The sequence below is a fragment of the Homo sapiens genome, chromosome 6 (genome assembly GCF_000001405.40).
Source record: "Homo sapiens chromosome 6, GRCh38.p14 Primary Assembly".
NCBI lineage: Eukaryota > Metazoa > Chordata > Mammalia > Primates > Hominidae > Homo > Homo sapiens.
The window spans coordinates 29,649,844-29,703,614 of NC_000006.12; the positions used below are offsets into that span (position 1 = coordinate 29,649,844).

At 45.8% G+C, this 53,771-nt stretch overlaps 2 protein-coding genes across 12 annotated transcripts, besides 11 other annotated features; one reads left to right on the forward strand and one right to left on the reverse strand.

Moving 5' to 3' along the window:
• Positions 5,233–5,733: an enhancer, noted in NCBI's record as "H3K27ac hESC enhancer chr6:29622853-29623353 (GRCh37/hg19 assembly coordinates)". NCBI's record gives its function as "activates a minimal SCP1, AML or CMV promoter by ChIP-STARR-seq in naive H9 embryonic stem cells {active_cell/tissue: H9 hESC(naive)}" and the evidence as "EXISTENCE:reporter gene assay evidence [ECO:0000049][PMID:30033119]".
• MOG (myelin oligodendrocyte glycoprotein) lies at positions 7,249–22,522 on the forward strand. 10 transcript variants are annotated; one of them, NM_001008228.3, is made up of 8 exons: positions 7,249–7,454; positions 9,476–9,823; positions 16,309–16,422; positions 17,800–17,820; positions 18,061–18,081; positions 20,331–20,378; positions 20,858–20,878; positions 21,329–22,522. In NM_001008228.3, the coding sequence occupies exons 1-8, from the start codon at positions 7,367–7,369 to the stop codon at positions 21,340–21,342; spliced, it is 675 nt and encodes a 224-aa protein (NP_001008229.1). In that variant the 5' UTR covers positions 7,249–7,366; the 3' UTR covers positions 21,343–22,522. The 10 variants fall into 10 exon arrangements, with proteins under 10 accessions (NP_001008229.1, NP_996534.2, NP_996532.2 ...); NM_206811.4 differs by having other exon boundaries at positions 21,579–22,522; NM_206809.4 differs by lacking the exon at positions 20,331–20,378 and adding an exon at positions 20,438–20,554.
• Positions 10,013–10,449: a silencer, noted in NCBI's record as "fragment chr6:29627633-29628069 (GRCh37/hg19 assembly coordinates)". NCBI's record gives its function as "represses an EF-1alpha promoter that drives an FKBP-Casp9 reporter gene in an ReSE screen in K562 erythroleukemia cells {active_cell/tissue: K562}" and the evidence as "EXISTENCE:reporter gene assay evidence [ECO:0000049][PMID:32094911]".
• Positions 10,831–11,745: an enhancer, noted in NCBI's record as "OCT4-NANOG-H3K27ac-H3K4me1 hESC enhancer chr6:29628451-29629365 (GRCh37/hg19 assembly coordinates)". NCBI's record gives its function as "activates a minimal SCP1, AML or CMV promoter by ChIP-STARR-seq in naive H9 embryonic stem cells {active_cell/tissue: H9 hESC(naive)}" and the evidence as "EXISTENCE:reporter gene assay evidence [ECO:0000049][PMID:30033119]".
• Positions 11,746–12,660: an enhancer, noted in NCBI's record as "OCT4-NANOG-H3K27ac-H3K4me1 hESC enhancer chr6:29629366-29630280 (GRCh37/hg19 assembly coordinates)". NCBI's record gives its function as "activates a minimal SCP1, AML or CMV promoter by ChIP-STARR-seq in naive and primed H9 embryonic stem cells {active_cell/tissue: H9 hESC(naive and primed)}" and the evidence as "EXISTENCE:reporter gene assay evidence [ECO:0000049][PMID:30033119]".
• Positions 12,661–13,574: an enhancer, noted in NCBI's record as "NANOG-H3K27ac-H3K4me1 hESC enhancer chr6:29630281-29631194 (GRCh37/hg19 assembly coordinates)". NCBI's record gives its function as "activates a minimal SCP1, AML or CMV promoter by ChIP-STARR-seq in primed H9 embryonic stem cells {active_cell/tissue: H9 hESC(primed)}" and the evidence as "EXISTENCE:reporter gene assay evidence [ECO:0000049][PMID:30033119]".
• Positions 16,425–17,034: an enhancer, noted in NCBI's record as "NANOG-H3K27ac hESC enhancer chr6:29634045-29634654 (GRCh37/hg19 assembly coordinates)". NCBI's record gives its function as "activates a minimal SCP1, AML or CMV promoter by ChIP-STARR-seq in naive H9 embryonic stem cells {active_cell/tissue: H9 hESC(naive)}" and the evidence as "EXISTENCE:reporter gene assay evidence [ECO:0000049][PMID:30033119]".
• Positions 17,035–17,644: an enhancer, noted in NCBI's record as "NANOG-H3K27ac hESC enhancer chr6:29634655-29635264 (GRCh37/hg19 assembly coordinates)". NCBI's record gives its function as "activates a minimal SCP1, AML or CMV promoter by ChIP-STARR-seq in naive and primed H9 embryonic stem cells {active_cell/tissue: H9 hESC(naive and primed)}" and the evidence as "EXISTENCE:reporter gene assay evidence [ECO:0000049][PMID:30033119]".
• Positions 17,348–17,557: a silencer, noted in NCBI's record as "fragment chr6:29634968-29635177 (GRCh37/hg19 assembly coordinates)". NCBI's record gives its function as "represses an EF-1alpha promoter that drives an FKBP-Casp9 reporter gene in an ReSE screen in K562 erythroleukemia cells {active_cell/tissue: K562}" and the evidence as "EXISTENCE:reporter gene assay evidence [ECO:0000049][PMID:32094911]".
• ZFP57 (ZFP57 zinc finger protein) lies at positions 22,549–31,309 on the reverse strand. 2 transcript variants are annotated; one of them, NM_001109809.5, is made up of 5 exons: positions 31,219–31,309; positions 27,038–27,523; positions 26,090–26,216; positions 25,543–25,644; positions 22,640–23,915 (listed from the first exon to the last, which is right to left on the reverse strand). In NM_001109809.5, the coding sequence occupies exons 2-5, from the start codon at positions 27,158–27,160 to the stop codon at positions 22,657–22,659; spliced, it is 1,611 nt and encodes a 536-aa protein (NP_001103279.2). In that variant the 5' UTR covers positions 27,161–27,523; positions 31,219–31,309; the 3' UTR covers positions 22,640–22,656. The 2 variants fall into 2 exon arrangements, with proteins under 2 accessions (NP_001353262.1, NP_001103279.2); NM_001366333.2 differs by lacking the exon at positions 27,038–27,523 and having other exon boundaries at positions 22,549–23,915.
• Positions 29,890–30,410: an enhancer, noted in NCBI's record as "H3K27ac-H3K4me1 hESC enhancer chr6:29647510-29648030 (GRCh37/hg19 assembly coordinates)". NCBI's record gives its function as "activates a minimal SCP1, AML or CMV promoter by ChIP-STARR-seq in primed H9 embryonic stem cells {active_cell/tissue: H9 hESC(primed)}" and the evidence as "EXISTENCE:reporter gene assay evidence [ECO:0000049][PMID:30033119]".
• Positions 30,411–30,932: an enhancer, noted in NCBI's record as "H3K27ac-H3K4me1 hESC enhancer chr6:29648031-29648552 (GRCh37/hg19 assembly coordinates)". NCBI's record gives its function as "activates a minimal SCP1, AML or CMV promoter by ChIP-STARR-seq in primed H9 embryonic stem cells {active_cell/tissue: H9 hESC(primed)}" and the evidence as "EXISTENCE:reporter gene assay evidence [ECO:0000049][PMID:30033119]".
• Positions 53,381–53,495: a silencer, noted in NCBI's record as "fragment chr6:29671001-29671115 (GRCh37/hg19 assembly coordinates)". NCBI's record gives its function as "represses an EF-1alpha promoter that drives an FKBP-Casp9 reporter gene in an ReSE screen in phorbol 12-myristate 13-acetate-treated (for megakaryocytic differentiation) K562 erythroleukemia cells {active_cell/tissue: K562(+PMA)}" and the evidence as "EXISTENCE:reporter gene assay evidence [ECO:0000049][PMID:32094911]".

The following is a 53,771-nucleotide window of genomic DNA, read 5'->3' on the forward strand; positions in this document are numbered from 1 at the left end:
CAGAAGGACCATCAGCAGGTGGGTGCTCACAGGGACTGTGCCAGTTGCCAAACTGGCCACCTGGGCCTTTCTTCTCCTGAGCAACAGCCAAGCAACATTATAGGCTTCAGGCCTACCTAGCCCAGGCTGGGTTAAAGCAGATAAACGAAGCGGACAGCGGAGGAAAAGCACGTAACCAAGTGCAGTGGGTCTGAAGCGAAAGGCAAGAAAAGCTCTGCCCTTAGGAACGGGGTGTCACTGCGCGGCTCGCAGGCACCTCTCTTTGACCTATTTATAATCTGCGCCTTATTCTCCGCCCCCAAAGGCTGCTGGCAACCAATTCTCGGTGGCGAAGTCGTGACGTCAGCTGTTGCGGGTCAGATTGGGAGAGCTTCCTGGTCCTTACCTAGCAAGATTCTGCCGCTAGGTGGCGAAAAGCGAAGGGGCCAAAGAAATGGAAAGAAGGCGAGGAAAAGCGGGAGAAGATGGGGAAGGAAAATGTATATTCTTGTATCATCCTACAGCTAGGCAAAAATATTAGGATAATGTGGCCTAACCTCCAGTTCTATGTTGGCTGGAAAATCCAGGAATGGGAAGCTCACTCCCGTAGTTCCCACTCATTCCCACCACGGTTGGACAGCTCTGAAGGAGGGAAAATTCTTTCTTTTGAGCTGAAATCTGCCTTCAGAGTCTTGCACCCAACTGTTCTACCCCACGGGGACCTACAGAACAGCCCAAAGCCTCTTACGCAGGACAACCCATAGCAGTTTGATTAAAATCAGCGCAAACCCATTCCCATTTGGTGAGGGGGGAGGGGGAGGGGCAAGCCTCAGTGCCTGACTCACTTGACTCACAAGAAGCTGAATGTTTTTCCTTTTGAAAGATAAAAATATTGGTGAATCTCAGACTAACAATAGGGAATACACAAAAATGGAAAAAATGTTGATAGATAAAATTTAAACCTTTGGTAGAACATAATTAGTTTTTTGTTCTCTACATTTTTCCATATCGTTTCTAATTTTTCTACACTGTATGTGTTACTTAAAGAAATAAACCAGTAGGCCAGGCGCGGTGGCTCACGCCTGTAATCCCAGCACTTTGGGAGGCCGAGGCGGGCGGATCACGAGGTCAGGAGATCGAGACCATCCTGGCTAATACGGTGAAACCCCGTCTCTACTAAAAAAATACAAAAAATTAGCCAGGCATGGTGACGCACCCCTGTAATCCCAGCTACTCAGGAGGCTGAGGCAGGAGAATGGCGTGAACCCGGGAGGCGGAGCTTGCAGTGAGCCGAGATCGTGTCACTGCACTCCAGACTGGGCGACAGAGCAAGACTCTGTCTCAAAAAAAAAAAAAAAAAAGAAAAAGAAATAAACCAGTATGGCCGGGCGCGGTGGCTCATGCCTGCAATCCCAGCACTTTGGGAGGACGAGGCGGGTGGATCACGAGGTCAGGAAATCGAGCCCATCCTGACCAATATGGTGAAACCTCGTCTCTACTAAAATACAAAAAATTAGCCGGGCGTGGTGGCGGGTGCCTGTAGTCCCAGCTACAAAGGAGGGTGAGGCAGGAGAATCCCTTGAACCCGGGAGGTGGAGGTTGCAGTGAGCCAAGATCGTGCCATTGCACTCCAGCCTGGGCAACAAGAGCGAAACTCCGTCTCAAAAAAAAAAAAGAAAGAAAAGAAAAAGAAATAAAGCAGTATGAAAGAGCAGCCCCTGGCTGCATTCACCACAGCACCCATGCTCACACATGCTACAGGCGCTCACTTGCTGGGAGCTGCCTCACATTGATTCGGATCAGTGTTCTCATTTCTCCGACCTACCTAGGAAGCATCTGGCTAAATTGATGTAAATTAGACATTTTATAGTCTATCGGTCATTGAGCCTCAGTGGAATATCTAGACCAATTTAAACACACAAATATTATGGGAAATAGGGCCACAAAAGTAGAAAAGAAAACGTGAATTCCTCTTTATATTTATGCCACTAGAGGGAGTTCCAGAAGAAAATCACTGCATGTAAGGGCTAATGACTGTATTTACTGAGTGGTTACTGTGTACCATTCACAGTTCACAGGGACTCATTCATGTCATTCTCATGATAACCCTGATGAAGTGGATGATATTATTCCCTCACTCACTAAGGAGAAAGCCAGGGTACAGTGAAGTATACAACTTTGTGCAGGGCAATTTATCAATATTTATTGAAATTACCAAAAAACATGCTCTCTGAACAAACTATTCTACCAGTGTAGAAAGCAGAGTAAACTTCATGGGTGAGTGACCAGGGCAGTCACACAAGGGCCCCATGCTTAGAAGGGATACTGTGTTTGGGTTCTAAAGCTCTGTGGTTCCTGTCTTGAAATTCTTAATAATTTTATCTTTCAATTTGTGTCTTATAATGAAGTCCGATGAGAAAGCAGAACATGGGCTAGAGACTTTTGGAGCCTGGCTCAAGCGAGGTCCTGCTCCCCATGCCTCCCAGCCTCCCCAGGACTGGTTTTCAGCTGCCGGCTCCACCACCTTCTGTGCAGGCTCGCTCCCAGCAGGGGCCTGGGAACAGTGGAAAGGAGGGGAGCGGTCAGGCATACACACCTCCCTTGCCAAATGGAAGGCATGGCCCTAGGCACTTGTGAAGATCTGCACTTCCCCCTAGGTACTCCTGTGCCTGGAGTGTGACATTAAATTAAAAAAAAAAAGGCCGGGCGCGGTGGCTCACGCCTGTAATCCCACCATTATGGGAGGCCAAGGCAGGCGGATCACGAGGTCAGGCGATCGAGACCATCCTGGCTAACACGGTGAAACCCCGTCTCCACTAAAAATACAAAAAAATTATCTGGGCATGGTGGCGAGCGCCTGTAGTCCCAGCTACTTGGGAGGCTGAGACAGGAGAATGGCTTGAACCCGGGAGGCGGAGGTTGCAGTGAACCGAGATTGCGCCACTGCACTCCAGCCTGGGCGACAGAGCGAGACTCCATCTCAAAAAAAAAAAAAAAAAAGAAAAGAAAAAAACCCCACATAATAGGTTGACAGTGGAACCACAGAAAAAAGGAAAAGGTTGGGTTTTTTTTCTGCTTTTTATTTTCTATTTTATTATTTTTTAATAGATTTATTTAACTAGAGATGGGGTCTCACTATGTTGTAAAGGCTGGACTCGAGACCCTGGGCCCGAGCGATCCTCCAACCTGGTCCTCCCAAAGTGATGGGATTACAGGCGTGAGCCACTGCACCTGGTCTTTTCCTGCTATTAAACAAGGAGCTCCATAGTTTCATTTTGCCCCTCAAAATATGTAGCTGGCCTTAGTAGACTGATATTCATTGCCAAATTATATGTAAGAGCAAAAAGGTTGAAAATGATGGCCTGACATTGATCAATTTGTGCCTTTAGGTAACATATAACTGTAATATAACTGCAATACAACTAGAATATAACTCATAAAGGCAAGAATCTTGTCTGCCTTGCTGAAAGTTTTATAATCAGGGCCTAATATAAAGTATGACACATAGCACTTGCTTTTAAATATGTATTGATTTAAATTAATTGAGTACATTTTTGCTTCATCCTAGTAAAAATAGGTATTTAAAAAACTGAAACAGTCTAAATGTCTTGGGATGCTACTTAAATAACTATATTATATTCATCCAATAAAATATTGTAAGCTGTTTAAAAATAACAAGGATGTTCTTTAGGTACTGATAAGGAAAGAGCTTCAAGATAAATTGTTACCATTTATGTAAAACAGGTGGGAGAAGGGAGAGGGAGGGATGTGTGAGCGCTACTTGCAGTACTCACAGGCAGTGACTTTCGTGGAGCGCCCTCTAGTGGTATATATATACAAACGGAAGGATTTAGAGAAAATACAGATCGGCTTTAGCTGGCTGAGATTTATTTTCAAAGCATGTTACTTTATAAGAATCAATTTTTATTTAAAAAATTTTTTTGAGATAGGGTCTCACTCTGTCGCACAGGTTGGAGTGCAGCAGCACGATCAGTGCTCACTGCAGCCTCTCTCTCTTGGGCTCAACAGGTGCATGTCACCACGTCCAGCTAACAATCAATTTTCAAAAGTACAAAAAAGCCATATTATGTATTAATGTGGAATTATGAATTAAGTAGACAACAAGAATCAAAACAGGGTGTCTATTATCACTTCTGATAACATAAATAATGTAAAGATACATATTTTACAGATTATCTGTAAAAGCTTATACAGTACTGTTGCTGGGTATTTATGTAGGAAAGCTACCATTTATTGAATGCTTACTATTTCACATATGGACAGCATAGAGCATGTTAAAAAATTACCACACACATTTACTGTATTCAATGTGTCACTCTGAATATATTACTGTGTACATGGTCTGTCATTGGACATGGTGAGAGATGCAGATTAAGCTGAAATTACTGAGGACAGCAACACTGGAAGAAAATTGAGCTGGGTGTAGTGGCTCAGCCTGTAATTCCAACATTTCAGAAGGCTGAGGCAGGAGGATCACTTGAGTCCAGGAGTTTGAGACCAAGGGAAAGAAAAGAAAAGAAGCTTTCATTTAGCCAGGCATGCTGGCACATACCTGTAGTTTCAGCTACTCAGGAGGTTGAGGCATAAGGTTCACTTAAACTTGAGAGGTAAAGGCTGCAGTGAGCCCTGATCACGCCACTGCTCTCCAGCCTGTGACAGAGAGAGACCCTGTCTCAAAAACGAGAAAGAAAGAAAAAAAGAGGCAACTCAAGAACTCAGGAATACTTGCAGGATCTCATAACATATGCTATACAAAATCAATTAAAATAATATTTAAATGCTGAAAGAAATGAGCAGCTCCCAGGGTGATACAGGGTGGTTTCACTTCTTGGACACATCTACACTGAGCTCTATTCCTGGCAATACCTGATGTTCCCATACCCCAGATTTCTTTATTTTATTTTGAGACGGAGTTTTGCTCTTCTTGCCCAGGCTGGAGTGCAATGGCGGGATCTTGGCTCACCGCAATCTCCGCCTCCTGGGTTCAAGGGATTACCCTGCCTCAGCCTCCCGAGTAGCTGGGATTACAGGCGCACGCCACCATGCCCAGCTAATTTTTGTATTTTTAGTAGAGGCAGGGTTTCTCCATGTTGGTCAGGCTGGTCTTGAACTCCCAACCTCAGGTAATCTGCCCGCTTCGGCCTCCCAAAGTGCTGGGATTACAGGCGTGAGCGGGCCCAGCCCCTATACCCCAGATTTCTGCAAGTGGCAACACCACTGGCTTCATTTTGCTGGTGGCCCCTCTGGCCTTCCCTTGTATATATCACCTTTGCCCAAAGACCATGTCAGCCAAGGGACTGCTCTCACAGCTCCAGGAATCCTCCCCTTTCAGGAAATTTGAGGCAGTTGAGGGCATGAAAGTAAATAAGCTGAGCTCATCAGAGGCCTTGTATTGTGGTGGTTAAAAGAGCCAGTTCTAGGACTAGAAAGCCTGGCTTGAAATCCCAGCTCTGCCACTCCCTAGTGGTGTGACTTTAGCAAGTTCCTTTACCTCTTTTGTACCTCCCTTTTCTCACCTGTAAGATATGGGTGATAATAGTTTAATATTTGTTTTGTTGTTGTGAGGATTAAAGGTGTTAATGCAAGTAAACCACTTAGAACCACAGCACATAGAATATCTCAGTAAGGTGGTTAGTTTTTTTTATTGTTGTTTTCAGAGATGCTGTGATTTCTCCAAAGTGGCTGTGATGGCTCGGCAGGCTCCTGACCCTCTCTGCTCCCACATGCCTCCACCCTCATCCTGATCTCCCATCCAGCTTTTGACAGCTTGCTTGGTGCTGGACAATTGCACACATCTTACCACCCCCAAATCCTGCCCAGAAGCATCTTGTGCATAACTCTCCTACCTGAATATGCAACAGGGAGAAAGAGCGTCCCAGGACATTTTAGGTTTTTGAAGAAAAAAAAACCCCTTTGGTAAAAAGCCAGAGATCCACAGCGGCCACTTTTTCCATGGGATTGACCCCTGCAATCTTGACTTTCAACCACACAGCACCAGAGTAGCCAAACATTGCTTGTGTCCAAACGCTGGCTGCCTTGAAGGGTGAAAGAATAAGCAGTTCCCAAACTCAGCTGACCTTAATGTCCTTCTAGCTCCTTACGCCCATCTCGGACAAAAGCAGAAATGTATGTCTCAGTTGTGTTTCTACCCCTTGCTGCCCAATATAAATTTTTGTGTTGCCCAATATAATTTTTTGTGACGATGGAAATGTTCTGTATTTGTGTTGTCTGATGAGATAACCACTAACTGTAGTGCTATTGAGCATTTGAAACATGGCTAGTGTAATCAATGAACCAAATTTTTAATTTTATTTAATTGTAATTAATTTTAAGTGGCCACATGCAGGGAGTGACTGCTGCATTGGACAGCACGGCTCTAAATTGAGCCTTTTTTCCTTATTTGGTGAGGCATACTTGCCTTAAGATTGGGAAGTCTATTTTTGGAACCTGCTACCAATGCTGGTCTCACACTTGCAATTCTCAGCTGAGCCAAGAGGTGAGAGAAAGGTCATTTTCCATTCCAGATCTCACTCTCCCCTGTGACACTGAGGAAACTGGCAAGTGATGTGAAGGCTGGAGAGCGTGTCCTGTATGCTGGCTCTGTCCCTTCTGCCTGTGTTGACTGACATAGTTAGTTGCTGCCCTTGCTGGTCTCCCTTCCTCCAACCTTGCCTCTCTGAGCACACCTGACATTCATCTCATGACTTCCCTAAAAACATTCTTTGGGAACAAGAAACTAACAAATCCCAAGTGACCTATCACATATACAAACATACAGGGCAGAGTTTGGATTCGCGGTAGAAGAAAGGGAGGTTAGACATTAAGAAGAATGGTCTGGTGATGACAGTTGTGAGATAATAGAAACAGGAAAAAGAAATCTAAGTTTTCTTTCTTTTTTTAAGAACCAATAATAATTTCTCTCTTTTGACTAGTCAGTAGGGCTGGGGTGGATTGGAGGAAGCTTACATATTCCATGAACAAGCCTCTTCCTAAGGTCCTGTAAGTGATCCTGCCCCACTGATTAGCCCCTAGAAGACCCTTCAAAGGTTGGATCTCCAGGAGGGAGTGGGGGAGGAAAGCCCTGTACCAGGCAGCCTCTGCTCCATTGCTCTGGGGGGGTGGGGAAGGCAAACCCTGGTCATCCCCTCAGTCTGTAGCCCTTTTGTGTGAGTGCCTGGCAAGGGTGACGTGGGGCTGTTTCTGCGGGCACAGCTGCAGCAATTACCGGAGTGGAGGCAGGGCCCAGGCAGCACTGCCCTCCAAGATCTTCCCTTGGGCTTTTCAGCAGTAAGGGGACATGCACCCCAAGGGCCTCCACTTGGCCTGACCTTGCTGCGGGGGCTCTCTGTCCCCAGGAACAGTAGAGATGGCAAGCTTATCAAGACCCTCTCTGCCCAGCTGCCTCTGCTCCTTCCTCCTCCTCCTCCTCCTCCAAGTGTCTTCCAGCTATGCAGGTAAGACATGTTTTTTTTCCTGCCCTGGGGAGACCCTGAAAACAGAAAGGCTAGTTTCCTGGGGCTTAGCTCCTTCAAACATCCTCAAGTTGCTATATTATCTTTCTAAAACATAGACCTACTGACATGCCTCCCTTCCTCAGAAACCTTCCGTGGGTGGTTCTTACAGCCTTCAAGATGGAGTCCAGACTCTTTTTTTTTTTTGAGACAGAGTCTCCCTCTGTTGCTCAGGCTGGAGTGCAGTGGCATGATCTCGGCTCACTGCAACCTCAGCCTCCCTGGTTCAAGCGATTCTCCTGACTTGGCCTCCCAAGTAGCGGAGACTACAGGCGCCTGCCACCACACCCAGCTAAATTTTTTCTTTTCTTTTTTTTTTTTTTTTTTTTTGTATTTTAGTACAGACGGGGTTTCACATGTTGGCCAGGATGGTCTCGATCTCTTGACCTGCTGATCCGCCCGCCTCAGCTTCCCAAAGTACTGGGATTATGGGCGTGAGCCACTGCACTAGGCCTAATTTTTTTATTTTTAGTAGAGATGGGGTTTCACCATGTTGGCCAGGCTGGTCTGGAACCCCTGACCTCAAGTGGTCTGCCCTCCTCAGCCTCCCAAAGTGCTGAGATTACAGGCATGAGCCATTGCGTCTGACCCAGACTCCTTAATGTGACTAACTCAAGGCTTTCCTTGAACTACTTCTTACTTGTCTTTCCAGCTTTGTCTTTTCACCTCTCAAATTGAGATAAAATAATAACAACCTCTTGGAGTTCTCATCAGGATTACATGAAATGAGATATGTAACATGCTTAGCAGTGCCTGTCCATAGTAAATCTCAATAAATGTTTGTGGAATTATAATATCTTGTCATGTTTGAGACTTTGCTCTGCATAATCAGGCACCAGTAGGTTTTTATAAAGGAACCCGGCTGTCACGTGCAGAGGAGAAATAAACAGAAAGTTTCCCATCCTCAGGGAGCCACCTGACTGACAGAGGCACAGTGCATCCACTCTCCAGGTCTAGGGGAGAAAGCAGCCTTATTTCTTAGTAGCTCAGAATCTGACTTGAGAAACACATCCACATAGAAAAAAACAAGGAACTTTTTCGGGTCAGGGTCCGGGAGCCACAGTGAGGTGGAAGATACAGGGGAAGGAAGAGGGAAATAGAGCCATCCCCAGGGTGGAAGATCTCAGAAGAGAATTTGGGAAACAAGGTATGAACAAGGACTGAATAGTGAGAAGTGATGGAGAGACAGTTAAAGTAGATGGAGTGACAAAAGCAAAACCTCTAAGGGTAGAATAGGCAGCAATTTGGCCAAGTCCTAACAGGGAGGCCCATAGGAGGATTCAACCTCAAGATGCTGTGCCACATTCCAAGAGGGAACCTAAAGGCTGGGCTGAAGAGTCAGAGATGGCTACAGCTGGCAAAAAGATGGGCAGATGCTGAGAGGAGATGATTGCTAAAATGTTCTGTCCAGGACATTCACAGTATCTCTATAACCAGAGTCTTTTTTGTCGTTGTTGTTCTCAAGAAGGAAACTTGAGGCCGGGTGTGGTGGTTTATGCCCATAATCCCAGCGCTTTGGGGCCAAGGCAGGCGGATCACCTGAGGTCAGGAGTTCGAGACCAGCCTGGCCAACAGTGTGAAACCTCATCTTTACTAAAAATACAAAAATTAGCTGGATGCGGCGGTAGGTGCCTGTAATGCCAGCTACTCGGGAGGCTGAGGCAGGAGAATCACTTGAACCTGGGAGGCGGAGGTTGCAGGGAGGCGGAGGTTGCAGTGAGCCAAGATTGCACCACTGCACTCCAGCCTGGGCGACAGAGAGTAAGACTGTCTCAAAAAATAAATGAATAAATAAAAAGGAAGAAGAAGAAGAAGAACAATTGCAATCCTCCCTGGCTCTAGAATGTCATTTAAAAGTCGAGTGTCTTCTTCCTTCCCTGTTTTGAAGCAGCCCTTCTCATGACAGGCTTGCTTGCCAAGGTTCCCTCTGACCTTAAATCTCTTCCTTTTGGTGTCTTGGACAGGGCAGTTCAGAGTGATAGGACCAAGACACCCTATCCGGGCTCTGGTCGGGGATGAAGTGGAATTGCCATGTCGCATATCTCCTGGGAAGAACGCTACAGGCATGGAGGTGGGGTGGTACCGCCCCCCCTTCTCTAGGGTGGTTCATCTCTACAGAAATGGCAAGGACCAAGATGGAGACCAGGCACCTGAATATCGGGGCCGGACAGAGCTGCTGAAAGATGCTATTGGTGAGGGAAAGGTGACTCTCAGGATCCGGAATGTAAGGTTCTCAGATGAAGGAGGTTTCACCTGCTTCTTCCGAGATCATTCTTACCAAGAGGAGGCAGCAATGGAATTGAAAGTAGAAGGTGAGTAGTGCCATATAATATTAGGTATTAACTGTTGGGTGGCCAAGAACAATTATTCTCTCAACTGAGATGAGATCCCTCAACCCAAACATCTCAGTCCTGGGAATGATTTCCATAAAAATGTACACATCAATAAACAGAAACTCATGCTTAGGGATGTCTGTTGCATCATTATTCAGAGTAGCAAGGAAATTGGGATCAAAATCAATGCCTTTGAGTAGGTAAGTGACAGAATGAACAATGGTAGCCATACTGTGAATATTATGCAGGCATTAAAAAGATTATTTTAGCACTAGGCCAGATGGTTTGGAGGCCTTCTATAAGGTATTATTGAGTGATAAGAGCAAGCTGCTGTAGGATACAAAAACAAAAACAAAACCCTAGGGCATGGTGGTTTGCCTCGCAGCTACTCAGGAGGCTGAGACGGGAGGCTGGCTTGAGCCCAGGGGTTTGCAGTTACAGTGAGCTATGATTGCACCACTGCACTCCAACCCGGGTGACAGAGCAAAGACCTTCACCCCCACTCCCTACCCGTCTCTAAAAAAAACAAAAACAAAAACAAAAAAACCCTTGGGCCCAGCGCCGTGGCTCACGCCTGTAATCCCAGCACTGTGGGAGGCCGAGGTGGGCAGATCACAAGGTCAGGAGATCGAGACCATCCTGGCTAAAACGGTGAAACCCCGTCTCTACTAAAAATACAAAAAAAAAAAAAAAATTAGCCAGGCATGGTAGCAGGCGCCTGTAGTCCCAGCTACTCGGGAGGCTGAGGCAGGAGAATGGCGTGAACCCGGAAGCGGAGGTTGCAGTGAGCCAAAATCCTTCCACTGCACTCCAGCATGGGGGACACAGCGAGACTCCGTCTCAAAAAAAAAAAAAAAACCCTGTATTTGTGAGCGCACACACACACACACACACACACACACCTGTGCTTGGTCCTAGTGAATAAGCAAGTAAATCAAATGTCTAAATATAATTATAGAAAGGAGATGTCACTTTTTGGCTGTACCTCCACTATTTCATTCTGCAGAATTGCAGAATTTCTTTTTTTTTTTCCTTTCTTTCTTTTCTTTTTTTTTTTGACACAGAGTCTCGCTCTGTCACCCAGGCTGGAGTGCAATGGCGCCCTCCGCCTCCTGGGTTCAAGTGATTCTCCTGCCTCAGCCTCCCGAGTAGCTGAGATTACAGGTGCCCACCACCACACCCAGCTAATTTTTGTATTTTTAGTAGAGACAGGGTTTCACCAGGTTGTCAAGGTTGGTCTCAAACTCCTGACCTCAGGTGATCCACTCGCCTCAGCCTCCCAAAGTGCTGGGATTACAGGCATGAGCCATGGTGCCCGGCCTCAGAATTTCATTTTCAACATGTTTTGCATGATGGGTGATTTTGGAGAATATTTTTTGCTCTATCGCAGGATGATTAAGATGTGGACAAGGTGAAGCCGATGGAGGGGGAGCTTTGAAAGTTACTTGCTATTTAATTGAGGAACTAAACTGCTTTGAGAGCCTGGGGGTCAGATCCTCTGCCTTTTCCTCCTCCCCACCTGCAGTGCAAACATCAGACAATTGATCACTATTGTATCTTGGAGGTGGGAGTGACCATTGCAGTGCTGGGACCAGAAGATGGCATTGTATGTGGAACAACAAAGCACTATTTCTAGAGACTGCCTGCAGGGATATGGAAATAGCTTTATGTGTCTCAGAATGTTCTTCATACAGCTGTTTTTATTGGGGAAATTCTACTTGCCGAAAAGTTTGATAGTGAGACCCTCTCCAGTTTGCAGATTTTTCTCCTTCCTGCTCAACAACTTCCTAGCTCAGTAACTGCCTCTCCCAACAAACTCCCTCAGTTTCACCACACCAAAAAAGGAAGACAAGCCGGTTGCGGTGGCTCACACCTATAATCCCAAAACTTTGGGAGGCCGAGGCGGGTGGATCACCTGAGGTCGGGAGTTCGAGACTAGCCTGACCAACATGGAGAAACCCTGTCTCTACTAAAAACACAAAATTAGCCTGGCGTGGTGGCGCATTCCTGTAATCCCAGCTGGGAGGCTGAGGCAGGAGAATCGCTTGAACCCCGGAGGCGGAGGTTGCAGTGAGCCAAGATCGTGCCATTACACTCCAGTCTGGGCAAGAAAAGTGGAACTCCATCTCAAAAAAAAAAAAAAAAAAAAAACAAGGAAGACAAAAAGAAAAGCAGCTAAAGACTTTGCCTCAGGGGAGAAAGTTCTCTTTTGGGTTGCTATCCACATTCCAACCTCCTGTTCCCACCTCTTCGTCTGCATGCCTAAGAAACTGTTTTACAAGTAAATAAGGGACGCTTTGTCTAGGCTTTGGAGCCAGGAAGTTGAGACAAATTTAGGAATGAGATGAAGTAATGGTATTATTGCAAGTCTCAGGTGTAACTACCTCTGCTCTTTCTCTGAAGAGTTTCTAATTTCTCTTGTTTACTTATTTTTTTCTTGTCATTTTTGTGATTTTATTACTAGTTGTCTCTAATCCTTTCTTTAAATTCTTCATTATGAAACATAAAAACAAATGCCAGGCGCGGCAGCTCACGCCTGTAATCCCAGCACTTTGGGAGGCCGAAGCGGGCAGATCACCCGAGGTCAGGAGTTCGAGACCAGCCTGATCAACATGGAGAAACCCCGTCTCTACTAAAAAATACAAAATTAGCTAGGCGTGGTGGCACATGCCAGTAATCCCAGCTACTTGAGAGACTGAGGCAGGAGAATCGCTTGAACCGGGAGGCAGAGGTTGCGGTGAGCCAAGATCGCGCCATTGCACTCCAGCCTGGGCAACAAGAGCAAAACTCTGTCTCAAAAAAAAAAAACCACATACAAACCAGAGATAATATTATAATGAGCCTCCAAGTGCCTACCACCTTGCTGCAGCACTTGTCAATCCAGGGACCACCCACCTCACCGGCTCCCCACTCATTACCACCCTCCCCTACTCAATTACTGAGGTAAATCCTAGGCAGCATGATCATTTCTTTTTTTTCTTTTTATTTATTTTGAGACAGGATCTGTCTCTGTCACCCAGGCTGGAGTGTAGTGGCATATCTCTGCTCACTGCAGCCTCTGCCTCCCGGGCAGAAGCCATCCTCCCACCTCAGCCTACATAGTAGCTGGGACCACAGGCACACACCACCACACACTGCTAATGTTTTGTATTTTTTGTAGAGACTGGGTTTTACCATGTTGATCAGGCTGGTCTCAAACTCCTAGGCTCAAGCAATCCTCCCACCTCGGCCTCCCAAAGTGCTAGAATTACAGGCGCGAGCCACTGCACCCAGCGAAGAACACTTTTTAAAAAATAAATAGGCCGGGCGCGGTGGCTCACACCTGTAATCCCAGTACTTTGGGAGCCCAAGGAGGGCGAATCATGAGGTCAAGAGATTGAGACCATCCTAGCTAACATGGTGAAACCCCATTTCTACTACAAATACAAAAACAAAATTAGCCTGGCGTGGTGGCAGGCGCCTGTAGTCCCAGCTACTTGGGAGCTGAGGCAGGAGAATGGAGTGAACCCGGGAGGCGGAGCTTGCAGTGAGCTGAGATCATGCCACTGCACTCCAGCCTGGGGCAACAGAGTGAGACTCAAAAAAAAAAAAAAAAAAGCCCCCCCTCCCCACACACAATAATATAAATAAATAAATAACCACAATACTATTATCACATCTTACAAACTCAACAAAAATTTCTTAATATCATCAAATACCCAGTTTGTGTTCAAATTTTCCTGATTGTTTCATAAATATACTCTTACAGTTGGTTTCTTTTAGCGAGATTCAAATGAGACCCACCTGTTGACCTTTGCCCTTAGGGTTTCCCAGGGTCTGAATTTTGTTGACGACATTCCCATGTTGCTATGTAATACGGTCCTCCATGCCCTGTGTTTTTCTGTAAACTGATAGATGTGGAGGTGCAATGACATTTGTGTTTGATTTACTTTGGCAAATATAGTTCATCAGTGATACTCTATACTTCTTGTTGCTTTACATCCGGAGGCTGATAATGTCTGCTTTTCTCTCTTTTCTAATTATTTGTGAAAGGAAAAATGTGGGGGGTTGGGAGAAAAAAACCCTTAAGTACATACTCGCTAAATCACATTGCTACAGGTAACTTCCATTAAGAACTTGAAAGTAAAGGTAGCTGCATTTTCCCCTAGGGAACACAATGATAGACAGGAGCCTTAGTCTACAGCTTGAAGGATTGTAATTATACCTAAGCAACCCTCCTGGACCAGTTTAATGTTATTAGCTGTGATGTATCCCTACCTTTGATGTCATTATCCTTACTCAGCTCCCTTAAAGCAGAGATCAAGATGAAAAGGGCTTCAGCTGCAGCATGGCACATGGAGATTAGAGTGGGGCTTTTGGATGCTGAGGAGCAGACCTAGAATGGGAAATAGATGGGAGCCACAGAAGTGAAGGTCCCCCTCCCTCATTGCTCAACCTACTCCACATCTCCAGGTCTGCACATCTGTTCAGTTACTGAATCCTGTGTAAGCTACCTTCTTTTTCTTTTTTCTTTTATTTATTTATTTATTTTTTTTTTGAGATGGAGTTTTGCTCTTGTTACCCAGGCTGGAGTGCAATGGTGCAATCTCGGCTCACTGCACCCTCCAACTCCCAGGTTCATGCAATTCTCCTCCCTCAGCCTTCCAAGTAGCTGGGATTACAGGCTGCACCACCATGTCTGGCTAATTTTTGTATTATCAGTAGAGAGAGGGTTTCACCATGTTGGCCAAGCCGGTCTCGAACTCCTGACCTCAAGTGATCCACCCACCTTGGCCTCCCAAAATGCTGGGATTACAGGTGTGAGCCACCATGCCCGCTGTAAACTACCTTCTTAAAAGCTCTAGAAGAGGGCTCTTAACCTTTTGTTGTGTGTCATGCACCTTCCGCAAGCTGATGAAGTTGATAGACCCATCTCAGAATTTTTTTTTTTTTTTTGAGACAGTGTCTCACTCTGTCACCCAGGATTGGTTGCAGTGGCACGATCATGGCTCATTGCAGCCTCCACCTCCCAGGCTCAAGTGATCCTCCTGACTCAGCCTCTTGAATAGCTGAGACCACAGGCTTGTGTCACCATGCCCAGGTAATTTTTAATTTTTTTTCGTAGAGGCAGGGTCTCACATTATGTTGCCCAGTCTGGCCTCGAGAACTCCTGGGCTCAAGCAATCTTCCTGCCTTGGCCTCCCAAAGTGGTGGGATTACAGGGGAGAGCCACCACACCTAGCCAGAAGAATGTTTTAAATACACCAAATAAAACATTTATACCAAAATACAGTTATCAAAATATTAAATTAACAAGAGTTAGGGTGACCCTATTAATTAGTGTAATTTCAAAATAGTAATGAACATAAGTGATAGTTTGAGATTTCTGTGACTTTTCTAATGTGACGTGAAAATATTTGTGATTTTTCTTTTTCTTTTTTTTTTTTGAGATGGAGTTTCGCTCTTGTTGCCCAGGCTGGAGTGCAATGGCAAGATCTCGGCTCACCTCAACCTCCGCCTCCTGGGTTCAAGCGATTCTCCTGCCTCAGCCTCTTGAGTAGCTGGGATTACAGGACTGTGCCACCACGTCCAGCTAATTTTGTATTTTTAGTAGAAACAGGGTTTCTCCATGTTGGTCAGGCTGGTCTTGAACTCCCAACCTCAGGCGATCCGCCCGCCTCGGCCTCCCAAAGTGCTGGGATTACAGGTGTGAGCCACCGCACCTGGCCAATATTTGTGATTTTTATTGACGACAAAGTCAAAGGTTCTCTTCATATTATTGTGGTGTATCGCCTACAAGCATAATTAAAATAAACACTAAATTTCAGTTTAAAGTTTACTGAAAATAAATATGTATTTTTTATTCCCTATTTAAGCTTTGAATCCCCTGACTTCCTATACCATTACCACTGTCCTAGTTCAGGTTCATGTTGTTTTTTACTTTAATTGTTATCACAGTCTCTTAACATTTCTCCCTATGTTCTCCAGTCCTGTAGGTGCTAAATCTGACGTGGTCACTTCTCAGCTTGGAATCCTTCAGTGCACCACCACAGCCTTGAACTACATATTTGAAATACATATTTATTTTCAGTAAACTTTAAACTGAAATTTAGTGTTTATTTTAATTATGCTTGTAGGCGATACACCACAATAATATGAAGAGAACCTTTGACTTTGTCGTCAATAAAAAGTCCCTTGAGGGACTTCAGATGTAAGTCCCTTAGCTGCTCGTTAAAACTCCCCCAGCCTGACCCAATACACAATCTTGACTTTAAACCACTTGTCATTCTAAATCACTAGCATTTCCTGGAAAAAAAAGCCATTTTTCCTTCAGGGCTAAGCTCAGGGACCAATTCTGTGTCACCTTCTTTGAATCCTGATGATATTCACTTCTTTATTTGACCTGATTTATTGGGCCCCAGACACCATGCTGAGTGTTGGGGATTCAGCTCTGGACAATGTCAAATGTCAGTCCTGCCTTTCAGATCCTTTCTACTGGGTGAGCCCTGGAGTGCTGGTTCTCCTCGCGGTGCTGCCTGTGCTCCTCCTGCAGATCACTGTTGGCCTCATCTTCCTCTGCCTGCAGTACAGACTGAGAGGTACAGGGCAGAGGGTGGGTGGATCAGGATCCTTTCTTTAAATGAGCTGGCTTCTTGGAGCTACACCACTTAACATGTATTTGTGAGTGACTTCTGGGTTCAGAAGTTCTTCTCACTATTGAGTGATAAAGAAAAAAAATAACTCCATGATGAAAGAGTTTTACATCTTACGGAATGCTTTCATATGAATAATCGGACCTAGCATTTCCCTATGAGCTAACTATGCCATATAGTAACCCCATTTTACAGAGGATACAACTGAGGCCAGGAGTAGTTCAGTGACTTACTCAAACCGATATAACTTATAAGTGGTAGAGCTGAGGCCTCTGTATCATACCTAGCAGCTCCATGCAACTTGGGAGAGTGTGAGCTTCGAAGTCAGACAGGTCTAGGCTATTAGGAGTTTTGAATAAAGATACTGAAGTGAAAGTCTCTACCACACAGTAGGCGTTCGAAAATTGTTTCCTCTTTCTCCATTCAACACTGAGGACTCAGGTTCAGCTGCTGATGAAGCTCCTCTTTTTTGCCTAGAGCTTTCATTCTGAGCCTTCTCCTCCTACCAAGTGTCTCCCCAATGCCAGAGCAGGAAGAGTCTTCACTCCTCCCCATGCCCCACCTCCCATTTGTTACTAAGAGGAGAGGAGAAAGTAGCAAGGAGGGTATGGGGAATGTTCTGGGGGAATGGGTGTTGGTGCGATCAACAACAAAGTCCTTTCTCTCACCTTGAATTCATCCCAGATGCCTGCTTGTTTACTTCTTCCACACAAAAAAAGGCCTTCAGCCCTCATGGCTGAGCAGAAAGAATCTGAATGTTAGAGTCAGGCAGCCTGGGTTTGAATTCCATCTCAGGTACTGAACTCTATAGCAAAATTCTTAGATTCTCCAAGCTTCAGTTGCCTTGTCTGTCAAATAGAGAAAACATCCTTCGTCCTAAATTGTAGGGAGGATTAAAGTCATGCAAAGTGCCTACTACAAATCCAGTCACAAAGTAGCTAGCTACTCACTAAATGTTCAGCTCCTCCCTCCTCATTCAGATGGGAAGTGGCTTTAGATAAACAAAGTGGCAACGCAGTGGGCTGGAGCAGCTCTGTGAACTGAGAATCCAAGAAAAGGGGCGAAGAGCAGCTGGGATGTATTGGATGCTTGTGCTGGCTTGGAGCATTGCTCACATTCTTTATTCGCTATTGTATCTAGACTATAGCTAGAGAAAGAGCCGCAACCATTGGCTTTAAATCCAGTGCTCTTCCTACTCTCCTGAGGTTGTTTCCAGGCTGCAGAGAAATAGCCTGCACAAGGGGCCCAGGCGCTGGGTGTGGGAGGGTCCCCACCGAGAGCCAGAACATGCAGGAACTAAAATGTTGCCTTTTTCTATTTTAGGAAAACTTCGAGCAGAGATAGGTGAGTTCCAGTCATCGTTTCTCCCAATTCTTGCCTTTTGGTTTTTTGGCATAACGGAAATGGTCCCGTTCTTGGACCGTCTCTCCCTCTCAATACCCTGTTTTCCCCTCAGTTTCCCTTTCTCTACAGTGGGTGTGTCGTGCCTAGAACAAGTTTTAAGTAATTAAATAACAAAGACTCAGGATAAAAGATCCTTTTTGAGTGCCCTACTAAATCCATTTCCATTTGTTTCTCTTTCAGAGAATCTCCACCGGACTTTTGGTAAGTTCCGGCATGTCTAGGCCCTCCCAGGTCAACTTGGTATTTCACTCTAGTTCCAGTCACCTGGGGGAACAAGGACCCCTGGCTCCTGGTTGAGTCCCTTCCTCTCTTCTCTTTTCTTTCTTTAAATAAGAAGTCATTTGCATTTAGGATTGGTAAAATCATAATAAAAATACTCATGTACTGTTTTTATGTGCCAGGCACTATTCTAACTACTTTACAAAAATGTTATCTTATTCTGTTTAACTCCTTATGCACATGATCTCTCTTTTCAGGAATGGCAAAACAGAGGTAAATAGATCGTTTACACGTAAACCTGATGTCTGGTTGGGGAGGTGAAACAAACAGAAACAAGACACAACTGTATCACCTGTACTTATATTTCTGCTTTACAAACTCAGGATGTTTCCATGAGTACAGAACATGACTAATCAGAGAAGACCTCATAGAGGAATAGAAAAGCCACCAAGCCCCACTAGGAATTGACCCCTCAAGGACATGGTTTCTAGCCTTTTTGTTCACTGCAGATTGCCCAATGCCTAAAGATAATGGCAACAGAAGAGCACCCAAATATTTGTTAGATAAATGTTGCAGACACTAGAAGGTGTCATTAGGGCACAGATGGTACCTTCTCTGAGCAAACTTCCTTCACAGCTCCTCCTCCCGAGGCTGTAGGTGACTCTACTCTTGTCACCTGGCACACAGAGTTCTATCGTACGATTTAGGAAATTAGACCAGTGTGTGGACCACACACACACACATCTTTACACACCCAAAGAGGAGGAATAGTATCTTTGTTTTGGAGGACTTGACTATGAAAGGTCTTAACTCCTTTTTGTACCATGAATCTCTCTGGCACTCCAGTGAAGTCTAAAGGACCCCTTTGCAGAATGTTTTTAAATATACACATAAAATAGAACACATAGGATTGCAAAAACAATCATTGTACTAAAATACAGTTATCAACCGATAATCACATTTGTGATATAGTAACATAAATGTTTCTTTTTTTTTTTTTTTGAGGCAGAGTTTTGCTCTTGTCACCCAGGCTGGAGTGCAATGGCGCGATCTAGGCTCACTGAAACCTCTGCCTCCCGGGTTCAAGCGATTCTCAGCCTCCTGAGTAGCTGGGATTACAGGTGCCCGCCACCACACCCAGCTAATTTTTGTATTTTTAGTAGAGACTAGGTTTCACCAGGTTGGCCAGGCTGGCCTCGAACTCCTGACCTCAGGTGATCCACCTGCCTTGGCCTCCCAAAGTGCTGGGATTACGGGCATGAGCCACCGTGCCCGGCCATAAATATTTCTTTAGCCAAAGTAATACATTAAGTAATGTAGCAGCAAGTCTAATAACCTGTAATTTCTTTCTTTCTTTCTTTCTTTCTTTTTTTTTGAGATGAAGTTTTTTTGAGATGGAGTGCAATGGCACAATCTCGGCTCACTGCAACCTCCACCTCCTGGGTTCAAGCGATTCTCCTGCCTCAGCCTCCCAAGTTGCTGGAACTACAGGCGCATGCCACCATGCCCAGCTAATTTTTGTATTTTTAGTAGAGACGGGGTTTCACCATGTTGGCCAGGCTGGTCTTGAACCCCTGACCTCAGGTGATCTGCCTGCCTTGGCCTTCCAAAGTGCTGGGATTACAGGCATGAGCCACCAGGCCCAGCCCAATAACCTTTAATTTCAACATACTAATAAACATAAACAGTATTTCAAGATTTCTGCAATAACTCTAATGGGAATGAAAACATCTGTGGCTTCCATTGGTAATTAAGTCACAGGTACTGCTCATATTGTGGTTAGTTGTAAAATGTTTTGGTTTGTTTTGTTTTTTCCAAGACTTGGGGGAATGGGTGTTGGTGGGATCAACAAGAGTCTTGCTCTGTGGCCCAGGCTGGAGTGCAGGGGCAGGATCTTGGCTCACTGCAACCTCCGCCTCCCAGGTTCAAGCGATTCTCCTGCCTCAGCCTCCTGAGTAGCTGGCATTACAGGCATGTGCCACCACGCCCACCTAATTTTTACATTTTTAGTAGAGATGGGGTTTCACCATGTTGGCCTGGCTGGTCTTGAACTCTTGGCCTCATGATCCACCCGTCTCGGACTCCCAGAGTGTTGGGATTACAGGCATGAGCCACCACACCTGGCAGTTGTTACATTTTTAATGAAAGAAAATGTTAAATCCAGTTATTGAAAATAAGGAGGCAGTACTTTTCTCATCCAAGTTCATGGACTTTCTGAATTTTGTCCCCAGAGTCCTTTGGTGTTCTAGGACCCCAGGTTAAGGAACCAAAAAAGACAGGTGGGTGGGGCATGAGGGGGAACACATGTTAACCCTGTTTGTTCTGGTGAACAATTCAGATCCCCACTTTCTGAGGGTGCCCTGCTGGAAGATAACCCTGTTTGTAATTGTGCCGGTTCTTGGACCCTTGGTTGCCTTGATCATCTGCTACAACTGGCTACATCGAAGACTAGCAGGTGCAGTGGCTGGGCAGCAGGCAAGACCACCAAATAGTGGGGGACCAAGTCAGCTCTGAATGGGAAGCCAAAAGAGAATAGAACCAGGACTCAAGATTAGGGGAGCTGGGATTTCCTTATTCCTCTGTCCCCATGCCCAACCCCAGGCTCTTCTGAGAAACTGTGAAGAGAACCACTTACTGGATCTGTGGGATCCCCCAGTGGAAAGGGCAGTGTGGGTCACTCCAAATGTCCATAGGGAGGATGTGGGGAAGGTGCTATTCATCTTCCACTAATCACATATTTGTTTCTTTTTGTTTTCAGGGCAATTCCTTGAAGAGCTACGTAAGTTCTCTTCTCTCTGTTATAAGCAGAGAATAAAAAGCCAGGAAAGGGAGACAGAAGCAACAAGAGGAAGAGGCGGGCTATTGAGGGATCACATTCCCAGAGGAAAGGAGGAGCTGGAGAGCCTGGGTGGAGGGAAGACTCCTCCTGGGAGGTAGAGGGCAAAGAAGCCAGCTGTTAGAGACACATTTACAGGTGGCAGAGAAGCTGGAGGCACTCCTATCTGCCACCTGATCCATTCCTCCTTCACTGCCCCTAAGCAGGAATCCAACCCTAGCTGGTCTCATTGCCCATTCCACAGCAACTGCCCAGTGCCTCACCTCTCAGATCAACCATTGAGGCAGGAATGGAGACAAGATGACCCCAAGGGCTTTTCTTCTCCCTAGTTCAATGGTTTTATGATACAAACTACTGACATACGTTTTTCAAGTTATTTTCTCCTTCTTCTAGGAAATCCCTTCTGAGTGATGTCACATCTTGGCAGGGGTGGAGGAGAGCCTGGTTGCCCAGGGATTTGTCCTTGGGGACATCTCATCCATCAAGTTGCACACTCACTGGCATCTTTGCTATGGGGACATTCCAATTTGCACTTTCAGGAACACTCTGAATTCCAAGTAGAATTGATTTCCCTTCTTCTGTCATCTACCTTTTCTCTTCATTTTCCCATTTTTATTACCCTTCTTTCCATTTCTCTCTCCAGTCTTCCACCTGGAAGCCCTCTCTGGCTAAGGACAGGCAGGTGCCCCTCTCTCCATCAGAGGACACCTGTACTGGAGAGCAACACAGGATGGTCTCTGCCATGAACTGGAGGCCAGGAATCTCCTCACTGAAAATTACAGTATGGTAACTTTGCAAATGGTGGTTGTTTCTTCCAAGACTCCAGCCCTGATTGCGCAAAACTGAAAGGCATGTGAAGGGAAGGAAGAGGAAGAGTGCAAAACATTGAAGAGAGAGCTGAGTGAGCTGAAGAGTGAGGATATGAGTAGCCCCAACCCAAACCTGGAGATGGGGAGAAACCTACAGAATACTAGCCAGAGCTCCTCCTTGTCTTGGCAGCCTACTAGGGACCTGGGGAAGCAAAAACGAAAGCTGGGCAACATGCCTGCTTTAGAATGTTTTCCTTCTACTTACACATCTTCCACAGGTCTCAGAATCTTTCCTTCCTCTCATCCTTTTCTCCTATCTTCATATCTATCAGAGTATCCACTGTTTATTCAACAACTACTACTTGATGGTCAGACACAAACAAACAAGCTAGGTGCTAATTAATAAAGATACGAGTTTTGGCCGGGTGCGGTGGCTCACGCCTGTAATCCCAGCACTTTGGGAGGCCGAGGCGGGCGAATCACGAGGTCAGGAGTTCAAGACCAGCCTGGCCAACATGGTGAAACCCCATCTCTACTAAAAATACAAACAATTAACTGAGCATAGTGGTGGGCACCTATAATACCAGCTACTCCGGAGGCTGAGGCAGGAGAATCGCTTGAACCCAGGAGGCAGAGGTTGCAGTGAGCTGAGATCGTGCCACTGCACTCTAGCCGGAGTGACAGAGTAAGACTCTGTCTCAAAAATAAATAAATAAATAAATAAATAAATAAATAAATAAATAAATAAAAAATAATAATACAAGTTTTCATAAGCACACTTCTAACCCCTTGTCTTTTATGTATTTCCTTCCTTATCCACGCACCTGTCTCCCTCTACTCCAGCCTCATTACCCCAGAGGTCAGTCCTCAGGAAAACTAAACACAAAGAAAGAGCTCAGTCAGAAAGGCCATTTATTTATGTTTCAAGATGCTCACTGCCTCCTTTGTTTTGTCTCCTTTGCAGGCCTTCTCTCTTAGGCCTCTTCTCCTGGGGGTATGGATCCTGGGGGGAGATTGATCACCTCCATGCTTCCATTCCTCCCCAGCCATAGTGGGGACATCATGAGAGAAGCCAAGCCACTGGCCCAGGATCACCCGGCATTTATGGTGGCTGCTCTGGCACAGGTCCTTGCCTTTATAGCCCCTCCAGTGATCCATAAGGCCCTCTTTCTCCCCAAAGGAGAGGTCACAGATAGGGCAAAGGTAGCTCTTCTGCTTCCAGTGGGTCTGCTGGTGTCTGACCAGCCTGGAAAATGAGCTGAAAGACTTGCTGCAATGGAAGCAGTAGTTGGGCGGCTCTGTGAGGTGGGCCTTCTGGTGTCTGGAGAGATAGGATTTCTTGCTAAAAGTCAAAGAACAATGGGGGCAACAGAAGACATTGAGTCTTGAGGGCTTCACTGGATGAGAGTTGGATCTGGCATCCTGACAGAGGGTTCCAGTGATGGGTGCCTGGGTCCTGGTCACAGGTGCTTGGTTCTTAAGTACAGATGCCTGGTTCTGGGCCATAGGACCCTCAGTTCTAAATATGGGTTCCTGGGACCTGGCCACTGGTGCATGGTTCACATCCAAAAGCCCCTGGATGGACCTCTGGCTTCTGGCGATGGGTGTCTGGAATTCAGCCTGGGTGCCTGGAATCCTCAAAGTACACTCCTGGTTTCCATCCACTGGCTCCTGGTTTTGGTGTATCTTCTGGTGGCGTTTGAGCTCAGACTGGTCCCGGAAGCTCTTCCCACACACAGAGCATGAATGGGGCCGGTAACCCAGATGGACGCGGCGGTGACGACTTAGTCCAGAAGCATCACAGTAGGTCTTGTCACAGAGCGTGCAACAGAAGGGCCTCTCCCCAAGATGCATGCGTCTGTGATAGCTGAGGGACTTGGGGCTCCGAAACAACTTCCCACACTGACTGCAGCTGTTAGTCAGCTTGGGATTGTGAACAAACTGGTGGCTATAGAGGTAGGAGCGCCTGCTGAAACATTTGCCACAGGTGTAGCAAAAAAAGGGTGGCCCAGCCTGGGATGCTTGAAGCACCCGGGTCCTGTCCATAGTCCCAGCTGGGGCAGATAGGGGGCACTGGCCGGCCCCTCTGCATGCAAGGAAGACCTTGTCATCACTAGTCCCCTCATCTCTCAGACTGGGATGTTGTTCTCGAAGCTCTTTCTTCTTGCCTTCTACAGTGAATGAGGAAGAATAACACAAAATTCACTGTAAGAACTCCAACAGAGGCTTGGCATGGTGGCTCACACCTGTAATCCCAGCACTTTGGGAGGCCGAGGCCAGCGGATCACCTGAGGTTAGGAGTTCGAAACCAGCCTGACCAACATGGTGAAACCCTGTCTCTACTACAAATACAAAAATTAGCTGGGCGTCATGGCATCTGCCTGTAATCTCAGCTACTAGGGAGACTGAGGCAGGACAATCACTCGAACCCGGGAGGCGGAGGTTGCAGTGAGCCAAGATGGTGCCACTGCACTCCTGCCTGGGCAACTAGAGTGAAACTCTGTCTCAAAAAAAAAAAAAGAAAGAAAGAAAAAGAAGAAGAAGAAGGAGAAGGAGAAGAAGGAGAAGGAGAAGAGAAGGAGAAGAAGAAGAAGAAGGAAGAAGAAGAAGAAGAAAAGAAAAGAAGAAGAAGAAGAAGACGAAGACGAAGAAGAAGAAGAAGAGGAAGAAGAAGAACTCCAACACAGCACTCCATTCAGCCTAACACACTTCTTGTCTCTGCCCTTGCTCTCCCACCCAACACATTCATCCTTACCCTTGGGCCTCATAGGCTAGAAATAAGAAGAAAAAAAGAAAAAATTGGCTTTTCAAATTAGAAGCAAATAAAAAGTTAACTGGAATCTTTCAACACTGTCAGAAATGTAAATTTTAACTTACAACAACACTTCTTGAAATCTATCTTATCTCATTCTCAATATTGCTCAAACTCCCATAGACAATCCACAGACACCCACATAATAATGCATCATGAACACTGGGCCACTTGAGGGTGAAAAGAGGTGTTATTAATAATCAAGCTGGGATGAGAAGTATAAACCAGGACTGTCCTGGAAAACCAAAAAGTGTATCAGCCTGGCTTGATATCTCTCTCAACTATTTACTACCAGGGACAAGCCTCCCTTACTCCAACCCAGCATGAAACCTATCTCCTTTGCTTCTCTTTTCTCTTGGAAAGAACATTTTAATCAGAGCACTATCATGGACATAAGCAACTTTCATGTCATCTCTCAATCTCTAGAAACTGAAGACATCTACTTCTCCTGAAAGACTTAGATCTTCAGCCAGCCAGGCACGGTGGCTCATGCCTGTAATCCCAGCACTTTGGGAGGCCGAGGTGGATGGATAACCTGAGGTCAAGACATCAAGACCATCCTGGCCAACATGGTGAAACCCTGTCTCTACTAAAAATACAAAAATTATCTGGACACGGTGGCACATGCCTGTAGTCCCAGCTACTCGAGAGGCTGAGGCAGGAGAATCGCTTGAACCCGGGAAGTGGAGGTTGCAGTAAGCCAAGATTGTGCCACTGCACTCCAGCCTGGCAACAGAGCGAGACTGTGTCTCAAAAAAAAAAAAAAAAAAAAAAAGAGAGAGAGAGAGAGACTTGGATCTTCAACTTGAAGTCAAGGGACTTGAGCCTATGATATTAAGCTCTCTTTCAACTCCAAGTCTGACCAGGCTGGACAGAGGTACACTAGGAGAGCATCTATAGAGCATTCATCCTCTTCATCAGCTCTCCATCCTTTCAGGGGTTATCCTGGGCCCTTTTCCCCTTCCTCCCTGCTTGGCAATTCTTACCTGAAAGGCCTTCTGTGTTTGGGAGATGGACAAACTCTCTCCACTGTTCCTCTTCTTGCTCAAGCTTGGTGATTAGCTCTGGCTTATGCAGAAAGATTCTGGCTGATGTGTGGGAATGAGAAAGAGTTGAGTTGGTCCCAGGTATGGCCCCTTCACATCTGATGGGGACAACAGGCTACCTCCTGTAGCCTTTGTTTAAGAACCATAACCTGGGACATGTAGATGCGGAAAGGAGACATTAAAAGGCCAGCTGCTAGCAAAGTACCTGGTTCTCAGGAGTGACTTAGTAAATATTTGTTTGATGAATGGAAAAATTTGCATATTTTGAGAACACTGTCATCATGTTACAAGTGTTATCTTTGCCTTCATGCAGGCTATCATTTCTTCTCTTTACCACTGAGCTTAGTGACTCAGATCTTTCACACCTGGAAAGCATAGAACCAGGGGTCAGTGAAACTAATTGTAAGCTGATCTACCTGTCCAGGGAAACCAGATGTTCCAGGGCCCTTAGGACAGGGGGCTTGCTGAGGGAAGCCCAGCCTCTTACCCACAGATGTTAGATTCTTAAAGGTTTCCGACATAACATCCTGGTAAAGGACCCTCTGGCTGGCATCTAGACAGTCCCACTCTTCCTGGGTGAAATTCACTGCCACATCCTCAAAGGTGACTGGCTTCTGGAAGAACAGGAGAGACTCAAGAAGTTTATATAAATATATATGTGTGTGTGTGTGTGTGTGTGTACAAGATTAACATCCAGTCTCAAGATTCAGAGAATTAAAACCTAAGAGAAAGATAAAACCATGGAAGGAAGAGAGAAATATTAAAAGACAGACACAAGGCCAGCAACTGTGAAGTATAGAAAGGAAAGGAGGCCGGACGCGGTGGCTCACGCCTGTAATCCCAGCACTTTGGGAGGCTGAGGCAGGCAGATCACGAGGTCGGGAGTTCGAGACCAGCCTGACCAATATGGTGAAACCTGGTCTCTGCTAAAAACACAAAAATTAGCTGGGCATGGTGGCGCATGCCTGTAATCCCAGCTACTCAGGAGGCTGAGGCAGGAGAATTGCTTGAGCCCGGGAGGCAGAGGTAGCAGTGAGCCAAGATCGCGCCACCGCACTCCAGCCTGGGTGACAGAGCGAGACTCCGTCTCAAAAAAAAAAAAAAGAAAAAAAAAAAAAGGAAAGGAAAGATGAAGAGAAAGGGAGAAAGATAAGATGTGGGGGAGAGGAAAGAGGATATGCAGATATGCAGAATATAAACAGGAAAGCAAAGCGAAGGAAAAAATGCTGCCACTCTAACAAATTTCAGGAAGTACTCCATGAAGGATGCCAGGATGGTGCGGGAGATGGAGAAAGGTCTTGCAGCTCCTTTTTCTGGATGTCGTTCAGTCTGGAACAATCTGAGATTTCATTTGACCTGCAGGCAGGAGTATGTATGAAAGAGCTCCTGGAGTCCAGGACCTGGACCCCACCTCTCTCTAGCTTAGTCTCCTCACCTTCTTCACCCGTGCCTCCCTCCAGCAATCTCTCTTCATGGCTTCCTGCAGGGTGGCAGCTACCTCGCCCACCCATGGGAGCGTCTTCTGTACAGGTTCGATTGGCTTCAGCTGTTCAAACATCTTCTCTTCTGTGGTGTCTCTTTCTAGCTTTATCCACTCCTGGCCTGGTGCCCAGGCCTGACTGGATTCCTTCCTGGGGCTATCTACCTCCCAGTAACTGGGCAGATGGAGAGGCCCAGCAAAGGCCCCAGGGTTTGATGTGGCTTCCTGTGACAAATGTATCTGCTCCAAGAGGCTGTCTTCCTTTTTTGTTCTGCTGTCCAAATTCTCCTCTTCCACAATTGAGAACAATTTTGCTTCCCTCAAAGCTGGGCCACCGAGTTCAGGGCCCTGGTCACCCTTGGCTCACCAGCTGCCATTGTTTAGTAACAACACCAGCCTGGGCTAGGTGTCTGCCGTCTGTTCTACCCTGCTTCTAGAAACCTGAGGTCAGAGAAAAACAAAACATATCAGCAAGAGGGAGGGTAAGAAACAGCTTCCTTATTTGGTCAGGGAATGCCAGCAGTTACTAAACCCCTACAGTGTGCCACTGGATGCTCTCAGCAATGAGGTAACAATTACTGGCCCTGTCTTAAGGACCTAATGCAGAGATGCTAAATAATTTTCCAAGGACAAGTGGACATTCTTGATCTACAAAAGTTAATGTTTAAACCTAATGTTAATGTTAGACTCAGTACCATTGGAAATCATGTAGCTGGGGTAACCAGGCTAGGATCTGTCACAGATCACCTCGAGTGAGTCTCTTTATTCTTTCTGACTTGGTTTCATCAGAAATGTGAGAATAAAGGAGACACTCTCTAAGATCTCTTCCATGACCAAAATTATACACACACACACACACACACACACACACAATTCTGTGATCTGGATTTTCAATACATGTAGTAGTTCCCCTTTATCATGGTTTTGCTTTCCAATGCTTCAGTTACCCATGGTCAACCATGGTTCAAAAATATTAAATGAAAAATTCCGGAGGACAGGCACAGTGGCTCACACCTGTAATCCCAGCATTTTGGGAGGCTGAGGTAGGCAGATCATCTGAGGTCAGGAGTTCGAGATCAGCCTGGTCAACATGGTGAAACCCTGTCTCTACTAAAAATACAAAAAGAAAATAGCTGGGCATAGTGGCACACATCTGTAATCCCAGCAACTCAGGAGGCTGAGGCAGGAGAATCACTTGAACCCTGGAGGTGGACGTTGCCATGAGCCAAGACTGCGCCACTGCACTCCAGCCTGGGACATAGAGCGAGACTCCGTCTCAAAAAAAAATCCAGAGATAAACAATTCCTAAGTTTTAAATTGCTTGACATTCTGAGTAGTGTGATGAAATCTTGTACCTTTTCTCTCTGGCCTGCCCAGGATGTGAATCATCCCTTTGACTAGCATATCCACACTGCAGACAATACCTGCCCATTAGTTCCTTAGTAGCTAGCCATCTCAGTTACCAGGTTGACTACTGTAGTATAGCAGTTGCCTGTGCTCAAGAATGCCTTATTTTACTTAATAATGACCCAAAAGCACAAGAGTAGAGACGCTGGAAATTCAGATATGCAAAGAGAAGCCATAAAATAAAAAGGTAAAAATTCTTGTCTTAAGGAAAGAAAAAATAATCATATGCTGAGGTTGCTAAGATTTACAATATAAATTATTTTGAGAGAGATACCACATTCATACAACTTTTATTACAATATATTGCTGTAATTGTTCTATCTTATTACTAGTTATTGTTGTCAATCTCTTACCATGCCTAATTTGTAAATTAAACTTTATCATTATTATGTATGTATAGAAAAAGAAAACCATAGTGTATACAGGGTTTGGTACTATTCATGGTTTCAAAGTATCCACTGGGGTGGGGCGCGGTGGATCACTTCAGGGCAGGAATTTGAGACCAGCCTGGCCAACATGGTGAAACCCCGTCTCTACTGAAAATACAAAAATTAGCTGGGCGTGGTGGCACGCTGTAGTCCCAGCTGCTCAGGATGCTGAGGCAGAATTACTTGAACCCGTGAGGTGAAGGTTGCAGTGAGCCAAGACTGTGCCACTGTACTCCAGCCTGGGTGACAGAGCGAGATTCTGCCTCAAACAACAACAAAAACAAAGTATCCACTAGAGCTCTTGGAACATATCACCTGTGGATAAGGGGAACCACTGTATATACAGATCTTTGTGAAGAATACTGCTAACAACCCAAGAGCAATCACTTATTCAGGGCTCACAATGAGCCCAGCACTGGAGTTCCCTGCTCATCCTTGGAAATTTCCTGCTCAGATGCAAACATAGCTGAACTCTCACCTTTTCCTGCTGACAGCCACTCACCCACATCTCCCTTACTAGAGATAGAAAGAAAAGAATAAAGACCAAAAAACCCTGTTGACTATTTTTTCCTTTCACTTTTTGAGAAGTGTTAATAGAACTGAAAATACCAGCAAGGAAAAACGCCCTCGAGGAATAGAGTTAATTGGATCTCCAAAATGTTGTCATGAAAGGTGCATTCCTGGGATATGAATTTGATTTCCTTCCTTTCTTCCTCTCTCTTTCTTTCCTCTCTCTCCCTTTCCTTTCCTGTCTTTCAAAACCATTCGCACTCCTTTTATGAGGCATGCAGATCTTGGATTATTCTTCCACTTTCCAGCCAACTGCACTTCAAAACAGCCTTAATAAGGCTGGGCACGGTGGCTCAGCCTGTAATCCCAACACTTGGGGAGGCCGAGGCGGGCGGATCACCTGAGGTCAGGAGTTTGAGACCAGCCTGACCAACATGGACCTCGTCTCTACTAAAAATACAAAATTATCCCGGCGTGGTGGCGCATGCCTGTAATCGTAGCTACTAGGGAGGCTGAGGCAGGAGAATCGCTTGAACCCGGGAGGCAGAGGTTGCGGTGAGCGGAGATCGCGCCATTGCACTCCAGCCAGGGAAATGAGAGTGAAACTCCGTCTCAAAAACAAACAAACAAACAAACAAACAAAAAAAAACGCCTTAGTAACAGTGCCCTCAAGAACCTGGCCTTCCAGTTCTCTGGCAGAGAAGACCTACTGCTGCCGCTAGTCCTCAAGATGGCATTTGCTGGAGGCGGTAGGCAGAGGCCCTAAGTGTGGATTCTAACCCCCGTGGGGACTGAATCTCTGCGGCTGTTGCTTGCCCAGGCACGTTTGCCTCCCATGAACTTCCTTCATCCACAGGGCCCCAAACCTCATGCCGGCGGGAGGAGGAAGGAGACTGGGCATAACTCATCAGACTTTCGACTGTAAGAGCTGGAGGCCGCCTGCGGGCTTATCTGTACCCGGGCCTGTCCCCACCCTTCCAGAATGTAAATCCTCTGAGGGAATGTGTCGTCGCCATCTTTCAGTCCTTTGAGTGCACCCAGTCTCTCTCCAACCCAAAACCCTTTATCCACAGCAATTCTGAGAATGATGAGAATCCCCCTCACCCCTCACACCGCAAACAGTTGCAATGCTTAGTGGGATTCACCCTTGTCGTCACCAACCCTGCTACTCCAGCCACGTGAGTTTTCCGCCTGTCAGCCAAGCAAAATGGCCTTCCTGCAGTCGCACGGCCCTTTGGTCTCTGCTCAGGGCTTCGGGGACCCTTTCCAGCCATTGCCCTGCACCTACCCACCAGATCGCCGCCCTGGTGGGCGCTCCTGGCCCTGTCCTCCGCGCTTAGTTTGTCATTGGGCGCCCAGATCCGGAACCCCAGCCTCGAAGCTTCCGGTGGCCGGGAACAAAGCCGGTTTTGCTCACTGTCGCCTGGCAAAGCAGGCGCTTGTTAGCACCCACTGAATGCGCTTATGTGCTCAGAAACGGTCCCATTGGTTGGGACTACCTTCCCCGATGCCCATCCGCCCAGAATCTTCCTTCTGGGATGCCGACTTTTTCAACACGTGCCAGGAGCCCTTCCTCGGCCCGGAATCCCCAGAGTGCCCACAGTGGACAGGGCACCTGGATACACCCCAGACTAACCCACGTTTCCCCGGAGGACCCCAGAGGTTGGAAGCCCCTCCAAGATTAGGGGCGCAGTGCTCCCCTGGCCTGCGGAAGAGTCAGAGGAGTGGGGACAACATCCAACATCAGCCTCTACTACCGCTAGCGCGACTCCCCGCCGCCGCTCTACTCACCTGACGCGCGCAGTGGACCGCGATTTAGGGGCACAGGGTCTCCCGGGGACCAGCGGCTGGAGCGCTCCGGCCGAGCACCCGCAGTCCCGGCGCCGCGGCCCCACCCCGGCCCCGCCCTCTTCCGCTCCCTCCCAGTCATCAGGCCACCGAGAATGTGCCCCTTGACCCAGATGAGAGGGTGAGCCCGCCAAGGTCAAGCTTCCCATCCTAAGAATCACAGACAGCCCGGCCATGCACCACCACTTCGAGCCTCCGACCAACTGATAGCTGCTGGTCCCAAGTAGCGCTAGGATTTTCGCTTTCCCAGTCTTAATTGACTCTAAAAGAAGAAGAAAAAAAAGCCTGGGCGCGATTGCTCACACCTGTAATTCCGGCACTTTGGGAGGTCGAGGCTGGTGAATTACCTGAAGTCAGGAGTTCAAGACCACCCTGGCCAACATGGCGAAACCTCGTCTCTACTAAAAGTACAAAAATTAGCCAGGCGTGGTGGCGGGCGCCTGTAACCCCAGCTACTCAGGAGGCTGAGGCAGGAGAATCGCTTGAATCCGGGAGGTGGAGGTTGCAGTGAGCCCAGATCACGCCACTGCACTCCAGCCTGGGCAAAAAGAGTGAAACTCCATCTCAAAAAAAAAAAAAAAAAAAAAAAAGAGGAAAGTATTTACGAAAAAAAAAAAAAAAGACCAAAGTATTATGATTAAAACACGCGGCTGAGAGCGGTGGCTCACACCTGTAATCCCAGCACTTTGGGAGGCTGAGGGGGCGGATCACCTGAGGTCAGAAGTTCGACCTCAGCGTGGCCAATATGGCGAAACCTTGTCCCTATTAAAAATACAAAAGTTAGCCGGTGGTGGTGACGCACACCTGTAATCCCAGCTACTTGGGAGACATTGCCGTTACTGGGCAAGTGTTCTTTCAAGAGCATCTTATCTGAATTACTATAGTACTAAAGAATGTCTAGGCTGGGCCCCCGTGGCTCACTCCTGGAATGCTAACACTTTGGGAAGCTGAGGAGGGAGGATTGCTGGAGGCCAGGAGTTCAAGACCAACCTGGGCAACATAGCAAGACCCTTTCTCTAGAAAAAATGAAAACAACTTGGCCAGGTGTTGTGGTACATGCCTTTAGTCCTAGGTGCTTAGGAGGTTGAGGTGGGAGGATTGCTTGAGCTCAGGAGTTTGAGGTTACAGTGAGCTATGATTGCACCACTGCATTCCAGCCTTGGCAATGGAGTGAGGCCCTATTTCTAAACAGAACAAAAAAAAAGAATGCCTGCTGATAAACCTTGTGACAGGACATTCATGAAGGATGAAGAAAAGATTTCTTTTATTTTTTTATTTTTATTTTTTTGAGACAGAGTCTCGCTCTGTTGCCCCGGCTGGAGTGCAGTGGCGCCATCTCAGCTCACTGCAACCTCCAACTCCTGAGTAGCTGGGATTACAGGTGCGTGCCACCATACCCGGTTAATTTTTTTTTTTTTTTTTTTTTTTTTAGTACACACAGGGTTTCACCATGTTGGTCAGGCTGGTCTCAAACTCCTGACCTCATGATCTGCCTGCCTCAGCCTCCCAAAGTGCTGGGATTACAGGCGTGAGCCACCGCGCCCGGCTAGAAAAGATTTCTTTCTTTTTTCTTTTTTTTTTTTAATTATACTGTAAGTTTTAGGGTACATATGCACAACATGCCGGTTAGTTACATATGTATACATGTGCCATGTTGGTGTGCTGCACCCATAACTCATCATTTAACATTAGATATATCTCCTAATGCTATCCCTCCCCACTCCCTAGAAAAGATTTCTTGTGGAGTTTTTAAAAAGTCCTTTGAAACAATTCTTTTCTTTTCCTTTTTTTTTTTTTTCGATACAGAGTTTTGCTCTTGTTGCCCAGGCTAGAGTGCAATGGCATGATCTCGGCTCACCGCAACCTCCGCCTCCCGGGTTCAAGCGATTCTCCTGCCTCAGCCTCCCTAGTAGCTGGGATTACAGGCATGCACCACCATGCTTGGCTAATTTTGTATTTTTAGTAGAGATGGGGTTTCTCCATGTTGGTCAGGCTGTTCTCGAACTCCCAACCTCAGGTGATCCACCCACCTCGGCCTCCCAAAGTGCTGGGATTACAGGCATGAGCTACCACGCCCAACTTAACAATTCTTACTTCAAACATGTAAGCATGACGTTCCTCTCCTTCATGCCTTCCTGGCCTTTTTTTTTTTTTTTTTTTTTTTTGAGACAGAGTCTCGCTTCTTCACCTAGGCTAGCGTGCAATGGTGTGATCTTGGCTCACTGCAACCTCCACCTCCCAGGTTCAAGCAATTCTCGTGCCTCAGCCTCCCCAGTAGCTGGGATTACAACCACATGCCAGCACGTCCGACTAATTTTTGTACTTTTAGTAGAGATGGGGGTTTCACTATGTAGGCCAGGCTGGTCTCGAACTCCTGACCTCAGGTGATCCGCTCGCCTCGGCCTCCCAAAGTGCTGGGATTACAAGCGTAAGCCACCGTGCCTGGCCTGGCCCTATTTTATCTGGGTCTGACAAAAGTTATTTCATCCTAGTATCTGCAATTTTTCCGCAGAAAATTACAGAGACGCACAGTGAATGTGAAAGGAGGGAAATTAACAATAGCTATTGGCAGAGCCAAACAAATCATTACACTTTAGCTGGATCATCTGGGAGTTGAGACCTTGAGGGTATAAGGAGGTAGCATGTCAATGCTTGTTAAGAAAGAATGGCAACAACTGTGCTGCCTTACAGATCAGCACCTTCTGCAGTCTGCGAGCCCAACCTTAGATCCATTTGTAGGCAACAGTAAAAGGTCTCATATTTTCATCGCAGTGAGCCCTGACTGCCATCAGGAAGATTTGGTCCTCTAGGTAAGATTTCCCTGAGACAAAGTACTATGGGAAATCAAGTGCATATTCAGCCTCTTAGTACTCTGGGTTGGTGTTACCGTACTGACGAAGGCGATCCATTGATGAAAAACAAACTGACCTAAAGAAATGTAAATAAATGCTTGCAGTCAGCCCTGTTCCTCTGAAAAATTCCCCTAGCCCTTATGTTGAAACCTGATGAGAACTTTAAAAATGTTAACTTGGTAATGGATGGAATCCTCCTCATTCAAGGTTACCCCTGTGCAAGTCAAGCTCAAGTCAGCCTGAAGGTGCAAACCCCATGGACTCAGCCAGAGCCTATGGCTGTGGGTGCTAGATCCAAGGCCAAAACTGATGGCATCAGCCATCAGGATGTTTCTGCCCAATATAAAGTATTGGGTGGGCTGAGAACACTGAAAGCTTGCCATGCAGAAAGAAACTGAAAGTAAATGCGTGACTTTAATGGAACAGAACTTGTTTCTCCCTCCATGCTCCCAATCCCTTTAGATCCCTTTATCTCACCTCAGCCACTTTAAGACAAAAGGTGATTAGAGGTGTAGAGAAGTTCTAATGGGATACATTCATTTGCAGTAGTCCCCCAAGGTACTGTGATAGGCAGAATTCTAAAGATGCTTTCCCCCTCAAGATTGCTTCCCCTGGTTATTCAGTCAAATACTAATCAAAGTACAGATGCTCTTCAATTTAAAATGGGGTTATGTTTCAATAAAACCATTGTAACTGAAAAATATTTTCAAGTGGAAAATGTATTTAATGCACCTAACCTACTGAATATATTAGCTCAGCCTAGCCTACCTTAAATGTGCTCAGAACACATTTGCCTACAGTTGGGCAAAATCACTTAACACAAATCCCCTTGTATGATAAAGTGTTGACTATCTCATGTAACTGGTTGCATACAGTACAGTATAGAGTACAGTATCAGTTGTTACCATCATAATTGTGTGGCTGATGGGAGCTGCAGCTCACTACTGCTGTCCAGCACCGTCACAGAGTATCATACTCTCTAACCCAGGAAAATATCAAAATTCAAAGTACAGTTTATACTGAATGTGTGTTGCTTTCACATCATCATAAAGTTGAAAAACTGTAAGTTGAGCCATCGTAAATCAGGGACCATCTGCACCACTATGTAGGGATTATGCTGTTGTAATTGAAGTCCCAAGACAATTGACCATAAAACAGGTTATCTGGTTGGGCCTGATCTAACCACATGAACTCCTTAAGGGGCAGAAAAAACAAAGATCAAAGAGAAGTTGGGAAGATTCAAAGCAAAAGAAGTATTCAGTGTACCATGGCTGTGTTTCAAGATGGAGGTGGCCATGAGCAAAAGAATGCAGGTAACTTCCAGAAGCTGAGAGCAACCCTTGGTTGACAGCTAGCAAGGAAACAGGAACCTAATTCCTATAATCACTTCTTCTCCCCTTGTCTTCTTCCCTTTCTTCGTGTGTAAGCGCATTATACTATCTCTGTAAGCACAAAAATTGCCTAAAATTTAAGTGTAGTTTTCTGATCGCTTGTAAAACTGACACAGCTATAATTATCATCCATGTTAAAAACACCATCCCAGTTAGAAACCTGTGAGCCTCTCCCCAAGCAGAACCCATTTATCCTACACAGGTGTCATCAGAGCTGATTCCTTTCTATGCCCCTTTATCTCTAATGTCCCTATTCTGCTCCTGTTTTCACTTCACCAGCAGCTTCTCCAACTCCCTAGGCCAATGCCCTGAGAATTTCCCTTCCTCTCCCCCATCCTAGGGATGGAGAGTAGGGGTTGGTCCCCAGGATAAGCCACATTTATCCCTGGAAGCAGCAGCAGAAGTGACAGTATGTTTGTGGGGTCCACTTGTAACCTGGGAACCACTTGTTTTGGCCTGGAAACCTCGCTCTGTCCCGAGGTCAGAATCCACGGTCACTAGGTGGAGAGGAAACATCTATGTCAGCGTGGATTTGGGAAACACTTCAGATTCCGAGCCTAACACGGGACTGGGGCGCCCCCTTGGGTACGTTGTCCTGTCCAGTTGCTGAAAGCCAAAGGTGACAATGGGGAGGTCTCAACCTGAGGAGGAGGCCAAAAGAGTCCGGTCTTCTGTTCTCAGCCCGCTGACCACACACAAGTGCCGATGTTCTGCTCTCTTGGATTCTGATTGAGCAGCCTGGGAGAGGACTGGGCTGCAGTCTAAACTGGACAGATATGGCTGGTGTGGAGGCTGGCTGTCAATGAGGGAGTGAAGGTAAGCCGCCCGAAAAGTAGATAATTTTTACTTCCACTTTCTTTTTCTTTCCTGAGCACTAGTTATAAAAATATCCTTTTAAAATCTAAAATATTGGCCAGGCACGGTGGCTCACACTTGTAATCCCAGCACTTTGGGAGGCCGAGGCAGATGGATTACCTGAGGTGGGGGGTTTGAGACCAGCCTGACCAATATGGAGAAATCCTCTCTCTACTAAAAATACAAAATTAGCCGGGCATGGTGGTGCATTCCTGTAATCCCAGCTACTCAGGAGGCTGAGGCAGGAGAATCTCTTGAGCCTGGGAGGTGGAGGTTGCGGTGAGCCAAGATCGCGCCATTGCACTCCAGCCTGGGCAACAAGAGCAAAACTCCGTCTCAAAAATCAAATCAAATCAAATCAAATCAAATCTACAATATTTTTGGATTTACAGAAAAGTTGCAAAGATAGTACATAGTTCTCCTATGTTCCACATTCAGTTTCCTCTATTATTAATGTCTTATTTTATTATACATTTGTGACAGGTTATGAAACAATATTGATACATTGTTACTAACTCCTATTTTATTTGGATTTTATTCTTTTCCCTAACATCACTTTTATGTTCCAGGATCCCATCCAGGATACATTACATTTAGTCCCCTTTATATCTCCTTAGCCTCCTCTGGTCTGTGACAATTTCTCAGACCTCGTTTTTGATAATTTGGTATTTCTTGAGGAGTACTAGTGAGGCATATTGTAAAATGTCCCTTAATTTGAGTGTGGTTGACAGGGCTATAGGTTTGGGGGAAGAAGAGCACAGAGATGAAATGCAATACTCTCAATACAACATACCAAGAGTGTATATTACCCAGTTGATGTATCAAATGATTATGTTAACCTCCATCACTTGGCTAGGGCAGTGTTTCCCAGTCTATAATATATAATTTTTAATAGCATCCCAAAAAGACTAAAACACTTGCCCTTGCATGAAGAACCCTGTCTGACTTCTGGGAGCCCAAGGAGACGCAGGGGAGGTCCACAGCGAGAAGAAAAGGGGGCTCAGGTCGTCTGTCCTCAGGTCTATGGCCACTTGGGGGTGGCACCTCTCTGGTGTCTCAGACACAAATTGAGCAATCAGAAAAGGCTGGGATGTCTGTGGTCTGAGTTGGGCAGAGGTGGCTGACCCTGGAACCTGACATCAATAGGGGGATGAAGACAATTTCTGAGCAGCCCCAGTAGTCAGAGGACAAGAGAACTCTGGAGCCCCGCACTGTCTCTGAGGTTCCAATCTTTTCTCCCTCTTCCCAGCCCCTTGATAGGAAACCCTGGGAAAACTAAAAAGTATACTGTTTTTTCTTTAACTCCCTATTCCTTTCCTCTTCTGAGGGTTGTTGTTGTTGTTTTTTTTTAATAAACTTATTAATTTTAGAATACTTTTAGATTACACAAAAGTTGAAAAGATAATACATAGTTCTCACATATGTCACACTCAGCTCCCCATTGTTAACATATTTTTTTTTTTTTTGAGGGAGTCTCACTCTGTCGCCCAGGCTGAAGTGCAGTGGCACGATTTCGGCTCACTGCAACCTCTGCCTCCGGGTTTCAAGCCATTCTCCTGCCTCAGCCTCCTGAGTAGCTAGGATTACAGGTGCGCGCCACCATGCCCAGCTAGTTTTTGTAGTTTTAGTAAAGACAGGGTTCCACCACATTGGCCAGGCTGGTCTCGAACTCCTGACCTCAGGTGATCTACCCGCTCAGCTTCCCAAAGTGCTGGCATTACAGGTGTGTGCCACTGCCCCCAGCCCCATTGTTAACATCTTATATCACTATTATACATTTTTCACAACCAGTGAGACAATATTAATATAGTATCACTAAACTTTATTTCGATTTCATTAGCTCTTTCTGTTTTGAAACAAAGTCTTGCTCTGTCACCCAGGCCGGAGTGCAATGGCATGATGTCCACTCACTGCAACCTCCACCTCCCGAGTTCAAATGATTTTCATGCCTCAGCCTCCTGAATAGCTGTGACTACAGACACATGCCACCGTGCCTGGCTGATTTCTGTATTTTTAGTAGAGACAGGATTTCACCATGTTGGTCAGGCTGGTCTCTTACTCCTGACCTAAAGTGATCCACCCGCCTTGGCCTCCCAAAGTGCTAGGATTACAGGTGTGAGCCACCATGCCCAGCCAGGTTTCATTAGTTCTTTTAACTTCCTTTTTCTGTCACAGGATTTCATCGAGGATATCACATTGTATTTAGTCCTAATCATGTCTCCTTAAGGCTCCTCCAGGTTGACTTTGTTTTCAATGACTGTCTTAGTATGTTGAGTATTACTATAACAGAATAACTTGAAACTGGGTAGTTTATAAAGAGAAGATGTTTATTTAGCTCATGATTTTGCAGGCTGGGAAGTTCAACAGGATAGTGCTGGATCTGGCAAACTTCTGGTGAAGGCCAAATGTTAGGTCAAAACATTTTGGAGAAGGGGAAAAGTGAGTGGCATGTGCAAAAACATCACATGGGGAGACAGGGAAGCAAGAGAGAGTCTAGGAAACCAAACTTGCTTTTATAACAACCTGCTTTTTGGTAACTAACCTAGCCCCAACAGAGTAATAAATTACTCGCTCATGTGGGAGGACATTAATCTATTCATGAAGGATCTGCTCCTGATGACCCAAACGCCTCCCACTAAGCCCCACCTCCAACACCACCACCACATTGAGAACTTTTTTTTTTTTGCCTGAGGTTGGGAGTTTGAGACCAGCCTCACCAACATGGATAAACCCTGTCTCTACTAAAAATAGAAAATTAGCCAGGTGTGATGGCACATGCCTGTAATCCCAGTTATTCAGGAGGCTGAGGCAGGAGAATTGCTTGAACCCGGGAGGTGGAAGTTGCAGTGAGCCAAGATCATGCCATTGCACTCCAGCCTGGGCAACAAGAGTGAAACTCTGTCTCAAAGAAAAAAAAAAAAGAGTAAACAAAATTTAATTTTCCTAATGGAAAAAATTATGGTGCATTCTATAACAATAGAGGACTCACAGAAAACTTTGCAGGTAGATATATCAATAGAGCAATGAAAACAAAGGTATGTAAGTAGTAAATAGAAACTTCAGAGTAAATAGGTAAGAATTCCACAAAACTCAATGTACTGAAGGTTCATTTTACTCTCTAAAGGAGGAAGAACAGTCGTCTTGATGGGTGTGTTTAAGGGGCAATGATTGTGATGGAGTCTCAAATATTTCCTGACAGATTTTCTGATGTGTAACAATTTTCCTGAAAATGCAAATGATTCAGATCTTTTCTTTATCTTTCATTGTTTATTAATATCATATAAACACCAGCCTGACAAAAATGGTGAAACCCCATCTCTACTAAAAATACAAAAATTGGCCGGGCGTGGTGGCACGTGCCTGTAATCCCAGCTACTCAGGAGGCTGAGGCAGGAGAATCCCGTGAACCAGGGAGGCAGAAGTTTGCAGTGAGCCGAGATCGCGCCATTACACTCCAGCCTGGGCGACAGAGTGAGACTCTGTCCGCCCCGCGCCCCCCTCCCCCCACAAAAAATAAACAGCAGAACACCTTAACTATGAAGAGAATACAATATCATTCATTTGCTCTCTTTTTTTCTAGTATCATTTATCACACACACACACCCTCACACCTTTTGCTCAATAGGTAAACATCTCTTTCACTTCTGTATCACTTTCTTTCTTTCTTTCTTTCTTTCTTTTTTGAGACGGAGTCTCGCCCTTTAAGTGCAGTTGCGCTGTCTCTGCTCACTGCAAGCTCCGCCTCCCGGGTTCACGCCATTCTCCTGCCTCAGCCTCCCGAGTAGCTGGGACTACAGGCGCCCGCCACCGTGCCGGGCTAATTCTTTGTATTTTTAGTAGAGACTGAGTTTCACCTGTTAGCCAGGATGGTCTCGATCTCCTGACCTCGTGATCCGCCCTCCTCGGCTTCCCAAAGTGCTAGGATTACAGGCGTGAGCCACCGCGCCCGGCCTCTGTACCATTTTCTCCACTTTGAGGCAGAGTCTCTCTCTGTCGCCCAGGCTGGAGTGCAGTGGCGGGATCTCGGCTCACTGCAAGCTCCACCTCCCGGGTTCACGCCATTCGTCTGCCTCAGCCTCCAGAGTAGCTGGGACTACAGGTGCCCGCCACCACGCCCGGCTAATTTTTTTGTATTTTTAGTAGAGACGAGGTTTCACCTCGTTAGCCAGGATGGTCTCGATCTCCTGACCTAGTGATCCGCCCACCTCGGCCTCCCAAAGTGCTGGGATGATAGGCGTGAGCCACCGCGCCCGGCCTTTTTAAGACAGAGTTTCGCTCTTGTTGCCCAGGCTGGAGTGCAATGGCCCGATCTTGGCCCACCACAACCTCTGCCTCCTGGGTTCAAGTCAAGCGATTCTCCTGCCTCAGCCTTCCGAGTAGCTGGGATTACAGGCATGCACCACCACGCCTGCCTAATTTGTATTTTCAGTAGAGAGGGGGTTTCTCCATGTTGGTCAGGCTGGTCTCAAACTCCCAACCTCAGGTGATCCGCCGGCCTTGGCCTCCCAATTTCCTGGGATTACAGGCGTGAGCCACCGCACCCAGCCTGGTTTAATACTTTTTATTTAGTGGCACAATGCCCAGGAATGAATTAAAGTCATTAAATGAGGACTAGGTTGCTATGCACTTGGCTGTTTCTGGACTTCCTGTGCTGTTCCATTGGTTGGTCTATTCATTCACCAGTGCCACACTGTTCTAGTGACAGGGAATTTGTAAAATATTTAACTATTAGGCATAACTAGACACCCAATTCTCAATTTGTTTTTTTCCCCCAAGGGATTTTCTAATTATTCTTATTTATTTTCTCATGTGAACTTTATAATCTACTTGTCTAGCTTGAGAAAAAAAGTAGTTGTTGGCATTTTGATTAGGAGGTATTACATTTGAAAATTTACTCTGCAAATGTGCTGTATAGTCTTCCTATTTGAGAATGTTCTTCTGTACTACACAGCCATAAAAAGGAATGAATTAACAGCATTTTCAGTGACCTGGATGAGATTGGAGACTGTTATTCTAAGTGAAATAACTCAGGAATGGGAAACCAAACATTGTATGTTCTCACTGATATGTAGAAGCTGAGTTATGAAGACACAAAGGCATATGAATGATGCAATGGACTTTGGGGACTTGAGAGGAAGAATAGGAGGGGGCAAGGGACAGAAGACTACAAGGTGCAGTGTATACTGCTCGGGTGATAAGTGCATCGAAATCTCACAAATCACCACTAAAGAACTTACTCGTGTAACCGAATACCACCTGTACCCCAAGAACTTACGGAAAAGAAAAAAAAAAGTTCTTCATTTTTTTTTTTTTTTTTTTTTTGAAATGGACTCTCATTCTGTCACCCAGGCTGGAGTGCAGTGGTGTGACCTCGGCTCACCACAACCTCCACTTCCCAGGTTCAAGCCATTCTCCTGCCTCAGCCTCCCAGGTAGTTGGGATTATAGGCTCACACCACCACACCCGGCTAATTTTTGTATTTTTAGTAGAAGCAGGGTTTCACCACTTGGCCAGGCTGGTCTCAAACTCCTGATCTCAGGTGATCCTCCAACCTCAGCCTGCCAAAGTGCTGAGATTACAGGCGTGAGACACCGCACCCGGCCCGATTTGTTCATATCTAATTTTTAAATTTCAGATGTGTTTTAATGTTTTCATTTAAAGTTTGCACACTTCTTAGTAATTTTTTCATTAAAAACCTTTTTGTTTCTATTATATATGAGGTTATCGCCTCACAAAAATTTTAACTTTTTATTGTTTATATGAACAAAGGCAATTGTTTAATGTTTGGGAATTTATATGCTACTATATGCTATTTCTTTTCTTTTCTTTTCCTTTACTTTTTTGTTTTTTTTGAGAGGGAATTTCACTCTTGTCGCCCAGGCTGGAGTGCAATGGCGCGATCTGGGCTCACTGCAACCTCTGCCTCCTGGGTTCAAGCGATTCTCCTGCCTCAGCCTCCCAAGTAGCTGGGATTTATAGGCACGCACCACCATACCCGGCTAATTTTGTATTTTTAATAGAGGCAGGTTTTCACCACGTTGGCCAGGCTGGTCTTGAATTCCTGATCTCAGGTGATCTGCCTGTCTCAGCCTCCCAAAGCGCTGGGATTAGTCGTGAGCCACCTCGCCCGGCCTAGTCCCTTCTTTCAAATTTCATCACCACTCTTTGCTTGTTTTTCTTTTTTTCTTTTCTTTTCTTTTTTTTTTTTTGAGACAGAATCTCGCTCTGTCAGCCAGGCTGGAGTGCAGTGGCACGATCTCGGCTCACTGCAAGCTCCGCCTCCCAGGTTGAAGCGATTCTCCTGCCTCAGCCTCCTGAGCAGCTGGGACTACAGGTGCGTGCCACCATGCCCAGCTAATTTTTGTATTTTTAATAGAGGTGGAGTTTCTCCATACTGGCCAGGCTGGTCTCTAACTCCTGATCTCGTGATCCGCCCACCTCAGCCTCCCAAAGAGCTAGGATTACAGGTGTGAGTCACCGCGCCCGGCCGCAATTTTTTTTTTTTTTTTTTTTTTTTTTTTTTTTTTTTTTTTTTTTGAGAAGGAGTCTGGCTCTTGTTGCCCAGGCTAGAGTGCAATGGCGCCATATTGTAGCAGGACGAGCCGCAGACAAAACTCCTCAGACACCGAGTTAAAGAAGGAATGGGTTTATTCGGCCGGGGGCATCGGCAAGACTCCTGTGTCAGGAGCCGAGCTCCCCCAGTGAGCAATTTCTGTCCCTTTTAAGGGATCACAACTCTAAGGGGGTGCGCTTGAGAGGGCCGTGATCGATTGAGCAAGCAGGGGTTATGTGACTAGGGGCTGCATGTCCCAGTAATTAGATCGGAACAAACAGGATAGGGATTTTCACAGTGCTTTTTTTTTTTTTTTTTTTTTTTTGAGACGGAGTCTCGCTCCGTTGTCCAGGCTGGCGTGCAGTGGCGCGATCTCGGCTCACTGCAAGCTCCACCTCCCGGGTTCTCGCCATTCTCCTTCCTGCCTCAGCTTCGGGAGTAGCTGGGACTACAGGCGCCTGCAACCACGCCCGGCTAATTTTTTGTATTTTTAGTAGAGACGGGGTTTCACTGTGTTACCCAGGACAGTATCGATCTCCTGACCTCGTGATCCACCCACCTTAGCCTCCCAAAGTACTGGGATTACAGGCGTGACCCACCGTGCCCGGCCTGAAAAATCCACTGTTAGACTGATGGAATTTCCTATATAGGTTTTTAGGACACTTTTTCTCTTCTCTTGCTCATTTTAAGATTTTTTTTCCTTTACATTGAGTTTAGATTGTCTGATGACTATTTGTCTTGGTGAAGTCCATCTTGCAATGTATTTTCCAGGAGTTCTCTAAGTATCTTCTATCTGGATTTTAAATCTGTAGCCAGGGTTAGGGAAGTTTTCCTCAATTATTTCCTCAAGTAGATTTTCCACACTTTTTACCCTTCATTCTCCCTTAGGAATACCTATGATTCATGGGTACAGATGTTTTACATAACCCCATACTTCCTGAAGGCTTTGTTCATATTTTAATTCTCTTTTCTTTCTTTTTGTCTGACTGGGTTAATTTGAAAGACCTGTCTTCAAGCTCTGAAATTCTTTCTTCTGCTTGGTCTAGTCTATTGTTAAAGCTTTCAGCTGCATTTGGAACTACTTTGATGAATTTTTTATTTCCAGGTGGTTTAATTTTTTTTTTTTTTTTCTTTTGAGAAGGAGTCTCGCTCTGTCGCCCAGGCTGGAGTGCAGTGGCGCAATCTCGGCTCACTGCAAGCTCTGCCTCCCGGGTTCAGACCATTCTCCTGCCTCAGCCTCCTGAGTAGCTGGGACTACAGGCGCCTGCAACCAGGCCCGGCTAATTTTTTGTATTTTGAGTAGAGACGAGGTTTCACTGTGTTAGCCAGGATGGTCTAGATCTCCTGACCTCGTGATCTGCCCGCCTCAGCCTCCCAAAATGCTGGGATTACAGGCATGAGCCACCGCGCCCAGCCCAGGTGGTTTACTTTTTTAAAAATATTTATCTCTTGGTAAATTTTTTATTCATATGCTGAATTGATTTTTTACATTTCTTTGTGTTGTTTTCAACTTTCTCTTGGATTTCATTGAGCTTCTTTATAATCATTATTTTGAATTATTTATTTGGTATTTCAAAGATTTTATTTTTGTTAGGATCTATTGCTAGAAAGTTAGTGTAATGTTTTGGGGATGTCATAACACTCTTTTTTCAGAGTATGTTTTCAAAACATTCTACTGTTTTCAACAGAGAAACAAAGGACTTACTTAAAAAATAGAAAACATAGAGAGTTCCAGAATCATTTCTTTGGTTCCTTCTCATCTGTAGAAACTTTCTCTTCTTATTTTTGAATTTATTTCATTTGGGCAGGATTTTTTTTTCCCTTTACTATGTGACTATAATGTATGTTGTTTAAGGTCCTTTGCATTTGGTTGTGAATGCTTTCAGTGGCAAAGACGCTGTAGTTGTCCCCTGGTTATAGATAGCCTTTGTATGGTGGCTTTCTCAAATGCCAGTTGTGGTGGTGATGTACTGGGAGTGTGAACAGGCTCACAGCCTCCTGCAGGGCCAGGATGGCAGAGGTTTAAGAAGTTTATCTCATTTCCTCTTTTGGAAGAGATGAGAAGTTTATTTCCACTCATGTGCCCTTTTGTCAACTGATTTGTATTGAGGTGCGTGGTTCAGCCTCCAGAACAGTAGGTGGGCTTATGCCTAAAAGCCTATGTGGCAGAAGCACGTGAGTATATGCTTCATCATTGTATACCTAGAAAAGTTCTCTGTTGCCTCAGGAAATGTGCTGGTAAGTGGAATGTACAGCAGCCTGGGCTCCCTGCTCAGCACCAGAGAGGGGGACATAGCTGAGTAGAGCTGGATCCCCAAGCCTGCCCCACAATGGTGAGCACAGGCAGCAGCTTTCAGGCAGGAGTGATGGCATGGGAAACTTCTGGTGAAACGTGCCTAGGTCTCCACAGATGAGGAGAGGGCTGCCCCAGCTTCATGACCTGGCCAGGCAGGAATGCCATCCATTTCCCTGTCATTCCCTAGTCCTGGCATCGGGGAAACTCAAATTGACCAGACACTACTCTCTATCTCCAACTGCAATGTAGTTGAGACTCATTAAAGATGTCTTCTCCTCAGCTCACCATTTAAATGTCTTTGGTGCAGAGCATCCTCCCTCAACCCCAAACACATAGCTTTTCTTTTTCTTTTTTTTTTTGAGATGGAGTTTTGCTCTTGTTGCCCAGGCTGGAGTGCAATGGCGTGATCTCAGCTCACCGCAACCTCCACCTCCCAGGTTCAAGCAATTCTCCTGCCTCAGCCTCTCGAGTACCTGGGATTACAGGCATGCGCCACCACGCCTGGCTAATTGTTTTTGTAGTTTTAGTAGAGACAGGGTTTCTCCATGTTGGTCAGGCTGGTCTCGAACTCCTGACCTCAGATGATCCGCCCACCTCGGCCTCCCAAAGTGCTGGGATTACAGGCGTGAGCCACCGCGCCTGGCCTGCACATAGCTTTTCAGCTTTCCTGCTCTCCACTGCAGGAATGCTAGCACTCCCTGTAGAGAGGGGAAAGGGCCCTGTCTTTCACACAAGCCTGGCCCAAATGGCCACACTGCCAGTGGAAACACAGTCACCCCTGATAGCCCTAGAAAGGCTCTTCTCTGGCACACGTGCCAATTTCCCATGGGAGTGGCCATGCTGTGTTTGAAGCAGTGGTGGATGGGGGAAGGGCAGGAGAATTTCCCCTTTCCATGCCTGATTCTAAGCACTGGGGCTGCTTGGCTGCTGGGATGGAACTACACTCCTTCAGCGCAGAGCTGAACACAGTGTCCACGACTCTGCTGGAAGTGGTGCAGTCACTCAGCCCACAAACAAGGAGCTCTTGGACACAGATGAGTACATGGTCTGGCCTCCTTTGTCCCAACTGGTACTTTTTTTGTGTACTGCAGTCTCCCTTTCCTTAGGAGCAGCAATCCCTGATGGCTAGACCACTGGGAACCCTGCAGCTCCACTGGGTCCAGCCAGCCCTGTGTGGCTGCCACAATCCAAGTGGGCACTGGGGGCATGGCTGCAGGAGCTTCTGTGATGTGAATATACAAAGGTTGGGGTTCCCTGGGAAGGACACAGTCCCCTGATGGCTACACTCCTAATATGGCACCCTGCCAACACTGCCCGAGTCTGGAGGAGGGACAAGTGACCCAGCGCAAGTTGGTTGTCTGGTGTGATGCCCTCCAGAAGTTCCCAAATCGCCATGCACATCAGTGTTTGGCTTTGTGAGGGCAGAGGAGCTCTCCGACAGTTCAGATACTGGTGGTCTTCCTTAGGGACGACGGGAGTCAAAACACTCCTATCTTACCTTTCAATGAAATACCAAGTCTCTCAAGGTTCCTAGCTGATTTCTGCCAGCTTCTTACTTTCTTCTTTTTTTCTGTCTCAGCTTTTCCCCATGAGTTCTGAAACATTCTGATGTGATTCTGACAGCTATTTCCACACTCAGGCTGGGCCCTGGAGGAGTGCCCTCTGCTGGTTCTCTGAGACCTGTGGCTGGGATCATCTCTGATAAGGTTTGGGTGTTTGTCCCCTCCAAATCTCATGTTGAAAGATCCCCAGTGTTGGAGCTGGGGCCTAGTGGGAGGCGTTTGGGTCATGGGACCGGTTCTCTCTTGAGTGGCTTAGTACCCTGCCCATGGTAATGAGTGAGCTTTCACTCTATTCGTTCACACGAGAGCTGATTATTTAAAAGAGCCTAGCAGCTCTCTTGCTCTTTCTCTCTCCATGTGACACACCTGCTCTTCCTTTGCCTTCTGCCACAAGTAAAAGCTTCCTGAGACTTCACCAGAATCCTAGTGGAGCTGGCCCCATGATTGTACAGCCTGCAGAACTGTGAGCCAAATAAATCTCTTTTCTTTATAAATTACTTAAACCCAGGTATTCCTTTACAACAACGCAAATGGACTAATACAGTCTCCCTCTGCTGCCTCCAAGGTCACTCCTTGATCTTCACTGCTTTAGGCAGCCTTTTACCCTACTTTGTAGTTGGAGCTTCAGGGGCTTAACATCTTAAAAGTTTTATTTTATTTTTTAATTTATGCTTTTTAAAAAAATTTTTTTGAGATGGAGTTTTGCTCTTGTTGCCCAGGCTGGAGTGCAATGGTGTGATCTCGGCTCACCGCAACCTCTGCCTCCTGGGTTCAAGCGATTCTCCTGCCTCAGCCTCCCAAGTAGGTGGGATTACAGGCGCGCAACACCATGCTCGGCTAATTTTTGTTGTTTTAGTAGAAACAGTGTTTCACCATGTTGGTCAGGCTGGTCTCGAACTCCCGACCTCATGATCCGCCCGCCTTGGCCTCCCAAAATGCTGGGATTACAGGCATGAACCACCGCACCCAGCCAAATGATTTTTAAAAAATAATTACTATGTATAAAATAACAAATAGGTAATTTGGGTAATTTCATTTTGAACTCTTTGGCTAAATATTTTATGTACATATTGTCTCAGCAATCAGGAATTAAAATTTATAAACACTATTAACAAGCAATACTCTCTGATTTGAAGGAGAATCTAATTTGGAAGTCAGTCACATGATGATTGTGTTTTTAAGTTTTTTTTTCCATGCATTTGTTATTTTATGAATTGGTCTGAATGATGAGGCCAGGCAAGTGTATACATCTTTTCACTGGTAGAAAAATCTGTAGCAAAGCCTGTGCCCTTTTTACAACAATGACTTTTTTTTTTTTTTTTTTTTGAGATGAAGTCTCACTCTTGTGGCCCAGGCTGGAGTGCAATGGTGCTATCTGGGCTCACTGCAACCTCCATCTCCTGCCTCAACCTCCCGAGTAGCTGGGATTACAGGCGTCCATCAACAGTCCCGGCTAATTTTTGTATTTTTGGTAGAGGCGGGGTTTCACCATGTTGGCCAGGCTGGTCTTGAACCCCTGACCTCAGGTGATCCACCCGCCTCGGCCTCCCAAAGTGCTGGGATTACAGGCATGAGCAACCACACCCAGCCTGGATTTTGAAAAATGTATAGAATCATATATCCACTACCCTAGTACCATCTACAACAGTTCCTTCATCCTAAAAATTTCCCTTTGAATGTTCTTTATCCCTTCTCCCTCCAACCTTTGATAACCATTAACCTGTTTTCTGTCCCCATAGATCTGCTTTTTCCAGAATGGTATATGAATTGAGTCAGATAAAATGAAGCCTTTTGTGTCTGACATTTTTTTCACCTGGTAAAACGCATTTAAGATTAATTGATGTATGGATTAATAGCTTATTTACATATATATATATATATATTTTTTTTTTTTTTTTTTGAGACAGAGTTTTGCCCTTGTTGCCCAGGCTGGAGTGCAATGGCGCGATATTAGCTCGCTGCAACCTCTGCCTCCCAGGTTCAAATGATTCTTCTGCTTCAGCTTCCTGAGTAGCTGGGATTACAGGCATGCGCCACCACTCCCGGCTAATTTTGTATTTTTAGTAGAGACGGGGTTTCTTCATGTTGGCCAGGCTTGTCTCGAACTCCTGACCTCAGGTGATCCACATGCCTCGGCCTCCCAGAGTGCTGGGATTACAGGTGTGAGCCACTGCGCCTGGCCAATTTGTTTTTTTTTTTAAATAAACATAGACAGCATCTCGGTATGTTGCCCAGACTGGTCTTGAACCCTGGCCACAATCGATCCTTCCACCTTGGCCTCCCAAAATGAGCCACTGCACCAGGGCAACAGCTTTTTTTTTTTTTTTAGACAGATCCTTGCTCTGTTGCCCAGACTAGAGTGCAATGATGCAGTCTTGGCTCACTCCAACCTCTGCCTCCCAGGTTCAAGTGATTCTCCTGCCTCAGCCTCCCGAGGAGCTGGGACTACAGTTGCTCGCCACCACGCCTAGCTAATTTTTTCTTTTTGTATTTTTACTAGAGACGGAGTTTTGCCATGTTGCCCAGGCTGGTCTCAAACTCCTGACCTCAGGTGATCCACCTGCCTCAGCCTCCCAAAGTGCTGGGATTACAGGTGTAAGCCACCTCATCTGGCCTGACAATAGCTCATTTCTTATGATCCATATGGTTATACCACAGTTTGCTTAGTCTTGCATGGCTGAAAGATATCTTGGTTGTTTACAGTTTTTAGTGAACATATGTAAAGCTGCTATAAATATTCATGTACAGGTTTTTGTGTGGATATCAACCTTGAATTAACTTGGGTAAATACCTAAGAGCATGATTGATGGTAAGTCTCTCCTTAACTTTATAAGAAACTTCTAAACTGTCTTTCAAAGTGGCTTTACCGTTTTCCATTCCCATTAGCAGTGAGTGGGAATTCTTGTTGCTCTGTATATTTTCAGCATTTTTTATTGTAAGTTTAAAAAATTTTAGCTACTCTAATAGTGTAGCAGTACTTTGTTTTGGTGTTCTGTTTTGTTTTGTTTTTTGAGACAGAGTCTCACTCTGTTGCCCAGGCTGGAGTAAAGTGGTGCGATCACAGCTCACTTCAGCCTCCACCTCCCAGGTTCAAGCAATCCTCCCGTCTCACTCTCCCAAGTGGCTGGAATCACTGGCGCATGCCACCACACCTGGTTAATGTTTGTTTGTTTGTTTGTTTGTTTGTTGAGACATTGTCTCGCCATGTTACCCAGGCTGGTCTTGAGCTCCTGGGCTCAAGTGATCCTTCTGCCTTAGCCTACCAAAGTGTTGGCATTGAAGGCATGAGCCACTGCACCCTGTTGGCATTTCCCTAATGACAGATGATCTTAAGCATATTTTCAAGTATTATTTACCACCCATATATCTTCTTTGGTGGTGTCTGTTGAGATCTTTCACCCACTTCTAAAATCAAGATTTTTTTCCCCAATTATTGTGTTTTAATTTTGTTCACATATTATCTTTACAAGTCCTTTGTCACATCTATAACTTCCAGTTTTTTGACAAGTATTTTCTTCCAGTCTGTGCCTTGTCTTCTTTTCATTCACTTACCAGTGTTTTTGTAAAGCAAAAACTATTAATTATGATAAAGTCTAATTGATTTGTTTTCTCTTTCATGGATTGTATTTTTGGTGTTTTATCTAAAAACTCAAACTCAAGGTTAAGATTTTCTCCTTTATATTCTTCCAGAAGTTTTATGGCTGTGCATATTATTTTTAAGTCTATGATACATTTTGAGTTACTTTTTTATAGGTGTGAAGTATTGTCAAGTTTTTTTTTTTTTTTTTTTTTTTTTTTTTTGTGATTGAGTCTTACCCTGTGGCCCAGGCTGGAGTGCAATGGCGTGATCTCTGCTCACTGCAACCTCTGCCTCCCAGGTTCAAGTGATTCTTCTACCTCAGCCTCCCGAGTAGCTGGGATTACAGGCATGAGCCACCACACCAGCTAATTTTTGTAACTTTAGTAGAGGCAGGGTTTCACCATGTTGGCCAAGCCAGTCTCAAACTCCTGACCTCAAGTGATCCACCTGCCCCAGCCTCCCAAAGTAGATGGATGCCAATTGTTTCAGCATCATTATTGAAAGGAGATTCCCTTCTTCATTGGATGACCTTTGTACTTGTATTCAAAATCAAGTGACTCTATTTTTGTCCTTCCATTTCTGGCCTCTCCATTCTGTTCTGTTGATCTATGTGTCTGTCCTTTTGCCAATACCACACTCTCTTGATCACTGTCCTTTGCAGAAAGACTGGAAATAGTATCTAATAATTTTGAAAGGTATGTTTTCATCATCATTCAGTTGAAAATATTATCTAACTTCCCTTATGTTTTCTTCTTTGATCCGTAGGTTATTTAGAAGGAAGATTTAAAATTTTCAATACTTTTTTGCCCCTAGACAACTTATTATTGATTTCCAATAAAATCTATTTTGGTCAGAGTACATATTCTGTATGATTTCAGTCCTTTGAAATATGTTGTTACTTGTTTTATGTCTCAACATATGACCTGTGTTAGTGAATGTACCATATTCACTTTACAAAATATATATTCTGGAGCTGTTGAACACAGTGACTGTAAATGTCAGATCAAGACGGTTGATAGTGTTGTTCATTTGTATTTTTAAAAAACTAAGAAAAAGCTGGGCGCGGTGGCTCACGCCTGTAATCCCAGCACTTTGGGAGGCCAAGACGTGTGGATCACCTCAGGTCGGGAGTTCGAGACCAGCCTAACCAACGTGGAGAAACCACGTCTCTACTAAAAATACAAAATTAGCTGGGCGTGGTGGTGCATGCCTGTAATCCCAGCTACTCGGGAGGCTGAGGCAGGATAATCGCTTGAACCCAGGAGGCAGAGGTTGCAGTGAGCGGAGATTGTGCCATTGCACTCCAGCCTGGGCAACAAGAACGAAACTCCATCTCAAAAAAAAATTAATAAAAAAAAAACTAAGAAAAAATAGAGCATCTTTAACTTCCCACCATATATTTGGCATTTCCAGTGTTGGTCACTCCTATCTGAAGACTCAAGTTACCATCTGGTATGACTTCTTTCAACCTGGGAAACTCCTTCAGTATTTTTCTTGCAGTAGAGTTATGTTTGCAACAAATTATCCTAGTTTTATTTTATCTGGAGACACCTTTTCATTTTTCTTCCCTGAAAATATTTTTACTGGATGTGCAATTCTGAGTTAGGTTGTTTTCTTACAGCACTCAAAAAAATGCCATTTCATTGTCTTCTGACCACCATAGTTTCTGATGACAAATTATGAACACATGGACTGGTCATTCTCATAATTGTTCTCATGTATGTAACGTGTCATTTTTCTCTGATTATTCTCACGATTTTCTGTGACCATAGGCTGCTCAGGGCTGGACTTGGATATGGCCATAAAGTGGTACTGTAGGAAGTGCAGTATCCTGGAATTAATTCCGGACCTTGGAATTAACAGGGCTGGGCCCCTTAGCACCTGCCCTTAGCTCTCCTTTCCCCAGGTCCCTAGAAACCCCCTCCTGATCTACACACACACACACACATGCACACACAACTTCTAACAGGGCCCTTCTCGTTTTTCTCTCCCCCCTGGTTCCTTCCACTCTCCCCCTTCTCTTATGATCCATTTCATCTCCCTTCTGCTCTCTGGACCAAGGCCCCAGGCCCGGACTCCAGGCTTGGAGCTCACAGGCTGATTCCTGGGATGAGCAGCCTCCACCTGCAGGAGCAGCAGCAGGAACAAGGGAGGGGACAGGAGGGCAAGGCCCCATTTTGGAGGCTGAGGGACTAGGTCATGTGGTAGCAATGGTTTGGGGGTGGATGAGCCCCAGATATGATCCCACTGTTTTGGCCTGGAGGTATCTCTTCCCTAAAGCCAAAATCCAGAGTCACTCAGTGGTGGGAGGAAACGTCAGTGTCAACATGGATTTTGGGAAGCTGGATGGACTCAGAGCCTGACTTGAGATCGGGAACCCCCTTGTATGCAGAGCCCTGTCCAGGTGCTGGGAACAGGAGAGCCTGGGAGGTCCTGGCTAGGGAGAAAGGGGAGCGGGGTCTCTGTCCTCGGCCCTGTGGCCACACGGGGGCGCCGCTGCGCTGCTCTCGGATTCTGAGTGCTCTCCGGGACGGGGCTGCGGGCTGAATGGGCAGACGGGGCTGAACCTGAGGTCAACCACGCTGAGACGGAGGTTCCTCCTGAGCACCTCTGGAATCCACAGGACTCAGGTTAGATTTGTTTGTCTTGCAACGTGAGGCAATTGTGGTGTAGCAAGATCTGGCTCTAGAATTCTTATGGCAAAATAGCTGTCATAGAATCCAACTAGAATGAGAGTCCAGGGCCTGGGTTGACTGCCCTGGGCACACCTGACTCTTGATGGGGTTGCCAAAATGTAGCTTGGCATTTACAAAAATTCTTTCCAAAGATTGCATCAAAGTCCAAAAGAATTATGTACAATTTCATTTCTGATGTCTCTGGCTGTGCTTTCGAAAGGGCAGGAAGAGCCATGGAAAGAGGCTGAAAGGCCCCTCTGGGAATTCTCAAATCTCTTTTCATAGCAGTAACTTGGACCTAGACAGCAAAGCCTGAAAGACACAGGTAGAAGGATCGCGAGGCGCAGCCCTCCCTTCTGATCAGCACAGGTATGGCTGTCTGGGCGCTTTTGCCCCTCTGTGTTCAGCAGGATGGACTCTGCAGTGAGGCGCAGCCCCTGTCTCCCCACTGCCCCAGATCAGAAGCATGTTTCCTTATCTTGTTTTCCACACACTCCTTTTCTTTTTCTGTCTTGTGACCACGAATAGAATAGACAGGCAAGGTCCTGTAAGACCAGGTAAAAGATGTTACTGATGCACTTTGGAAGGCTGAGGTGGGCGAATCACAAGGTCAGGAGTTTGAGACCAGCCTGGCCAACATGGTGAAACCCCATCTCTACAAAAAAAATCAAAATAAAAATACAAAATTTAGCCGGGCGTGGTGGCATGTGCCTATAATCCCAGCTACTCAGG

What these genes read in the sequence shown, in the direction of transcription:
- MOG (NM_001363610.2), top strand. Translation starts at nt 7,367, where the DNA reads ATGGCAAGCTTATCAAGACCCTCTCTGCCCAGCTGCCTCTGCTCCTTC. An exon ending in AGTGTCTTCCAGCTATGCAG is followed by an intron (nt 7,455 to 9,475) that starts GTAAGACATGTT and finishes TGTCTTGGACAG; the next exon opens with GGCAGTTCAGAGTGATAGGA. An exon ending in GAATCTCCACCGGACTTTTG is followed by an intron (nt 18,082 to 20,437) that starts GTAAGTTCCGGC and finishes TGAACAATTCAG; the next exon opens with ATCCCCACTTTCTGAGGGTG.
- ZFP57 (NM_001109809.5), bottom strand. Translation starts at nt 27,160, where the DNA reads ATGTTTGAACAGCTGAAGCCAATCGAACCTGTACAGAAGACGCTCCCA. An exon ending in TAAGAATCTAACATCTGTGG is followed by an intron (nt 25,645 to 26,089) that starts GTAAGAGGCTGG and finishes CCCACACATCAG; the next exon opens with CCAGAATCTTTCTGCATAAG. An exon ending in AAACACAGAAGGCCTTTCAG is followed by an intron (nt 23,916 to 25,542) that starts GTAAGAATTGCC and finishes CATTCACTGTAG; the next exon opens with AAGGCAAGAAGAAAGAGCTT.